We start from the raw sequence: 72,089 nt of genomic DNA, 5'->3' as shown, positions 1-72,089 counted from the left end.
TGTGCTGATGTTGCTTCCAGAAGCAACTTGGGAGTTCGGTAGTGAGTGTTGAACTGAGGACAGATGAGTTTTACACACTACACACTTCAGTTCTCAGTGTTTCTCTTCTGTGGTCTTGTGTTGCCTAATGTTTCCTGGCTGAGCTGTTGTTGCGCTGAGATGCTTCCACTTCAGAATAACAGACTTACAGTTGACCAGGGCAGATCTAGCAGGGCAGAAATTTGACCAAGTGACTTGTTGGAAAGGTGGCATCCTATGACAGCTCTTCAGTACGACCCATTCTACTGCTAACGATTGAGATTGCATGGTTGTATGCTTGATTTTATGCACCTGTTAGCAATGGGTGTGGCTGAAATAGCTGAACCCATTATGTAAGAGGGGTGTCCACATACTTTTGGTCATATATTTCTCTTATACCCTGTCAAGTGGACAAGGCCCCACAATGACTGCCTGAACAAAGTGGATCCTCTGAGGGGTTGATTTTACTGGCGTTTTCATTGATGATGGCATCCAAGTTTTAATCATACTTATTACTTGTATAATGTGGTGTTGTGACTTCAAGAGTAAGCAGAGAATGTTTTACAATACTTTCATGAAAATTAAACAATAAGAGTAAGAAGAGATGAAACGAGGAAAAAAGGAGGTGTCCGGGTAGTGTAGCAGTCTATTCCATTGCCTACCAACACGGGGATTGCCGGTTTGAATCCCCATATTACTTCCGGCTTGGTCGGGCATACAGACACAATTGGCTGTGTCTGCGGGTCAGAAGCCAGATGTGGGTATGTGTCCTGGTTGCTGCACTAGCGCCTCCTCTGGTCAGTCGGGGCGCCTGTTCAGGGGGGAGGGGGATCTGGGAGAATAGCGTGATCCTCCCACACGCTACATCCCCCTGGCAAAACTCCTCACTGGCAGGTGAAAAGAAGCGGCTGGTGACTCCACATGTATCGGAGGAGGCGGGTCTGCAGCCCTCCCCGGATCGGCAGAGGAAGTGGAGCAGCGACTGGGACGGCTCAGAAGAGTGGGGTAATTGGCCGTATACCATTGGGGGAGAAAAAGAGAGGGAAAACGAAAAAGGGACAGGAAAAAGGGAGGTAGTGGTTGTTTTAGGTATAAACACTTTGATCTAAAATGTCTTACAATAATGTAAGTGCAATATATATACAGTTTTATTAGTAGTAACTTCAATGAGAAGTGACACCAAGCGATTGTTGCGCCACACTACACATTGACCGTATAGGAACATAGCTGAGGATTATATTGCACATGATATAACACTTAATACATTGATTTTGTAGGCCTGTGGTGTATTTTAGTATCTTTTGTTGTGAATCATTGCGTTTCTTCTTCATGCAAGATTTCCTGGCTGATCTCAAAAGGCTCCTTTGGCTCATGTTTCACTAGAGCACTTCTCTGGAGCTAGAGTTTCTCATAGCGTTCAGATGGAAAAAGTATTGTCAGTTGAGTTGCATGTTACTAATCAGGACTGGGCACAGCTCCCTGCCCCCCAAGCCGTATTCTGCTGATTCAAAAGGCGAGTGAAACCCCGTGGTAATTGGAACGTATGGCGGGGCCATCAGAGAAAGTCAAGAAATATTATACCCGATATTGCTTTGGTTGGTTTATAATTCAATTTGCTGTTATGTGTATCAACAGAGCTCAAGGTCGTTATGGGATTCATTTTATGCTGATCCACACCATCAATAATCAACAACAAATAAAGTTGCAGGTAAGGACAATATGCATAATGGTTGAAACCAAATAAGTCACTGAAACAAGTGTACGTATTAAGCTAAATGCCCCTGTAGCTGTTTGTTTGTGCCTTCTACAATATGCTACCCATCTCTCTCTCTCTCTCTCTCTCTCTCTCTCTCTCTCTCTCTCTCTCTCAGGTCATCTTCCTCCTTGCTCTGTGCCTGCACACACATAAAATGGAGGACAGCGGTGAGGTTCCAATTCAGAACTCATTTGTGGTGCTGCCGGCCCCCTACTCGCTCGGCAGTTGCTGAGGGGACCCAGGGGAGCCCTATCACAGCTCTATATGCAAATGTCCTTGCACCTGGGCAACAGCACGGGCATGCTGGGACTGGAAGCTTATTTATGCAAATCTCAAAGAGACAGTCACAGCACAACACAGAGCCGGCCACAGACACTGGTGGCTATATCTCCCCACCAGCACAACACCTAGTTCAGGGAAACATGCTCAGGGAAACACGGAAGATGTGGACGAAGACATAGGGATGTTGAGGGAAAGTGGGCAAGACAGAGTGGAAGAACGAGAGAATCAAGGGAAGTTGGAGAAATTTAGAAGGTACCAAAGTATATGAAATGGGCGGGTATTGCATGAGGATGTATAGTGATGGTGGTGAACCGATAGACCTGGCATCTGTGTTTGAAGGATGTGCAGGTGAAGAGAGTTACATGGATGTCTGAGAAGGAAGGGTCTGTGTGTGGCAATGTAATGCACATACCTGAGCAGTGCTCTTGCACATACCTGCAAAGTTTAGTAAGTGGAACAATTACTGGAGACAAGCTCAAATTTTAAAATCACTATTGTCAATATTCAATATTCGGCCTTGTAACTCCAACACACACCCAAAAACACACCTATATACACACCACAAAGGAGTTTGCCTACTACTGCAACACCGCCAACAAGAAGCAATAACACTGAATGTGTTAAAGCGCTCGGTCGCAAAGGAGAACAAAACCAATCTTTGTGTCTCAGCTGGCCCTGCCTCCCAACTGGGCTGCACCACTGTGTGAAACATCACACAGGAAAACACTCCCTTGCCACACACAACAGGCCACATTAATGTGCAAATATATGCCAAAAAAATTTTTTTTTCAAAAAAGCTGAAATTACAGAGCCAAATTGAGGTAGATGCACTTGTTTTGTTTGGATTTTGCATAAATACCGCACGTTTTCTAGAACTTTCTTCAATTACCTAAGAAACAATGATTTTTGTGTCTTGCTAGAGTAAAATTTAAATGTGGAATATCTTCATGGGGCCACAGCCATCGATAGCCATTTCATGAGGTGCAGAGAAACAACTGAGCGCTTAGTTTTGCCCAAAACGTAATCCGCCATGTGTCATTTATATCCAAGATCCACCAGTTCTCCAAATGATCTTTGTAAAATGCCTAAGTGCACATATTCCCTTGTGAGGTATGACCTAGTTGGTTCAAACCATGTAACCCGGGGATATGGATGACTTTCAACATCGTCATTTGAGCTACAATGGATGTCTGTCAAACTTGTCTCAAGAGTTGTGGTAGTTTGGGTACTGAAGGCAGATACTGTTAGCATTCGTTGAGAAACTCCACAAACACTACAAACCGTAACTCCTCTAAAAGACAGCTATACGTATATATGTGTAGGTGATGAGATGATTTTTTTTTTTGCTGCTCAATGGCTTATTAAACTGGAATAACTAAAGGCACACCTACCTCATGGTTGTGAGCGGGCCTACTAAGGAATCAAACACGTCTCGTGAGCAAAACATGGGCAGACCACGTAAAAGGAAGGTGTTTTCCCAGTAATTAGACCGGCGGCTGCCATACTGTGCCTTTAACAGCAGTGGTCCTGGAGGAGCGGGGTCTTGCAGTGCTATAATTCACGCTGGAGAAAGATGCATCAGGCCCCAGGGCTGACTGGCAGCTTTGATGCTCTGATCACCGTGGCTCTGCCTCTCACCTTCTGGTTCAAAACCAAGACAGGAGGAAAGTGGGAAGGAGAGGGGCTGCAGAGAGAGAGAGAGCGAGAGAGAGACGGCCCGATTGAGAGCGGTAACCGGTGTGGATGTGACGTAAGGAGTTTAAAGAAAAGATGTGCACGCGTCGATCATAAAACGGAGATAAGAGGAGTCTTTGGTAATGTGGGCCAAGAGAGGAGAAATGTCAGACGAGAAATGGATTAGACAGAGGGGGGGGGGAGAAGAAGAGACGAATAAGGATGACTGTTGTTATTATGTTTGATGTAGTGCTTGACAGGAGGGAGAGAGAGAGAGAGAGAGAGTTTAGAAGTCCTTGTGTAGTATAAGGAGGTGGTGGAGGAGAGGGCTCATTTAAATGCATACTCATTCAGTGCCCATACGGAGTGGATGTCTGCTGAGAATTCATTTTGGCCTCACTGATAAAGCCCTGGTCTCTTTCTGAAGAGAAAGGAGCGACAGATCACTCTCTTGAGGTGAGATTGCCGCATGGATGGACTCTTGTTATGTAGAAACACACAACACTGGCAGATATTGCTATTGCACTCTCTGACCTGCAAGACGTCTCTCTCTCTGCCTTCCATCCTCCATTGTAGCATTTCAAAGCTGGACATGAGCCTTAAATGTAGACTACATCTGCAATAATATACTTCAGAACAATTACGGGATAGATTTCCGCAGAATTCGAGCTCTTAAGGGATCTAATGGCGTAACACAATAACATAGTATACGACATCAAATCTGTAAACTACACCATAAACCAGTCGCATAAGAATTTGATTATACTACCAGGAGGCTTTTAACTGGATGCCGAGGTAGATGGACAAGCAGGCAGACGGCACACAGACCGACCTCAGGAAGCTGTAGAAACCGATGCATACAGAGGCAGAGGATGACGCTCTTTTATCGTAGAGGTAGGCTTGAGGAACGTTCATGCAGAACACCTTAATTTCACGACATTCGGTCATTAAGCTTTGAGGAGCAATTAATATGGATGTGCAAATGTAAAACAGAAAGAACCTCATGGTCAATGCAGAACGTGTGTGTGTGTGTGTGTGTGTGTGTGTGTGTGTGTTTGTACACGTCTGTATCAGTATGCGTGCACACGAATTGTTTTTTTTTTTTAATCTATAATTTCTTTGTTTTCCTTGTATATACTTCAACCGTGCATGTTGTGCACTGAAAGAAATGTTAAAAATGTCACTGGTTGGGGCATCCAGGTGGCGTGGCAGTCTATTCTGTTGCCTACCAACACGGGGATCGGCGGTTTGAATCCCCATGTTACCTCCGGCTTGGTCGGGCATCCCTACAGACACAATTGGCCGTGTCTGCGGGTGGGAAGCCAAATGTGGGTATGTGTCCCAGTCGCTGCCCTAGCACCTCCTCTGGTCAGTCGGGGCACCTGTTCAGGGGGGGAGGGGGAACTGGGGGGAATAGCGTGATCCTCCCATGCACTACATCCCCCTGGTAAAGCTCCTCACTGTCAGGTGAAAAGAAGCGGCTGGTGACTCCACGTGTATCAAAGGAGGCATGTGGTAGTCTGCAGCCCCCCCCCCCCCCCAGATCAGCAGAGGGGGTGGAGCAGCGACCGGGATGGCTTGGAAGAGTGGGGTAACTGACTGGATACAATTGGGGGGAAAGGGGGTGTCCAAAAAAAAGTTACTGGGTTTTGTATGTCTGTACCTCTGTATATGCTGCACTTTCAGTGTGTGTGCCAGCCTACTATAATGTCAGATGTACCTTGCAAAACAACTTGCTTTTGATAGTTGCTCAAGTTTATAAGCAGTTTGTCACACAATTATATTCCAGAGATGAGTCAAGTGTATCATGCCTTCAATATGGCGGTTATGTAATGCCATTGCAAGAGGTTGTTTTTTTTTAGCAGAATCAGACAGTGCTATTTTTCTTTGTGCTTGGCTCAGACTTTCAACCTCAGTCATGTCCTTAGACAAAACTGTCCCCCTTTGCCCTCCCGCTATAGAATAATTTGCGCCAGAAATGGCATAGAAAGAAGAAACCTTAACAGTTCTCACTCTCACTCCTCTCTCTCTCTCTCTCTCTCTCTCTCTCTCTCTCTCTCTCTCTCTCTCTCTCTCTCTCTCTCTCTCTCTCTCTCTCTCTCTCTGAGTAAAATCATAAGTAATCCAAACATGAGCTCCCATCTGCTTCTACTCCAATCTCTCTAGAAGTTGGACAGTCCTTTAAATGTCTGATGTGATCGACAGGGGAAACTTTTTTTGGAATGGTATGTGGGGGGGTGGGGGGGTATGACGGCAGTAGTAGTGGCTGAGTAGATAGCAATTAGCACACCGCTAATGAACTCCCTCTCATTATCAGTGAATCAACAGGCCTGTGCTAATTACGGTTAGCAGGACAGACTCCTCTCTCCCACTGCGTCAGGCTTCAAGGTCCCTCTGGAGCTGAAACGCACCGGATGGTCTGCCAGCAGCCACAGGTGCGACGCACTCACTGCCAGTGTTAAAACACAGCATAACACAGGCACGTGTACTCTCACACACAACATAAACACACATGCAGGAGGATGCACATTAAGACAGACGGTGGGCATACACACACAAGCACAAACCCACGTGCACCCCCCTCACACACAGGTAGCGAGTGGGAATACACACAGAAACACGCACACACACATGCAAACCCATGCACGAATGCACACACACACACACACACATGCACCCCTCTCACACACAGGTAGTGAGTGGGAATGTACACACAGAAACACACATCCACAACCCATGCATACACGCACGCACGCACGCACACACACACACACACACACACACACACACACACAGACCCACTAAGATGCATGCTGTAGGGCACCAAACACAATAATATATGCTGAAATTGCATATTTAAGCAAATACACTCCAACAGACACACTACCTTAAAAACACCCACCCACACACCAACACACTGATGCACATACTAATTTCTTGTTACCTTATGGTCAACTTGTCTCTTATTCCCTCTTCAACCAGCCTATAATGAGTTAAAAATTGGTCACCGTTTACCACCAAACTGTAGAAATGTTAGAGAGGTGGTGATGCTATCAGTTTATTGAAAGTGTTGTTTATTGATTCAGTTGAAGGAGCAATGCTTGACCTCGTCAAGTTGTGCAATTTTTAGCATCACTTCTTTCTGACGTTCAGCTGAAGGAATAATATTTTGGTGCCGTTCTGATTGAAGCACAATCAGGACTTCAACCTTTTCTGGCTGGGGTGTTACCACTGAACCACTTCCTGATATACCGATACTCCACAAGCAAGTGTTTTACAATAGGCATACCGAAATGCATTAAATAAACACCGCTTGTCAGCCAGCGGTGGCTCTCACCCATCAAACACTGTAAACACTTGCTGGAAAGTATTGGTTTCTAACTCCATTGATAAAGAGGACTGGAACTAAAGGCTTTTTTTTAGTGAGTCACTGAGGCAGTCAAACACCAAAAAAGATTCTCAGTGTCAGCCTATAGCATGAACCGTGAGATGGGTATGGGTCTGTTCGAAAAATTGAAAGCATAGCAACCCCCCCCTCACCACTACCACCACCACCCAATACCCCACTCCCATCTATAACTTAAGCAGAGATCAGTGGCTAACACTCTTAATCCCAAGGGGGTGCTTTCTGAGCTGTAATTTAAAAATAGCGTTTTAATAACACACCACTGCTACAGTACATTAATCTCAGAATTAATTATCTACCCCACCCCCAGCCTATTTGCTTGAAAGAGGCTCTTTGCCGCATTTCTTCTGTTTCAGTTATATTTATTCCATGAGTGAGCGGATGAAGAGATGCATGCGGTGTGTCTCGTGTCGAGTGCAGTAATTATGCAGTTGCTAGTGTATTACTAGTACACATGTATATAAAACCCAGCAAATGAATTAGAACTGTAGGTTGTCATCTGCACAAATGGTCAGTGAGGTGAGATAATCTTAAACGGTTCGCGGCTCAGTTCGTATTATGCAACCTAAACAAGTTACGATTCAATTAAGCCATACATTAAATGTGAATGTGAAAGTGATCTAAATGCATTGCACAGTAAACCGCTGTGGTTTTGAAGAATAGCTGCATGTTCGTTAACATTTTATGCAAGATTTTTTTTTTTAATCAAACATCACTCTAAGCAATATAAATTCAATTCCAAAGAGAAATTAAATGTATAACGGACTGCAAGCCAGGCCTAAAGGCACCACAAATATTCAAAAACAATATTAAACTGTGATAAATAAAATATGAACCTTCCTTGGCAATATAACATTCAAGCATCAGGGGACATGGGCACTTTAAATGAAAGTTAATGAAACACAAGAATCGTGTTTAAAGACATTGCAATCACGGAGCAGTTGTCAAAGGGTGATGATAGCGGTTGTGAGCCCGCTGGCAAAAGTTGGAGGCTGACAAGAGATTGAGTTGAACATTGACACTGATTAGCAGTATATGGGGTTCGCATTTTAACGGAAGAAAAGGAAAAATCATTCTCTCTCCTGTTTCTTCCTACTGTTTTCCTGATTGACTGACCGACCTCTATTGTCATCGCTGCAGATTTGACAGTGATCTCCGTACATACGTCACTTTGGATGTTCCTGGCTGAATAGCAGCGATGCACGTGAACTCTGTATGCGCCAGGTGCCAAGCATGCCCCCGGGTCTGTGTATCACAGATAACCTTTACAAGGAGGTGCAGTTCACGCCTCCCGGCCCCCGCTCCTCTCGCTATCAGATGAAAGGATCTGGATGTGGTTATATTCACGAGTGGGGGAGACAGGTAGGGCTTGGCATGCATGATTGATGTTGAGTTTTAACATTAGGTTTCATAAGGTGCAGAAGAAGAGATAGCATACATTGTATGGGTTGTATGTGTCTCCTCTCAGCTGCAAGGAAGCTGGTGAAGGGACTTGAACTGTTTGACAGCTCTTGGTTTTATAGGCTATTTATTGGCCTCTTATGAATATTTGACCATTGCAAGGGTATTAAAAAAATGCCTTTCCTGGCATAAAATCTGCCATATATCTCTGTCTGTGTGTCTGTCCGTTGGCGTGTCAGTCCATCTATCTGTCAATGAGTATTTATGTCTATCTGTCTATCTGACTGTCAGTCCGCCCACCTGTCTTTGTTTCTGACTGTCTGAATGTCATCTGTCTGTATTTGTCTGTCTGACTATCAAGGTGTATCTCTGATGGTTTTTCTGTTAATCTGTCTGACTTCCTCTCAGTCTGTCTCTCTGTCTCCGCTGTTCTAGACGAAATCTCCCACACGCTCGGAATGAGACAATGCCTTTCAGACTCTAGTGTTTCAATTAACGTTTGATTAAGTTATGAAATATACAAGTCTAAGAATCAAACCATGACAAACTGACACACATTTTCCTTGTTTGTGACATGACTCTCCTCAGATTTCTGTGTCTCCTACATGACATCCTATTAATTTTGTTTATACCGAGGCAGGTGGTTGTCAGTAAAAGTCATTTCGTCAATCAATTTTTTTTTTGGACTGACTATTTTTCAAATGAAAAAATAAGTTGCTAATTTTGTCAGTGCTCTTTCTAGACACTGCAGGTTTAATTGCTAATTGTTAACTGGGAATGAATACATTTGCATATTAATTAGTTAGCCCATTTGCATTTTTAATTTGCTGCCTTCAAAGGGGGTGAGATAAAAGGTCGCACAATTCTGAATAATTTAAATAATTTATGCTCCATTGGTGAAAAGAAGCTGAACAGAAGTGTTCTGCGGATATTAACCCCTGAGAGCTTTTACCGAATAAAGCACTCCAAAAATTGTTTTAACAAATCTAATTAAACGGAAAAAGGTCTGAACACACAGCCACCCAGAGCACTAGGAGCTAGAGAGTGTCCTCGGAAACAAAACAAAAAAAAAAACGCTCCGGAGAGAGTGATGGAGGGAGCGTGGATATGGAGAACGAGACTTCCAGCTCTATCCGGATGTGAAGGCCTCTTTTAGCCTTTTCATCATTCAGATTGATCAAATACCCCTACAGGAACGCTGATGGAGCCAGTAGTAGCTAGTCATGGTAATTCTCTCTGAAGTTAAGCTGCTCTTTGCTACGTGTCGTACTCCATAAGCAGTTGAACAGACACATGTTCTGTGGTGGATCCTTGAAAGTTACCCGTGGCTAGCTGAATTCGAACTAGACATCAACATTTTTGGTTATAATGGAACGTATTATTGCCCACCGCAGGCTGATCCGACAGATTCTCAGAGATGGTCAACATATTCAGAAGAAGGGACGTCCAGGTAGCATAGCAGTCTAGTCCGTTGCTCACCAGGGATCTCCAGTTCGAATCCCCGTGTTGCCTCCAGCTTTGGCAGCCGTCCCTACAAACACAATTGGCCGTGTCTGCAGGTGGGAAGCCGGATGTGGGTATGTGTCTTGGTCGCTTCACTAGCGCCTCCTCTAAGTCAGTCGGGGCGCCTGTTTGGGGGGAGGGGGAACTGGGGGGAATAGCATGATCCTCCCAAGCGCTACGTCCCCCTGGTGAAACTCCTTACTGTCAGGTGAAAAGAAGCGGCTGGTGACTCCACATGTTTTGGAGAAAACGTGGTAGTCTGCAGCCCTCCCCGGATTGGCAGAGGGGGTGGAGCAGCGACCGGGATGGCTCGGAAGAGTGGGGTTATTTGATGGGTACAATTGGGGAGAAGAAGGGTGAAAAAATGTAAAAAAATAAACATATTCAGAAGAAAACACAACGATCGAGAAACGGATGCTTACTCCCTTACTCCATTGGTGTCCGATCGTGTGCCATGAAAAGCAGTGTGTATTCATGTTTTCCCTCCAACCCAACACCGGCTGATATAAAGTGATTAAAGCTGTGTCTGAGTTGTTCATACTCCATACTAATAGCATGCAAAATTCAGTATGCGCGACATCATTATGCAAATTTAGCAATGTGAACGTTATGTATATGCATACTAAATAGACAAAAACATTTAGTATGGCGCTTATGGTCACCAAACGATCAAAACCATCCCATAATTTGTTGCACCTTTGTCGTTTTCAGGGAAATGATGGGCCAGAGGAAAACTGCAAAACAGAGTTGCAGCCAGCGTCTGCAAATTGAAATGTATTTTTTTAATAATTTGACGATAAAGTATATTTTTAGCAGAGCGTATGAGCGAAACAAATGAGGCAAAAGCAACACAGTGCTTCTAATATGAAGGCAACAAAGTTCTTTTGGTGTTATGAAGGGTTACGTCCACTAGGATCTGAGTCCACCAAGTGTAACGTGCATTCGCAGTGAATACTGCGTACTGAACAGTATGTCCCAATAGTATGCAGTACAAACTGCATTCTTAAAGTGTGTACAGTGTACTAACAACTCAGCCAGACAGGAGAAGACTATTTAGCGAATTCAGCTCGTGTAGTGTTGGTTGGATTGAAAACCCGCATACCGATTTGCTCCCCAACTTTATTCTGCTCTGCCAATGACTGAAGTGTCCATTTAACAAAAAGAGGAAAATCCTCTTTTCAATTTTTGGGTACAAGGAGCTGATATGTTCTCCCCCACATCTCTAACCAGGTCCTGACTGCATTGTGAGACTGTCTCCTCTCCTTTGTCCCAGTGATCTTAATTACAGGCCCTGGGCCTTGAGCATGGCGGCCCATTTAAATCAGAACACATCCAGCTTCCATTATGGGCTTGGCATTTGGTCTTTGTGCCCATGCTCTTAAATTACATGCTGCCAATCGTAGTGGGCATGGGCATGATGAGGAGCGGAGGATGGGTGAGAGATGAGGTGAAAGGGGGTGAAACAAGAGGAGAGAGGGGGCTAAAGACAATCAAAGGAAGGGAGGGCATGGTCTGCTCTGCGATTGTCGATGGATACCCCCCCCCACACACACAGACACACTTCACCAACACCACCTCCTCTCCTCCTTATCACCAGATAACTTATGTAAAGTAGCAGATGAGACCCATTCCCATTCACGTCGGCCTGATTGTCAGAATGAGCTTGCATTCCTTTGAAAAGTGATTGACCGTCTGAAAGGGTACAAATTAGGGGCCTGTTCGTCTTTTCTTCTCCGGTCGCAAGGCTTATTTGCGGCAGATTCACCCAGGCCCAAAATTAAGTGAACTCAGGCAGGGATGAATGGTGGAGCTCTGATTGAATAATTGATTTCCTTTGTGCGGCCTGTGTTTAAGAGGGATAACTAGACATCCTTTGGAGTGTAATGATTGTAATTATTGCGATGACTGGTCATGTCAAATATGACACAGGAAAGGACTGTTATTAACCTTTATTATCCACATGAAGAAAAAAAGAACTAACTCAATATCCTGTAGTCTCTCCCCTCTGCGTATGGGTTTCACCTCTAGTGGAGGCACGGCTGGTGTAGGTTGAATGCATGGATGAACTCATTCCCTGTCTTCTACTCCTGGCCCATGAAAGGTAGATGGGTAATTGACTGTGCAATCGGAGTCACTGATGTGTCAATGACTCACACTGCTAGCGAGCCTTGGGGTAACTCTCAAAGTACAATACATTACAGCTCGAGAATTTAAGCGCGGGGTATAGGATAGTTATGGCCTCATTCATGATATCTGTCAGATTCCCGTATGCCTTGACCTCTCGAGCAGTATGGGCTGTACTGCGCTTTAATGCACTTGACTCATTTGAGGGCCTCGGTGAAACGGAGACTCATGAGATAGTGATCAGATGCAGTCTGCTGAAGTTGTGGGACGTGTGGTCCATGTGAATCACTTATAGCTCCAGTGTGAGCACCAAGACACTCTCCAAACTTCTTGTCCAAACAGCAAGGCCCAAAGCAGCCGCTCAGGTTACAGGTGCAGGCATTACTTGGTATAGCACTCCTCAGTGCCAGACAAGGCCAACACGTGTCCGCAAAACCATTTTGTGTCCTTACCCAACCTCCATAGGTGTCTCTCATACCTTTCATCCATCCATTATCCAAACCACTTATCCTGCTCTCAGGGTCATGGGGATGCTGGAGCCTATCCCAGCAGTCATTGGGTGGCAGGCGGGGAGACACCCTGGACAGGCCGCCAGGCCATCACAGGGCTGACACACACACACACACCCACACACATTCACACCTAGGGACAATTTAGTACGACCGAGTCACCTGACCTATACATGTCTTTGGACTGTGGGAGGAAACTGGAGCACCCGGAGGAAACCCACGCAGACACGGGGAGAACATGCAAACGCCACAGAGGATGACCCAGGATGACCCCCAAGGTTGGACTACCCCGGGGCTCGAACCCAGGACCTTCTTGCCGTGAGGTGACCGTGCTAACCACTGTGCCACCTTTCATCCAGGGAAGTTTAATTTAGCACACACTTTCTTTTTTGAGCAACATATTGCTTCCCACTCATACAAATACACTGGTGCACACCAAAGGGTTGTTCACTGGATCACAAACCTTTAGCGTGAGCCGGTGGGCTACTCCACTGGTGCATTTGAAAGTTATGTTCATTGCTGTAGGGACCTTGTCAAAATTTACTGAGGGTGAGGAGACTTTTTTCCAAACACCTCACAAGTCAGTGATTTGAACTGTGATTTGTTGAGATGAACTGTGATCTGCTCCCTGGTAGGGCTCCACAATACTGAAAAAAATCACCATTAAGCCGTTTTTGTTTGTTGTGGGTTTTTTTTTATTTTTGCGATATGTATTGCAATATTACAGGATAGAAAGACATTACATAATTTCACCAAATATATGCAGCTTTTAACTTTCAAAGCTCCATTTGCAAGACTTTTATCACTCTAGAAATGATTAGCATGATTTTAGAGAAGGGAATATGGCAGTTGTCTAAGAAATCATTAAATTAGACTAAATTATGCCATTTTTCAGATGTGCTAGAACATTTTTCTTCTTCAAGAGTTGTCATAAAAAAGAAGACCCTGCTAGGTTTCTATCAAGCAATGAGTCGTAATCTAACATGACCGATGGGCACATTTCACCTTATATTGCATCATTTGCAACGTGACTATTGCACACGTGTGTATTGCAGTCGATTCTGAAGGGATATATTGTCCAGCGCTACTTCCCAGCCCCTGTCCCATCCGGAGGCCCAGCCATACCTGCTGGTCTGCTCTCAAGCTATAACCGTCACCATTTCTGTTTCCTTCCCCAGCCTCCCCCCTCAGCCTCCTTCCATCTTTCCTGTGATCTGCCCACCCTCTTTTCTACCACCATCCAAAGCCTCAATCCCCAAAACCTGTCCAACCCCATTCCCGTCCCTTTATGCTCCATCCCAGCTCTATTCTCCTGATCCATCCACAGTACTATGGGCATAGCATTATTCACACACCCATCCAGCTCCAGGCAAAACTTCTTCTCCATCGTCTGCTCCATCCACGACACCATTACTCTTCTTTCCTCACCTCCTGACAAAAACCGCAGGCCTCGTTGCCCTTCGGATGAACCTCCAGAGTCTGGGCTGCCAGCCTTGCCAGCTGTGGAGACGTCTGAAAATCTCATTTGCATATGAAGGCCTTAATTAGGCACCACAAGCATTTGTGCAGGGTGAGTGTGACCAGCGAGCGTGCATGAGCATTGAGAAATCAGTTGGGACTGGGGTTGAGGTGGCAGAGGCTGGTGGCCGAGGAAAGAAATGGTGAGGAAGGAAACAGGGCTGAAAGATAGTATCAGGGAAATGGGGGGGGGGGGCTGCACTTTTATTCATAAATTACATGGGTGCCAAAGCAGGGCAAGTGCTACTTTAAATTGTTTAGACCAAAGGATTGAAAGCAGTTTCTGGTCATTGGAGACCATTGCAAGCTAAAAATTTTTTTTTTTTTTTTAAATTAGTACATTTGCCTCGCAGGACGAGGGTCCTGGGTTTGATCCTAGCTCTTCTATGTGGACATTGTATGTTTGCCACATGTTCACCCACGGTCCAGATATTTTGTGCATGTGAGTCCTGCAGTGGAGGGGTGACCTGTCCATTGTGTCCCTCTGCCTTGCACCCAATGCATGCTGGGATAGACTCCAACCTCCCACAACCCTTAATTGGATTAAGCAGGTATAGACAATGGCTGTAGACCCTACCTAGCCCTTGTTTGGATGGCTGAAGGCATGGGTAGGAAGTGGATTTGCCTAATATGGGCCTAATAAATCTGGTGACCCCTTAAATGTTTTGTTTTTTGCATACAATCATGAGCAATAAATTTTTAACTGACTTTTTGTTTAAATATTTTTAGATGTGTGGCAACACATTTGAAGATACTAAGAACATATTAAACCACTAAATACTAGGCTAAATAAAAAATGTAAGAAAAAAAAGACAAAAGATTATTTTCTCAAGACTTTTAAAATGAAGACATGATTACAGTGCAGCGGTTCAGCTGTGACTTGGTTGCCATCTTGTGATTTGTGTTCCTTAATGCCTCTCTAATTTCTCATCAGTGGGTGGCTGGCCTCTGCACCAGGCAGACAAGAGTGGGGAACTGGCCCTGGCCTGGTGCCATCCTGGGCGATGGCTTCTGGAACAGGTGCTCATCCGTGCCGTGCATTGTCTGTTTGTAGTCGGTCTCAAATTGGGTGCATTTCTCTGGTTGAAAGTGGCCTCTTTTTTATCCTCTCCTCTTTCATACGGCTTCATACAGCTGTCAGAGAAGAACCAAGGAAATAGTATAGGAAAATTTTAGCAATCCTCAAGATTTTTTGCATGATTAAGAAGTGATAAAACACGATGCAACAACATGGACCTGTTCCTGGCCTCTGCACGGGGCAGGGAGTGAGAGTGCTGGCCCCAACGTGGTGCCATCCTAGACGTATGTTTTTGAAACAGGTGCTCATCCGTGCCGTGCATTGTCTGTTTGTAGTCGGTCTCAAATTGGGTGCATTTCTCTGGTTGAAAGTGGCCTCTTTTTTTATCCTCTCTTCTTTCATACAGCTCCATACAGCTGTCAGAGAAGAAAGAACCAGGAAATAGTATCGGAAAATTTTAGCAATCCTCAAGATTTTATGCATGATTAAGAAGTGATGAAACAAAACACGATGGAACAATATAGACCTGGCCCTGGCCTCTGCACTAGGCAGACAGTGAGAGTGCTGGCCCCAACGTGGTGCCATCCTGGACATTGGTTTCTGGAACAGATACTCATCCGTGCCGTGCATTGTCTGTTGGTAGTCGGTCTCAGATACACCCCTATGGTTGCTGTTAAATTGGGTGCATTTATCTGGTTGAAAGTGGCTTCTTTTTTTATCCTCTCTTTCATACGGTGTCACACGGCTGTCAGAGAAGAACCAGGAAATAGTATAGGACAATTTTAGCACTCCTCAAGATTTTTTGCATGATTAAGAAGTGATAGAACAAAACATGATGTAACAATATAGACCTGGCCCTGGCCTCTGCACCAGGCAGACAGTGAGAATGCTGGACCCAATGTGGTGCTATCCTGGACACTGGTTTTTGGAACATGTGCTCATCCATGCTGTGCTTTTGCCGTCTGTAGCCGGCTTCAGTTATATCCTTTTGGTCGCTTTTATACTGGGAGCATGTCGCTGGTTGACAGTTACCTCCGTCTTTATCTTCTTTTCTTTCATGCAACTTTATACGACTGTCAAGAGAAGAAAGACTTGGTAAATAATATAGGAAAAATTAACCAATAATCACAACTCCTGCTAAAAAAAAAGAAAAAGAAAAAAGCATGAAGCAAAAATATACACCCATCATTACAGTTGCAGCCATTTGTCAAACACTTTATTGGACAAGAATTATTGAAATGTTATTCATTTTTTAAGTTTCTTTGCTTTTATTCATGACATATTACAAGTTGATCTTGGTATCACGGTGTCTTGTTAACTTCGTCATCGATAATACGTTATATTCCTTACCCAACGTCTAAAACAAATACTAACTTCTGCACATCCCTGCTTAAAATGCACAACAATGACACCTGGACACTTGCTCATATTTCCATATACACTTGGGAAATTAAACATTTTTCAGACAACTTCAAAAATATATATAACTTGCAGCACCAAAATTAGACAATTAACTGCCTCAGGAGAAGCCGAAGAAAAAACCTCGACAGGATCAACAACCTTTGCCTACTGCACTATGTCCCCAGTTCCTGCAACAAAGCATTGACACAGACACATCAAAATGAGCCTCTCTGTCCGCCACTGCGCTTCCCCTGCACCACACTGGTCAGATTACTTAGAGCAACGTAACGGCACATGTCTCCTGGCGCCCTTTGATCTAAGCCGGAAAGGAGACAACACTTTCAGACCAGACAGTTTAGAAGGCTTTCCAAAGTGACTGAAAAGAGAGAGGGAGACATAAGCAGTCCTTGTCAACGTTACCTTTCACCTTGGGCTCACTGGCAACAGAAGGAGAAATATCAATACGTGTACTTGTCAGAAACAAGATTTTCATGGCTACTTTGTATGGCTGTCTGGCCATTAGATGCTATTTTAAGCTGTTGTACACACAGAACCTGGGCTTACTGTGGTAACTGTTAAATAACACAAAGTAACACAATGCACTATTGCCTACTTATGTATGAATCAACTGGTTGTGAGACATAGGTCAGTGGGATTTCCTTCTTGCTCTGGATTACCAGCCAGCTGTAAACTACAAGTCCCAGACCACAGCAGTGGGAGGAGCTGAGAGACCAATCCTACCATTAGCCTTGGCATACTGCCGACCACAACTGAGGTTCGTGGTACTTAGGAGGCCCAGTTGGGACAAGACGCTCTGTCACTCACGGGAACCCGTGTCATAAACGCATTGTCTTGCAATCAATCGGGGGCTCTAACCACCTCCATAGCAGATGGGGACTCAGCAGGAGGACAGCAGGGCATGCCCTGGGCCCCCTCACCCCACACAGTGTGCACTCTGCTAGGGTAGGAGGCCACAACTCTAGGGGAGCCCTATGCCCTAGACCAGACCTCCCATGGATGCACCTCTGGATGAAGTCCTAATGTTGTTGATGATTAATGAGTCAAGTATTAAGTAGCGCCATTACTGCCATTTAAGAAAATAGGCTCACACGGGACATCGGGGCCACCCCATATATATATAGCAATAGTGACATAGTCACAAACACTACCAGTTGCCAATCCATTCTTTTGCAGCTGATCTTCCTATACATCTTTTCCTCTCTTCCAGCAATTATTTTGAAGCTCCAGTGTCATGACTGCATTTTGCATTGAATATATACGGGTCTGAAGTCAGAGCTAGGATGGATATGACAATAAACATCCTTTGTACCATAATTTAAGAGCAAAAACAGCAATAAACACAGTCTACAAGAAATGAGGGTGTCTTGCCTCCCCTGAATAGGGATCTGTAATGATATTCATACGGAGACCACCTACTGGGGGCACAGGAAAGACTGTTCCTTAGCAACAACATACACACTCTTACAAGCTATGTCTTGGGAAATTTTGACCGGATTGGGATGCAAACAACAGAAAAACCTTTAACTAGGCCACGTTATCAGTCTGCTCCCTAGGCTGAATATCTGGGTGTCTCGTCTGACTGAAATCCCCCCAGCTGATGATACATATTTCATCTGGCTTTTATTTCAGATGATTTTGAACAACTCCGTGGCTCAACATGAATGGAAAAATGCAACTTTAATACATGGTAAAACATTCTTGTTTGAAGAACGAGGATTCCTAGCACATTCCTTTGCAATTTTATAGACCTTTATTTGTGAAAAAGTACAATACCTCCTTCTTACAAATAAGCCTAAGAAAAAAACTGAACCCAAAAGAAACATTTTAAGTAAAAGAGAACGCTTCATTGAAACGTGATCTATACAGTTAGATTTATGCACCATAACATAAAAGTGGTCTAATTCATTTCATCATAATTCACGTTAGCACAAACAATTCAGACAAAGCCAAAAATGTTGGTACATCAATAAAATATTGAAAGGGAAATTTTCATACATTTTTAAGCTTTCAGAATGGTGAAAAAATAGCTTGTGTTGATAAACCAAATAAACCAAGTTTCAGTGTTCATATGATGTTTTTTTCTTAGTTCTAATTCTGTTATGAGACAAAGCAACCCAAAGATAAGAAAAATAAAATATTTTGTTCACCAAACCTATAGGATGTCACATTTCTTTTTGAAATTCAAATCACAATAACGCCACATTTGCAAATCCATCAAGGCTGAAGCTCAGATCTTTTACTCCACACAAAGAATTTTTTTATAATATTTTTCTGCTATTTTACAAGACAAGACACTGAAAGTTACTGTACATTGGATGTACACTTGAAAGTTATGCATCGGTCATCTCTACTTTCTAATTCCCTTGCTTCTGCTAGCACTCAGCAACAATTTGACATAATCAGAGCATTTGTGAGACCATGATTAGGTTCTTCCTGTTGATGAGAACCCTGTAATAGGCCAGGTGCATCAAAAATGTCTGCTGTCTGACTGATGTCATTTATCTGTGACACCCGTTTCACTGTTGCTCACGATGGGATTGGCTCAACAGCTTTGAAAAAAAAACCCATAAAGCAACAATAAAAGTGTTACAAAGCCAATGAGGAGTAGAAAACTAGTCTAAGTCTTGCATAAAAATGTAACTTCCTTCAAAACACAAGTGTCAGACAAGATACTTAAGAACCACATTTGTAGTAGCCTAACTTGCTTGCTAGCAACTACGCTACCCTCTTACAACACATTGTAGTACAGTCTGGTTTGGGACGCTCCCCTCTTACAGCACATTGTAGTACAGTCTGGTTTGGGTCAAGAGGATTATGACATTGAAGCAGACAGTAGACAATTTAATGCACATGGTCCATCATACTGTCTGGCACTAGAGTCTGTGCTATTTAGTCCCCACAGATATAAGCAGCATTTTGGTCAGTTGTGTACTCAAACCTGAGATTGTTCCACTGATAGTGTTAGACTTGTGTGTCTTCCTGTGATTTTTGGTGCACCCTTCGCCCCAAAAAAGGGGAAAAAAAGTTTTCATTATTAGATAGCTTGTGATACTATCTTTTTTTTTTCCTGACATGAATTACTGGTTAACAAAAATGGTTAATTACCCACAACCCACGCTATTCGTTTTGGAACTGAAGGTGATCAGCGAAGTAAACGTCTTCTTGTTACAGCGCTTTCATTGATTCCACAACAGGAGCAAAAACGTCTTGGTGAAAACTTTTTTTCCCCTCTAAAATTCTAACAGTTTTACAATGCATGCCATCGCAGATCACCAATGGAGAAAGCGCAACATTATCAGGTGAAGCCTTGTCCTCTGTATCTACCCTCCGAATCAACACAGAGAGGATAAGGAAAACAACAATAAAAAGACAAAAAACAAATTCACACCAGGGTATGCTCACACCATGTGATATCCACATATGTCCATCAGAATGCTTTTTCTTTACAACAAGCCGCCTATGTAGGAAGGGTAAAATGTAAAATTTTCAAAATAAAGATTTCCTTTAGCTCTGACCTAGTGCCAGTTTCGCGTTTTCACCGTATGTGCTAGATGAGGTCAGACTGGGAGACATGTGAAGTGGTCTGTGAACCTGTGTTTGGGTAATGTGTACCCACAAAGCTCCACTGTAGTTTTGCGGAGGCTGCTTGAGGAAGAGACCAGCGGAAGGTCTTTAACGCCCTCTTGTGGTGTTTCCTTAAGTCCACACACTGATAAAAACATCCGTACAGATAGAGAAAAAAGGTACAATGTCCATCCAGCCCCTCTACCCATCCTGTCAGTCTGCATTACAACAGGCTGTCCATAAATCTGGACGCATGGATGCCTGCTAAAGAATGGGGGCGACTACGAGGGAGAGGGGGGTTTGGATGGGGTTACAGGCATCCTTAACCCAACATTAGTCTACTTCTACCTGCTGAGACGGAGCTTGATGGAGTTCTTCACCACGGAAATCGGGGTAGTGGGGAGGAGGGGGACATCAGACAGGTCGGCAGTCGACAACCTCTGAGAAGGCAAAGAGAAACAAACAGTGAGACTAGGGTTACAAAAAATGAGGAGCTTGCAACTTTTTGTCTGTAGGTGGACACATCAATGTGCTTCGGGCTTGTTTCCCATGGATCCACACCTTAAAAAAGTACAAATGTTTTCACGGTGAGTTGATCCCATGGCACTATCAACTTATTCAAATGTGAGTTGAAAAGTTCAGCAACACTTGCTTAAAACATCCTTGGTATTTGTTTTGAGTGAGAAAGGGATTGAATCACTAGTTTGTATGATACTTACGTCAATAGTTTGTACTATTTGAATGAGTATGATTAGTGCTTTTGAGCTTTCTACAATACCTTTACTTGTGCTCCATTCCTCACTTCTCCTTCAGATAAGGTGTCATCATTAACCTGTCAAAAAATAAACAGTAAAATGCATGACCAACTGCACATTTAAGGAACTTGTGCAAAACTTTTGAATATTTCAAAATGACACCAGTGAAGGGGGAATTGCTTTTCTACCTCTGTCTTCACTGAAATGCTATCACTGTCCTCCTTTGGCTCTGTGACTGGATCCTACAAGCAGGTGGGCAAAAAACACAACAGTTGGCGTCAGCCACAGACATACATTTTCCCTAAGTTCGGATAATGTTAAGGGAGCAGACGTGTGCAAAACAAACATGTTTGACTGTACCAAAGGTTTGGCTTTCCAGACATATAATACTTATAGATGGTACCATCACTTTGGAAGTTGAGTCAAATCAAAGACACGACAACTTTGCTCAGCACTGAAAGAGATGTTTGACAGGAATCAAATGGCACGTGCCAACCTCTTTAACTTTCAGCTTCTTAGCTGTGGTCTCTTCCAAGTGAGGTGAGGCTGATCTCTTCACAGCGGTGGGAGGTGGAGTATTACTGGATGGGAGGCCTGTAGTGGACCCTTCATTGACAGTGGCCTTCATTTCTGGTGCTGACTCCTGCAGTGAGGAAAAAAAAGATATTACAGATAAAGTTTCTTGCTGGTGTTCAGTTTTGAAATGGTTGTAACTGACGTGTTGGGACAGCTCTTAAATTCTGTCAAGATAATGCTGAGCATGCAGTGCTGGATGAACCACACATCAAGTCGTGTCATTGATTAAGTGTCTAGGGAGTAGTTATAGCCTTGTTTACTGGACCTCATCAGCTTTCAACTTCTTGGCTGATGTCTCTGACAGCGGGGAACCAGGTCTCTTGGAGGCTGTTGGACCTCCAGTAGGAAGGGGGTTCCCGGCAGGTGACACTGGGGCAGTGATAGAGTGCTGGCGGGTGAGCATAGGTTTGGCTCCCTCTGCTTCTCTTGTGGCTGCTGCCTTTGCTGGGATATCTGGGCAGGGGACTGGGGCAGGTATAGAACTGACCCTAGTGATGGTTAAAGAAAACACAATTGAAGTCTGAATTTGGGCTTTTACTTTTTACACCCTTATCTAAGTTGCCAAAAACAAAGATATTAAAACTATTTACAATGAGGATCAATCTGTTAACTACTGACAAAAACTACCTTGAATTTAAAAAACTCTTATTACAATGATTTGTTTGCTGTTTGCTTCAAGAGCATGGTAAAAGGCAGTAATCATCTCAAAGCAGCTTTTGATGCTTTCTGACAATGTCTTACATATTTCATTGTGTCAAAGCAGCCATTGCTGAAGTTTGCATCTAGCCTACAACTGAATTGCATCACTAGCTATCCAACATCTGAGCTGAAGGATTTTCTAACAAAATGCTGCTTTGATGTAGAACAGCAATGAACCACCATCGCATTTGTGGCTACATCTGTGTGGAAAAAAGTGAAGTATGGAACTTACCCAATGGGGCTGGGTAGGGGGCCCAGTGTAGTACCCTTACTTGGGGTAGATGAGGACACAGCCGACGGGGAAGGAACTGACATGCTGTTGTCACTGTCTATTGATAGATCAAGGCTGGTATCATTCATCTGGCGAAGCCCATCTGTGGAATGCTACAGGAACAAGACAGGTAAGTCAATCAACTGTAAAGACCAATCATTCAAACATAAAAGTTGATACATTTATCCCAGATAAGGCACACAAAACATGAGGTAAAGAGCTAGGTGACAACCTACACAAACTTCTGGTAAACATTAGTGAAGATATTATTTTAGCATGGTGAGAAAGAGGAAATGAAAAGACCTTTCTGCGTTTCACATTAGGCAGCAGCTGATGGAGCTGTTTTCTCTTCACATGCATGGCCGATATCTTCATCTCCTGCTCAAACATCTTGCTACTAATTGCCTGTCTGTAGACTGCATACAAAATAAGTAGGGAGAGAGACAGAGGTGAGAGACACAGAGGTGGCAGACAGTTGTGATTCAGTCTACTCACACAATATTCTCAATACAAAAAAGACAAAGCATGTCAACAGTCCAAGAGTGCACAAATTCTAGAATAAACCCTGCTCACCAGTGTCCGTGAAGGACTGGATGTCAAAGGTCAGATCCACATTTAGGTTCTCAGACCCCTCCATCTTCTTGAAGACAATCCCAATCACCCACATCGTGCTCAACTCCTCTCTGAACATTTGTAAAGGAAAACTAAATGAGTTGCAATACCAAGATGACAGGATTGGGCAACACTTAATGATGATTTAAATCCATCCATTATCCAAGCCGCTTATCCCAAATGGGGTCGCAGGATGCTGGAGCTTATCCGAACAGTCAGTGGGCGGCAGGCAGGGGGACACCCTAGACAGGCCGCCAGTCCATCACAGGCCTGACACATTCACACCTAGGGACAATTTAGTATGGCCGATCCACCTGACCTACATGTCTTTGGACTGTGGGAGGAAACCGGAGGACCAGGAGGAAACCCACACAGACACGGGGAGAACATGCAAACTTCACACAGAGGACGACCTGGGATGACACCCCAAGGCTGGACTACCCCAGGGTCCGAACCCAGGACCTTCTTACTGTGAGGCGACCATGCTAACCACTGCACCATCGAGCTGCCCAATTATTTAAATAAAAATAATTTTTAAAAAAAACCTTTGACGACTCAATTTCAGTACGTCCCTGAAAGTGCTAATGGGACAGCAGAATAAAGTAAGCTAAGTGGAAATAGCAAGAAAATGTAAATCTATTCCACACCTCTGTTATGTGTCTAAAAGTGATAAAAGTTCACCCTCGAGAGAAAAATACAATTCTATTAAACTAGGTGCACTCACTTGTCATTGCCTTCCTTGGGTCCGGGGAAGGACTGTGGATTAACATGGGCCAGAGTAATGAACTCATTTTTTTCTAGGTTGCCGACCAGAATTCTGATCTTCGACTCTACCAAGCCCACCCTAAAGGAACAGACAAAAACAATCACTTTCACCCGGGGGAACACGCACGTTATCAACAGAAGATAAAATACTAAAACCGTTTTCTTATTCTAGGAGTACAACCACAAATAAGACGCAGTCTCACCCAAAGATACGAGGCTATCTACAAAGACCGTCTTCATTTGTTCAAGTTCCACTCACACTAAGTTATTGCTGCTTATTTTCATTGTCTACCTTCTAGGTACTTACCATTCAAGATGCTGCTTCTCTGTCGGCGCACTTGCTAGCAACACAATATAATGCCTTGAAACATAAGAGACAGAACAATGCCATTACACCCTAAAGGCAGAGAGGGCAGACAACAAACACTCTGGGAAGGCAGGGCCCGACCCACCCATTGAAAAATCTACTAGCCTACACTATGAAGCATAGGTCATTGCACCGAAACTTTGCACAGTACAGAACTGTTTTGCACAAGAAATACGCCTTACTTTCAGTATATTACCTACGGATGAAGTTATGCACGTATTTCACATCTTTAATCAAAGCAGATCAAGCTAAAGGACAATCATTTGTCAATGCAGTCGGGAATAAGGGGAGTTAAAACGGCTGACGCTTATTAGCTGATTGTCTTAACACGTCTGTGTTATGTCCGTTAGAAAGCTTCAGCATTACAAATCTATCAACATTAACAGTCAAGCGGTGGTGACAAATGCGTTTTTTCCCTAAGCAGAATTAATGAATCTAAGCCCTCATCATAGACTACAAAAGCCAATCCAAATAAATAACATCCCAAGCTTTACTTATAGCTTTGCACTGATTTTTTTTCCATTAGTCAAACCCAAGAACTATCACCTTAACTCTGTACTAACCATTCAGTCTTTTGAAAATTATGCTGTCCATTAGAGATGTAAAATCTTCTAGCCACATTTGAAAAAATAAAATAAAAAATACCGAGCCCAGCACAGACAACATATTTATTCAAATAACACAGTACAATAAATCCAATGCAGAAGGCTGAAACCCCATAAATGGAATAAAAAGACTGTTCAAAGCAAGATATTGATGCCAGATAAATTATGAGCTTAGAGGTTAATCATAATTCAGTTCCAAAGGCAAAAACAAACAAAAATGGTGCAACTTCCAAATAATGCAGGAACAGACTATCCACTCCTGGTGCCATTTCTCCTCCTCTGCCAGGACGTCGGAGAGGAAGGAGAGGGAACTATAGTCCATGACCATTTGGGTGGGTTCTGCCAGGAGGAGCGTAAGGCAGCAAGGCAACATCTCTCTGACATTATTTCATGCCACTGAATGTGGGTAGAATCAATGCTCACTTTAAATAGCCAAAGACAAGGAGGACTTCAGAGACAAAGGCTGAGCTCTCTTTGATTCATTGAAGACAAAGAAACAGAAAAAAAAAGTTTCAGTCTGTTCTGGTTAACAATACTTGAGTTTAAAAACAAGTCAATGGATTCAGCTGTCATTCAATTAGCGATTTAAGTAAAATGATCCCAAGTTGGACAAAAAAAATGTATATATACTCAAAAAAGTGAATAATCAATTTATACATGTGGAACCTAGAAGGTATTATAGTCTGAAATTAAATGTAGATAAATAAAAACTTCACTGAATGTTTAACATGCAAAATCCACAATGGCCAAATGGCCAAACTGAAATGATCATCTTTATTCTAGACTCACCTCAACTAATCTAGAATAACCTCAAACCTCAAATTAACTCAATACTAATGTATAGGCTATATTCAAAAATGCATTTACACAGTTCTGAAAATAAAAAAAGGTCTATAAAATCAGACTAACAAGAAATACATAGTGCAAATTGTGAACTAAATCATTTTATTTTGAATTGGACACAATATCAATAAATTACAGGGGAAAACCAGGGAACTTCAATAAGAGTTCTTACAACCAAGTACCTACCTTTATTCAAGAAAATACAATTAATCAAATAAAACTTGTGCTTACATTCAAGGCACAGTTAAAGTATTTGAATAATAATGGGCTTAAGGCACTGCTTAGTGTTAACATTTAACAGCACTGATGATCCTTTAAGAACCAAAAGGTAATGCTATGGCAAAAGAGCTTTGGAATTTCATTGAAAACTAAGGCGATTTATCAAAACTTCAATCTGAATATGGGGAAACCATATAAACAGGGAGAAAACTTTACATATTCTACAAAGTATTGTGTATGTGTGTGTATTGTGAGAATGGAAATCTTTATTGAAATATTTGAATCTCACCATATGTGTCCAACAGGATAAGCAGCTTAATACATACTTGTATTTCTGAAAGAAGTTTGGTGCTTCAAATAGTTTGGACCAGTCTGCTTTATTCTGCAATATTTCATCGGTGATGGCAAGACCTGTGAGGGATGAAGGGGAAAAACTTGTTCAACTTCTAGACAAGCCAATGCCAACTTCATTTACAGAACAGACATAATATACTCCATTACAAGATGATCGGCTTTTGACCAAATTGCTTTCAATTTCCTTTAAATTGAAAGCTTTTCAATTTACGTTTAAAACTTAATGACATACTGGAGTGTGTTAAATCAATTAACTTGATGACTAACATTGGAACAACTGGGATGCTAATTTAATGTTGCTTCAAATCCACCTTATCACCATAAACATGAATTAGCCCAAACCATGAAGTGAGACATGAGTTTTGGGGCCTTTGCGCTTATCAGCTGAATAATAACAGACCCTGTTTGAACTCGTCCACCATGACAGCTCGGGTGGAGGCGGACACGTTGTATGTGGAGTTCTGCTGGGGGTACGCTGGGGTAATAATTGGCATGAGGTGATAACGGTCACTCAGAGTAACCTAGAAATACATGGAAAAAATATTAATGTCAGCTTTTAAGGTTAACTGGCTGTGTACACAAGCATGCATGCAAGAAAGCACATTTGATAGTTATCAGTCATCATGGATGAACTCAAACTGACACAACACTGCTCAGCCTTGAATTTCAGTCTGCTGCTTTAGCTCTTACATCAACCAAGTCACAAAGGACAATTAAGAATCAGTGATGCAGACCCATGTTTTGGGGCTTTTTTCTAAATTCAATTTAATTTCCTGAGCTTGAAACTAGCCAGGAAATGAAAGGAAAAAAAAAATCAAAAACTGATGTGGGTTTGTCCCATCTTATTTGAGAAATCAACTATAGCTTGTCAAGAAGCAAGTTGATTAAGATTCTGTTGATAAGTTGATCGTAATGACATCTTGTGATGTAATGTCATTTTGGAGCTGTTGAATTTTTTCTGGAAACAGTTTGTTAATTTGCAAAAGGAAAGTGATGTAGGAGAGCCACATTTATAGTTCGTCAGTCTTGGCATATAATAATCATTACATTTATATAGCACTTTTCTAGACACCCAAAGCACTTCACATTGAAGGGGGTAACTCACTTCAACCACCACCAATATATACACTACCGTTCAAAAGTTTGGGATCACATTGAAATGTCCATATTTTTGAAGGAAAAGCACTGTACTTTTCAATGAAGATAACTTTAAACTAGTCTTAACTTTAAAGAAATACACTCTATACATTGCTAATGTGGTAAATGACTATTCTAGCTGCAAATGTCTGGTTTTTGGTGCAATATCTACATAGGTGTATAGAGGCCCATTTCAAGCAACTATCACTCCAGTGTTCTAATGGTACAATGTGTTTGCTCATTGGCTCAGAAGGCTAATTGATGATTAGAAAACCCTTGTGCAATCATGTTCACACATCTGAAAACAGTTTAGCTCGTTACAGAAGCTACAAAACTGACCTTCCTTTGAGCAGATTGAGTTTCTGGAGCATCACATTTGTGGGGTCAATTAAACGCTCAAAATGGCCAGAAAAAGAGAACTTTCATCTGAAACTCGACAGTCTATTCTTGTTCTTAGAAATGAAGGCTATTCCATGCGAGAAATTGCTAAGAAATTGAAGATTTCCTACACCGGTGTGTACTACTCCCTTCAGAGGACAGCACAAACAGGCTCTAACCAGAGTAGAAAAAGAAGTGGGAGGCCGCGTTGCACAACTGAGCAAGAAGATAAGTACATTAGAGTCTCTAGTTTGAGAAACAGACGCCTCACAGGTCCCCAACTAGCATCTTCATTAAATAGTACCCGCAAAACACCAGTGTCAACATCTACAGTGAAGAGGCGGCTGCGGGATTCTGGGCTTCAGGGCACAGCGGCAAAGAAAAAGCCATATCTGAGACTGACCAATAAAAGAAAAAGATTAAGATGGGCAAAAGAACACAGACATTGGACAGAGGAAGACTGGAAAAAAGTGTTGTGGACGGATGAATCCAAGTTTGAGGTGTTTGGATCACAAAGAAGAACGTTTGTGAGACGCAGAACAAATGAAAAGATGCTGGAAGAATGCCTGACGCCATCTGTTAAGCATGGTGGAGGTAATGTGATGGTCTGGGGTTGCTTTGGTGCTGGTAAGGTGGGAGATTTGTACAGGGTAAAAGGGATTCTGAATAAGGAAGGCTATCACTCCATTTTGCAACGCCATGCCATACCCAGTGGACAGCGCTTGATTGGAGCCAATTTCATCCTACAACAGGACAATGACCCTAAACACACCTCCAAATTGTGCAAGAACTATTTAGAGCAGAAGCAGGCAGCTGGTATTCTATCGGTAATGGAGTGGCCAGCGCAGTCACCAGATCTGAACCCCATTGAGCTGTTGTGGGAGCAGCTTGACCGTATGGTACGCAAGAAGTGCCCATCCAACCAATCCAACTTGTGGGAGCTGCTTCTGGAAGCGTGGGGTGCAATTTCTCCAGATTACCTCAACAAATTAACAGCTAGAATGCCAAAGGTCTGCAATGCTGTAATTGCTGCAAATGGAGGATTCTTTGACGAAAGCAAAGTTTGATGTAAAAAAAATCTTATTTCAAATACAAATCATTATTTCTAACCTTGTCAATGTCTTGACTCTATTTTCTATTCATTTCACAACATATGGTGGTGAATAAGTGTGACTTTTCATGGAAAACACAATTGTTTGGGTGATCCCAAACTTTTGAACGGTAGTGTATAGCTTATATCATTGTAGCATATAGCTTAAAGGGAAATTTCAACGATCCTTTTGCGTTATGTGCAATCAGTACTAATGAGTAATGTAGTCAATTGAAGCAATTAAGTCCTCACTGTGTACTATACTAACAGAGAAATCAGTTTTCTCTTGCTTACGGAGTCTTTCCCACAGCACCTACATGTACACTACATGGCCAAAAAGTATGTGGACATGCCTTCTAATTAGTGGGTTCAGCTATGCCCATTTTTAACAGGTGCATATATTAAGCCCACAGCCATGCACTGCCCATAGACAAACATTGGCAGTAGAATGGGTCATACTGAAGCGGTCAGTGACTTTCAACGTCTCTGTCATAGGATGCCACCTTTCCAACAAGTCACTTGGTTATATTTCTGCCCTGGTCAACTGTAAGTGCTGTTATTGTGAAATAGAAACGTCTAGGAGCAATAACAGCTCAGCTGTGACGCATTGGGTCACACAAGCTCACAGTACAGGCCTGCAGATTGCTGAAGCGCCTAAAAATTGTCTGTCCTCAGTTGCAAAACTTACTGAGTTCCAAACTGGCTTGGGAAGCAAAGTCAGCACAAGAACTGTTCGTTGGGAGCTTCATGAAATATGTTTCCATGGCCGAGCAGCCGCACACAACCCTAAGATCACCATGCACAATGCCAAGCAACGGCTGGAGTGTGGTGTGAAGCACACCACCATTGGACTCTGGAGCAGTGGAAACTCCTTCTCTGGAACGATGACTCATGTGTCACTATTTGGCAGTCTGACGGACCAATCTTGGTTTAGTGAATGCCGGGAGAACGCTACCTGCCCAAATAAGTTTGGAAGAGGAATAATAGTCTGGGGCTGTTTTTCATGGATTGGATTGGGCCCCTTGGTTCAAGTGAAGGGAAATCTCAATGCTACATACAATGTTGTAGTATTCCTGCTTCCAACTTTGTGGCAGCAGTTTGGGGAAGGCTCTTACCTGTTTCAATGCCTCTCTGCACAACGTGAGGCTCATAAAGACATGGTTTGCCAAGTTTGGTGTGGAAGAACTTGATTGGCCTGCATAGAGCCCTGACCTCAACCCCATCCAACATATTTGGGATGAGCTGGAACGCCGACTGCTAGCCAGGCCTTCTCCCCAACATCAGTACCCAACCTCACTAATGCTCTTGTGGCTGAATGAGAATGGGTTCCCGCATCCATGTTCCAAAATCTAGTGGAACGCCTTCCCAAAAGAGTGGAGGCCATTATATTGGGGGGGGGGGGGGGACGCCATATTAATGCCCATGGAATGAGATATTCAACAGGCACACATGGGTGTGATGGTCAGGTCTCCACATACTTTTGGCCATGTAGTGTACCAGAATGCATTGTGTAAGCATCTGTATAGTCCATAAAAAAATGTCGGAACCAGTATTGTGGGACATCATTTCCACCAACCAAAATGTTACTTAGCTGAGATAATGAGTACATGTTTTGAACAGCACCTTTATAGAGTAGGGCAGAGTATTAGAAACCCTGCAAGGCTGTAGTTGCTAGGCCGCCAACCAACAAATCGTGACGTCAGTTGGCAGCAGGAAAAAAAAATTGTTTCACTGCTGACACATAGATGCAGAAACGATCGGGAACATGTGTTGGTGTTTTTCATCCACTATCCCCATCACAGAATGACAGATATGGGGTTGGATAAAAAGAAGAAAGAAAAAAAAAAATCGGTGAATTTTCCCTTAAAGATATATAATAAAGAAACCACGTTGAGGAGCGCTTTAAAGTACTGTTTAGTTCTATTTCTCATTACCCTTGGGTCCCAAACTGGAAGATTTAGGTTGCAGTCCTCTGGCTGCTTCAGGAGAACTGGGTTTGGCCATTCCCTGCAACACAAGACAAGTCAAAAATTATAATACTCCATGTGACAATGTAAAGCACCAAAAAACAAACAGCTAATTACAAACAGGCTTCCTCTTCAAAACACTTATCAAAAAACACAAACATCTTTGACTGTGGTTTTGGCAGCACAGTCTTGGTTGACAATCTGCTCTCAGAACCCTAATTTATTATTTTTCCATGCAATCTCTAATAAGACTGAGGACTCACCACTTGGAAAAGACCAAGAAGAATTTGTGCACCAGAGTAGAGGCTACAGCATTTGGGTACAGCTGGCAAGTCCTGGCTACCAGCATAGCCCACGACACACCACCCAGGAAGCCCAGGATGTTAGAGTAAATGTTGTGCCCTGGGTAGAAGGATAGTGGGTGAATTAAAAAAAATTACACACACACTTTTGCCCTACAGAAAAATGTAAAGGGAGTCTGACAAAAATACTGACATTTTATATGCTCCACCGTTAAATGAACGTTTTGAAAAGTTTAAGTGTTGAATACACATGTAATTTTTAGGGTTAGGGTTGTGTTCAGAAATTACTGTAATCCTTTTAAATGGTATGAAAACAGAGAAACAATCGATGAAAGGAATTTCTTTTAGGGCGGTAATGCACACAAGACAAATGTAAGCAAAAACAATAAGTGTGCGGTTTTATGTTTCCCTGTAAAAAAAAAAAAAAACAACAACAACAACATTGATTGCACTGTTGTTGCTTGGAGAGCTAATGCATGAAACCCAAACAAAGTCACCATGGCAACATGAGCCGCTGTCTTTCCTGGAAAAAAAAATGCAATGACATGCAGGTTTCTTTTTGCTCAAACTAATCCTGTTTTGAGTGAAGGCCAACACAGGTTGGTTTGAACCTTGTTTACATGCTGACATGGATTGTTTAAGGGGAAAAGGAGACAATAATCCCTCCGAATATCCACAACATTTCTTTGAGCAGCTACAATTAAGATGTGAGAAAGGCGATGCAAACTTAAGGGTACAGTTTGATGAAAAGCAACGTTCCACAAAAAGGGTGTTCTATATTAGACTTACCTGTTCGTAAAAAAGGGCAGAAAGAGGAATGAACGGATTGAACTCACGTTTAGCCCACAGCTTGACGGTTCTCAAAGTGAGCCTGAAGTTTTCTATACTGGGCACAAGGTGAAGAATCTCATCTGTAACTCTACAACCTACAAGAAAAAAAAAAAATCATTATTACTGGAATTATTGTCATAACAAAAACTATAAAAAAAATTTAAAAAAAATGTTGTCATTCATAAAGAAAATAGCTAACAACTATTGCTTTTAGATTTCTGAGTAGCAGTTTCTTTGCTGCAGTAGTTACCATTGAGACTCCGTATGCATCGGATATCCAAGTTCTTCAACAGCCCATCATCTCGAAGGTCCAGATTTTCTGGAATGGTTTGCAGTGCTAACCGGGCAAACAGTACATCAATCTAGTAAAAAATAAAGAAAATAAAGAAAAAGGAGGGAACAAAATAGTTTGCAGGATAATCATCACGTACACAATAAAACTCAAAAAATTGTCATGTCATTGTCATGTCATTTCCATTTTAAAAGTACCTCAATTCCATCAAAGGATAGTTTGATGACGGGGACAAAGGCCTCTTCGACAGCCTAGGGAAAAATGTAAACAGCGCTGTCGATGAATTACACTTGACAGGATGGATACCTGACTTTTATGCAATGAAAAATTTAAGTTGCTAACCCGCAAGTCTTTAACCTCCTCTTGCTCTTTGAGCTTTTCATAGAAGGAGGTGAAAAAGTCTGTTCTCTCTACATGTCGAGGTGCAACACATAGAGCATCAATATCAGCACCTGCCAAGGGAACAAAGATTTACAAAAAAGTATGAAAACTAATACAAATACAACACAAGAACACTCTTAATAAATCCACTGTATTTTTTTTCTATACTAGCAACTCACCACTACAACAGAAAACACAACTTTAGAGGCATCCAGTTTTTAATAACATTGATTTATAATTACTTGCAGCTATTACGATTCTAAGTATCGGTGTTCCTTTGTTAATAGAGGGAGGGCACCAAAAGATTTGAGAAGCACAGTAAAACCTCCCGAGGGTCAAATTGTGATGGGTTATGCTCAAGAATTGTTCATCACCACAGCCAAAACTAACATCCTCCTTTTTGAAATGAGGTAAGAAACCGTTAATTACCTTTTGTGTGTACTCCTAAGCGATAGGAGCCAAATGTGAAGATTTTACCTCCAACAGTATCAATCAATGATGTAGGCAAGTTCTAAAATAGGAAACCCAATGTAATACCTGTTTAATAACAGTTCTATTTAAAAAAATCTAATTACATTTGCAACAATAAAGAAAACAAGGAAGCTCCAACCTTTTGCTCACTGATCTCTTTTATCCACTCCTTGACCAACGTGTTTAATTTTCCCAACACCAGTATTCTGTAGAAAAACAGCACATTTGAAAACTGTCACTTCCATCCTTCCTGCTCTTCCATTCATGTCCCTCATGATCAATGATGACGGCAAGACTTCACTCCTTTTAGCTCTGACAAATGTCGCAAAATGACTGTTCTACCTACAGCTATCTCCAACATCACAAAAAGAACATTTGTACGATCATACCCTGGACACTGGGCTACCATGGTACCACAAGTCACTGTAATGGAACATTAAAAATTGAGCAAGAAAAATCTCCGAAAGTTGAATCAGTTCTTCTGGACACAACGTTTAGTGGGAGCAACATTTCATCACTCATCTAAGTGACTCATCAGTCTCAGCTGACTGCCGGTATAACCAACCTTATAAACTGCACAGTTGCATAACGACCATAACACATGCAATCCTGTTAATGAAACAGTGGAGGTAGTCCGTATGAAATTACAGGATGACCCCACCCTTAGCAATATGACCACCCTGAAGACTGACTAAGTGTGTCTGCTCCTGAAGCTGTCTCTTCAGTCGACATACCTCACATACAAGGAGCAGTACTATAGGCAGAAACGTGTGCGCTATCGGTTCCCCAGTTTCACCTGTAGTGGCCAACTTGTACATGAAGGAAGTGGAAAATAGGGCTCTGATGCCCTGTCCAGGGACACCACCTAGCCACTTGTTCAGATTTGTGGATGACACCTGGGTTAAAATTAAATCTCAGGACATGCCATATTTCACCGACCAAATTAACTCTGTGGACAACCACATCAAGTTCACCAGGGATGATGTGAAAAAGGACAGGTTAACCTTCCTTGACTGTGGAATTGCAATTAGTGATGGGGGACATTTTGATTGTTGATGTTCACCGTAAACCACCACATACTGATCCAGTACTTAAGGTTTGACTCTCATCATCCACTGGAGCACAAACTAGAAGCCATCAGGACAATGTACCACGAAGCTGACAACATCCCCACCAACACAGCTGCAAGGAAAGGAGAGAAATCCCACATTAAACAGGCCCTGGGTAAATTTGGTTATCCTAACTGGGATTTTGTCAAAGCCAGGAAGACACCCAAATAGTGCACCAGCTGATCAAAGACAGGAGAAGGACAACAGCTGTCAAAGCGTAAACTAGCGGTGATTCCATGTGGCGAGAGTGTCGGAACAGCTGAGACGCATATTTTCCAAACACCACGTCTCGGTTGCTTTCAAACCCCAAAACACGCTGCGCCAGAAATTGGTTCACCGGCACAAACAGAGCTATATAGTGTATGCTGTTAAGTGACAGGAGGATTGCGCAGAAAGCAAACAGACGCTGGCAAAGAGGATGGCACAACACAGAAGCGCTACCTCATCAGGCCAGAACACCGGAGTCTACACCCATCTACAGGCCAGTGGCCACTCTATAAAGGATGAGGATGTACACATGCTTCACAGGGAGGAACGCTTGTTTGAATGGGGAGTCAACAAGGCCATCAGTGTGAAGAGTGAATGACCATCCCTGAACCGGGGGGGGGGGGGGGCTAAGAGTACATCTGTCACCATCTTACAATGCTGTGATTGCAAATATTCCCCAATCCTGTGTTAATAGTACACAGGACCATTGTAAATCTAATTAATGTTCACATTCATTTGCATATGAAATCGATCGTTGTTTCCGTCGTTATGTGACTGTGTCATTTATGAGGTTGGGAATACCTGCAGTCAGCCGAGACTGACAAAGTCACTTAGATGAGTGATGAAACGTTTCTCCCACTAAACGTTGTGTCCAGATGAATTGATTCAACTTTCTGAGATTTCCTTACCTGGATTATTGAACATGCATCATGAACAAGAAAAACAATGGCTGAACATAAATAATCTTGTAATCTTATGTCAGCCAAATAATTTGTCTTCATCTGGAAAAGCCTTACTGAAAATGCATGTCCTAGAATTGAAAATAATTTGGTAGAGTCGAGTTGGTCTGACACAAGAGACTTTACATTTAAGTCAGTTCTGTAATTGCTCCACTCATGATTGAGAATATGAAGTGGGAGATGAAGAAGATGGGCAGCAATGCAAAGCAAATCTAACACTGAGCAGTGCACTATACCTGCGTTGCAACTCCAGCTCCTCTTCGAACACTCCATATGGTTTCAGAGTCTCTGTTAGCTTTTGGGTCAGCAACAGGTCAGCCTCTTTGGGCAGAACCAAGCTGATGGGAGAGGTGATCCCATAGTGCTTTGCGGTCTGCTGGGTAGCAGGAACCTGGTTGGTAATTGGGCTGAAAAGAGAAAAGTGTTGGTTTTGCTTTCCCTCTAATAATCACATTACAGACTTAACTAACAAAATTAGGTTTAGGGAATAAGACTTGTTAAAGTGCAGCGAAACAACGTCAAGACGTGGTATCAAAAGTCACTGATTTGCTTTAAGAGAGCAGAAAATAAGTAGCAAGCTTTTAATGAGCAGGTTAACCAGACACTGGCAACGCTGCCAGACATATTGGTGTTGTCTGGCAGCGTTGCCATAGAACGGCCTCGGTATGCCATGGGATACTGACGTAGAATATATTGTAGCGAATTCGCTACAATATATTAAGTCCACCACTTAAACATATTTACCATTTGGGATGAGCACACTAGTCACTGCTGGCTACGTGACACTTGGAAGTGCGAGCAATTCAAGATTAGCGGTAACCACGTTAGCCGTCGTGCTAGGTTAATTCGATATTAGACTAACAAATGCAAGGTTTAGTTTTACATTGGCAGTTTTGTTCATGTAACCTGAGCTATTAATATTTCCTCGTCTGCGAAGAGGGCAAAGTCATTTTGAAGCTAATAAAAACGCATTATATTATCGAAACAAGATGACACGGCTGAGGCAATAGTGAGCCGAGGCCCGATGCCGTCTCTGACTTCGTTTCCCGAACTCTTCAACGAGGAAAACAAGTACTTACAACGGCATTGCGGCGGAGTCAACCGTCCCAGTTGATCCTTTTCATTATTCTTTTCTTGGTTTTCACCGAGACAAAGCAGAATCCTTACGATAAACACTCAACGAGGGCTTTCGCACCTTTTGTTTCCACAAAATATGGCGTGTGTGGCTCGTACGGTCGGGTCTCCGTTTTCACGTGATGTATTACGTTCAATTGAGCCCAATATTCCAACGCCGTTGGTGACGTCACAGAGCCGCCGATGGGTTTGTTTGGGTTTAAAGAGCTGCTCTCGGTGATGGCGAAGGACGCGAAAACAAAATGGACTTCGTTTGGAAAATGAACAAGTGAGCTGGACTGGTTGTTGTGAATTGTCGTAGGGTATTGACAGAACGAATGTCTGGTGGCAAAACTGGCGACTATCATCCGTGCGTTCGTTCAATTTTACGTCTCTTCGAGCATCAGCTGCTAGCTTGATCGCTAGCTTAGCTGCTAATTTAACTTTAATAAATGACAGCGCTGAGCCATCGATAGCTAACACTTGTTATGATAGCGGGGTTTTTTTGTTTGCTTTTTTTGGGGGGGGGGTTGTTTTGTTTTGTTTTTTGTTTGTTTTTGTTTTTTTGCTGAATTTACTGTTAATAGCTACGATGTTGTTGTTAACCCCGGAACGCTGTAATGGTATATTACCAAACGTAAGCCTATACCAAATTTGCTGAATTATAGAATGGCTTGGCTACTTCAAGGGCAGTACTTACAACAAATAAATGAATCAGTACTTTGTTTTCACTAAAATTAATTATTGGCACCCAGTATTTTTTTATATACAGATTCTTCCCCATCCTTGAGTTGCTATGAAGAGGATGAAGAGTGGAAAGGCAGTTGGTCCTGATGACATACCTGTGGAGGCATGGAGATGTTTAGGAGAGATGGCAGTGGAGTTTTTTTTACTAGATTGTTTAACACAATCTTGGAAAGTGAGTGGATGCGTGAAGAGTGGAGAAGAAGCATACTGGTACCTTTTTTTCAAGAACAAGGGCGATGTGCAGAACTGTAGCAACTACAGAGGTATAAAGTTGATCAGCCACAGCATGAAGATATGGGAAAGAGTAATAGAAGCTAGGTTAAGAGGGGAGGTGACGATTAGCGAGCAGCAGTATTGTTTCATGTCACGAAAGAGCGCCACAGATGCGATGTTTGCTTTGAGAATGTTGATTGAGAGGTATAGAAAAGGCCAGAAGGAGTTTAATTTTGTCTTTGTAGATTTAGAGAAATATGACAGGGTGCCGAGAGAGGAGGTGTGGTGAGGTGTGCGGTTGGAATGACAGATGGGTTCAAGGTGGAGGTGAGATTACATGAAGGATCGGCTCTGAGCCCTTTCTTGTTTGCAATGGTGATGGTCGGGTTGACGGACGAGATCAGGCAGGAGTCTCCGTGGACTATGATGTTTGCAGATGACATTGTGATCTGTAGTGAGAGTAGGGTGCAGGTTGAGGAGAGCCTGGAGAGGTGGAATTATGCACTGGAGAGAAGAGGAATGAAAGTCAGTCAGAGCAAGACAGAATACCTATGCGTGAATGAGAGAGAGGATAGTGGAATGGTGAGGATGCAAGGAGTGGAGGTGATGAAGGCGTGTGAGTTTAAATACTTGGGATCAGCCTACCAAAGTAACGGGGAGTGAAGAAGATAGTGCAGGCAGGGTGGAGTGGGTGGAGAAGAGTGTCAGGAGTGATTTGGGACAGAAGGTTACCAGCAAGAGTTAAAGGGAAAGTTTACAAGATGGTTGTGAGACCAACTATATTATATGGTTTGGAGACAGTAGCACTGACAAAAAGATAAGAGGCGGAGCTTGATTTGGCAGAGTTGAAGATGCTAGTGACGAAGAAGGACAGGATTAGGAATGATTCTGTTAGAGGGACCGCTCAAGTTGGAAGGTTTGGACACAAAGCAAGAGAGGCAAGATTGGGATGGCATGGGCATGTGTGGAGGAGAGCTGCTGGGTATATTGGGAGAAGGAAGCTGAATATGGAGCTGCCAGGGAAGAGGAAAAGAGGAACGCCAAAGAGGAGGTTTATGGATGTGGTGAGGGAGGACATGCAGGTGGCTGGTGTGACAGAAGAAGATGCAGAAGACAGGGAGAGATGGAAATGGAAGATCCACTGTGGCAACCCCAAACGGGAGCAGCCGAAAGTAGTAGTAGTAGTAGTAGTAGTAGTAGTTCCCCATCCTTGATTTATATTTCGTCACCTTCTTAAAATAATGGCCTAAGTCATATTTTCAAGTTTTTCAAAAAACAATAAACTGACAAATTTTGTTTCAGGTTCAGTTTATTCTATGTCTAGTTGGTACCGCTCCACCTCTCGCACTAGCTCAGGCTCCTTCCCTGCCAGAATAAACTGACAAATTTTGTTTCAGTTGCAGTTTATTCTGTTTTTGAAAAACTTGAAAATATGACTTAGGCCATTATTTTAAGAAGGTGACGATTTATTACTTGTTTTTATAGACCATAATAGTGAAACTTCTGAACCAATCTCGATAGTGAAATTCATATATGATGTCAAGCTGTGTGGTCCAACAAAAGTAGTGTAACAGTGCATTGACCCGGATCAGGCAATCACAGTAATTAATATCAAAATTAGGTACCACTAACTACAATGGTTTGATATTTTCTAATTGTTATACATTTGTTTGATTGCTCAGGGAATTTCCCCTGTTGGAAATCAATTTTGTTGACACAGACGTTAATAGTCCTCCATGTAAATAAAGCCCACCCTTAAATGTTTGTACCAAGTCTTGAGATCTTTGTTTGTATGTGCATGGGTGTTTCCACTTGTGCATGCAGGTGTTTGCTTTGTCTCTGTGTTTCATACATTTGATGTAGCAAGTTAGTATGTAGATTTGTGTGTATCGTTTTATATGTGTCCTGACTGTATAACATGTGGCCCGACTTTTATGTTTATGTATGTTCCCACAGGCCACCTGTGTAAATACACTTCTGGCTGGCTTTTAGAGGGATCCCTAGACTAGAGATCCCAATCATGGAGGCTCGGTTTGGCAACATAGTGTTCAGCTCCAGTTTTGACTCAGGGAACCTGGCCCGTGTGGAGAAGGTCGAAAGGGGACACTCCTCCCTTTCCACAGATGCATCCTCCAATGGAGTTGCCCCCCTTGGACATAACCTCACGCCTGACTATGAGTTCAATGTGTGGACACAGCCAGATTGTGCTGGGACAGAAAATGAGAATGGAAACAGGTACTACAATGACACAGTGTGTGAAATTTTCAGACCTATTTGAAAAACCAAGTCCCCACATGGTGTTTACGCTTTCCTCTAAATTGTTGTACCCAGTCTTTTTTCACGAGGTTGCAATTTTTCGTCCCAGCAAGTAAGCATTTTGTTCCATTGGTACGAAGATGGAAATATCATGAATGAACGTGTCTCACAGAATGTGTGTCTGTATGCATTTGCTGCAAACAGCCATTACATGGAGCCCTGTTACTTATGTTCTCACATTCCATGTGTTTGTGTGTCAGATCATGGTTCTACTTTAGTGTGCGTGGAGCCATGCCTGGGAAAATACTGAAGATCAATGTGATGAACATGAATAAACAAAGTAAGCTCTACAGCCAGGGCATGGCTCCCCTTGTACGTACACTACCTGGAAAACCCCGCTGGGAGAGGATTCGGGACAGACCAACCTTTGAGGTACACACCCACACACAGGACGATTTGAGGGGAGGATGAAAGGGAATGACTAGATTACAGATCATACAATTGCAGAGAGCAAATACACTTTGTCATGTGTTCACTAAGTTTACCATTTTACTCCTATGTATATGTCAGTGCAAAGTCACACAACAGAGGGACTATTTCCTGGATCATATTTTGAGAAGTGTAAAGTGGATTTTAATTCTGAGACTAAGGTTTGCTTCTGTGCCCATTAAAGGATTAGTTCCATTAGGCATTTCAGTTAAATAACAGCACTTATTATTATATTTATTATCATAATGATTTTTGGGATTTTGTTTAGCTGTAACAAGTCATTACCTTTTGTTGGGTATTGGGAAGGGGCTGGTGATCAATAGGGCCAGACAATGAATTTGCGTTATTTTTACATTTTTCTATATGTGATGATGCTTTAAGCTGTGATATGACCACTGCAGCTAAATGACTGTAAAGGAAACACTTGGTGAAGGTAACTTATAGTGTCAGGTTCCTTTACCAATTTTTAAAGGATGAGATCGTTGTTGTTGATATGACATTTTTCACTTTGCTTTTCCTCTTTTCATGCCATTATCCAGTTGGTGGATAACCAATTCATCCTGTCATTCACCCACCGGCTGCTAGAGACACGAGGGGCAACCGCCTACTTCTCCTTCTGCTACCCCTTTTCCTACAGTGAGTGCCAGGAGATGCTGCAGCAGCTGGACCAAACCTACCCTAGTGCTGCCCAACTTAGCCCCAGCAGGTAGGACAGGACATATGCACATTCCACTCGAGGAGATACACACCACACAGACACACACACGCCTTCATAGACATACACCAGGAGCAGGTTGTTTGGTACTGTTTGTTTTATTAGCAAAAAAGCATTACCAGACTGTCTGTCTGTCTGTCTCTATCGCTGTCTCTCACATTATTTTCCCCCTTGCCCACCATACATTTTCTCTCTCTCTCTCCCCCTAATTCTCCATTTTCCCGCTACAACCCACACCCACTCTCTCCTAGTGCACGAGACAGTGTGTATTACCATAGGGAGCTGCTGTGCTACTCTCTGGATGGTAACAGGGTAGACCTGCTGACTGTGACCAACTGCAGCGGGATGGAGGAAGAGAGAGAGCCCCGCCTGTCAAAACTGTTCCCTGACACCAATACTCCGCGACCGCACCGCTTCCCTGGCAAACGGGTACCACTCAAGTGCATGCAAACCAAACACACAATCCTTTCACTGTCTTTCTCAATGTCACTAGCTTACTCTTTATTTCAGGAATATTCTGTAGTAATGGTTGATGTCTTTGTGATTTTTAACAACAGTGCTTGGTAGGTAGTCAAGATCAAGCACTATCATACACTGATAGTGTTTGAAATGTTGTTGATAGGATTTTAGGTCAGTGGTCAAAAATGCATGGAATTGTGTAGAAATGCTCTCTGTGAAACTGAATCGATGCCTCTTTGTGCTTATCTGTGGTTCTGGCTGTGTGTCTATAGGTGTTTTTCCTCAGCAGTAGAGTGCACCCTGGAGAGACTCCCTCATCATTTGTCTTCAATGGTTTCCTCAGCTTTATCTTGAGAAAAGATGATCCACGTGCCCACACACTCCGCAACATGTTTGTCTTTAAACTCATTCCTATGCTCAACCCAGATGGGGTGGTTCGCGGACACTACAGGTATGCATATACACTCAAACACCGTGCTACAAACAGTAAATATACTAATTTTAAAGTAAAAAGTAAAATTAATACAATTTTTTTTTTCAAATACACTGTAACAGTACAACACAATAGCAGTAGAGGATGGTAAATAAATATTTTGTTTCCAAGACTTAAAATAGAATAAAATTCAATAAAACACCGCCTTCTATATATAGAGTGAAATACAAAAGACAAAAAGTATCTTGTGGCTGTTGAAGAGTATGAAATTCAATCAGATTATCAAGATAAAATTTTAAAAAATTAAAACATCAATCTTATATTGATTATATTTATCAATCAGTATAAGATTGATTTTTTTATCAATCTTCTCTAACACTCAAAGTCGCTTTACAATAAACGAGGTGAAACAAGACAACAGATAAACATAACACAAAAATACAGGCGTGGATGGGAAGTGGAGGCGACGAGAGGGATAAGCGGCAGCCACACACAACACCAGCAATACCCACTTAAACAGATACAAAAGCGCAAGAAAAACAAAAAACTACAGCACTGTAGACATTGATTTTCTGTAGGAGTTTACTCCCGTAGCCTATTCCTCTCCCGAGGTATCCACTAGGCAGTGGCGTTATTTAACCCATAGCTGGGGGCTGGTTTGTGGGCATCAGGGAATATCCACACACCGATGGGCCTGCGTACTGCACGTCTAAGGGCCAGACCTCCTCCGAGTCTCTTGTAGTTCAGCCAGGGTCCAAGGTGTACCCAGTTACCGTGTGTCGCCACGAGGAGGCACTACATAGGGCTTGCTGTTGGAGAGGCTATGTACTGGCAGGGAGAGACTTACACGCTCAGCTCTCCTGTTCACATTTCTGCTAGCCAGCGGTGAAAGTTGAGAGTGACACGTGAGGGGCACAGAACACTACACCAACACACTAGACGCTTCACAACAACCCGACTTCTTACACAAGAATGTCACACAAATCTAAAATTAGGATTTTACATTAATACAGGATTATTAGGATTTTACATTTTTAATTAAGTGTATTTTAATTAATGTAAAATTAGGATTGCACATGTGACAAAATATGAATATTGTGCAACAAATGCAGGTGAGACAGCTATAAATAAACATCCTCTTGTAGGATCATTCAGTGTTACTACACTTCAGACTACTGGGATTGCATGAATTGAATCACATTTCTATTTCAATGCTTGTTTCTTTGGTGTGTTCTTCCCTGTTTTGTCACTAAAAAGTATTTTTACCCTCTGTATCTCTGTAGTACCATTAAATTGTGCTTTAACTTCACTTTGCCAAACAGTATATAATCAGAAATTGCTGTAAACCAGTTGTTCCAAGTCTGTGAAGTATGTCTGGTGCTTTGTGAGAATTATGTTTGCTAATTATGACCAAGGACCTTGCTAAGTATTTGTTTTATTTTTATATGCATGCTTTGATTACAAAAAACATCCTTAAGACTGTACAGCAATGTTGACAACTTCTATAAAAAAGAAAACATTTTCTTAAGATGCTTCAATCCTAACAGCATTTCTATCAGACTGAAGGTAACCTCAGGTGTGCCCTTCCTGCTCTCAGATTGGCAAGCCAAACTACTTAACAGTTGTTAATAAGGGTGTGATAGAAATCCCAGCCCAAGGATGCAACGTTGTGTACTGAAGCTGGACCAAGTTCAACCTCACACATGCACACAGCGTGTAGCTAGTGTTTGTAATGAGCTCTGAGTGTGCCCTGAAATTATGAATAACAATGGGGTAGTAGTGCTGGAGGGTAGCAGTAACGCTTCCACTTCTACTTGTTAGTTTGATCTGCTTATTTTTGCTGAGGTAGTGTCTCTTTCTTTTATCCAGGACTGATTCCAGAGGTGTCAACCTGAACAGACAGTACTTGAATCCCAGCCCTGAGCTGCACCCTTCCATTTATGCAGCTAAAACTCTGTTGCTCTACCACCATACACACAACCGCCTGCAAAATGCATACCCCAACACACACCCTAACAGCCCCATACACACACACACCATTCCCCTCAGCAATAAGCCCACCAATCAGCACCTAGCGTCTCCCCTCACCGCCTTGGAAGTCAGCCTAAATCAACGGAACGCTGAGAAGGATGCATATCCCGCCCAGCCAGAGGTTCCTATGCTGACAGAGGAGAATGTCTGGGTCACTGCAGAGATGGACAAGGGTGATGAGAACAATTCACCAAGCTCCTCAGACACTGTGACCCCAGTCACTGTAGAGGTTTCACTCACACAGGGAGAGCTAGACGAGCTAATACCGCCCCATGAGGGGGGTGTGGCCTATTATGTGGACTTGCATGGCCATGCCTCCAAACGTGGCTGCTTTATGTATGGTAACAGCCTACTTGACGAGAGCCAGCAGGTAAGAGCAATTATTCATTACATATTAACATATCTTTATATATGTTATAGTATATGCTATACTTTTAGAGACACTAGTTGGCTTTGCCTTGAGTTTGATATTGCAGGGAACCCCACAGTTCATAATGAAATTTCACATCAGTTAAAATTAACAAATGCTAGCGGGTCCGCGGTGGCGTAGCGGTCTAAGCATCGGCTTGGTGTCGATACAGTTGCCCACTGGGGACTGGGGTTCGCGCCCCGGTCTCGTCAGATCCGACTATGGCCGGACTCGAGGAAGCAGCGATCATTGGCAACGCTGTCTTCGGGAGGGGGGCGGAGTCGGCTTGTGTTCGTCATGTGAATGCGTCTCTGTGTGTGTCGGAAAAACAGTGGTTCGGCTTGGATTCGCCTTGTCACGAAAGTGGGGAGGCGCTTTCCTTCGAGACTGCCGGCCGGAGAGATGCAGTTGGCGAACGCATGCAATACGAGGGTGGGTGTTTGAATTAAAATAGGGATCAATTGGCCGCTAAATTGGGAGAAAAAAGGGAAAAATCAGAAATAAATTTATAAAAAAAAAAAAATTAACAAATGCTGACAACCCTTGTTGTTATTTAGTCATAATTTCATTGGTATCCTTGATAACTTGGTTTTCCCTTTCTGGTATACATGTTAGAAATATTTGCGCCACACACTTTAGCTTTTGTGCGTTCTGCTTCCTCTATGTCGAGGTGGAGAACATGCTGTACCCAAGGCTGATTGCAGTCAACTCCGCACACTTTGACTTCCTGGGTTGTAACTTCTCAGAGAAGAACATGTACGCAAGAGACAAGAGGGATGGCCAGTCTAAAGAAGGCAGTGGCCGGGTGGCCATTCACAAGGCCATAGGGCTGCTGCACAGGTCAGAGGCTGGACATACTCCATGGGAGAGGCCAGTCAAAGATTAGTTTGGTCATTTCAGATGGTTGCTGAAACTGAGCCAAGTGCCCTTAATTTCATTTGTAAAGACATAAAGTAAACTTTTCAGAACCTGTTAGAGTTTTTCCCCTACCAGTATTTATTCATTTTTAATGTTTCATAGTGCTTCAACATACCTGGGGTCACAACAACATGGTAGTTAAAAAAAAAAAGTTAAATGTAGAGTTGGAAAAACAAGGGAAGGGGACATTTAGGTATTGTGTTTCAGCAGGAAAGGAATAATATTCACTGTTCTCAACATTTCCTTCATTCATTCAGCTGCAGTACAAGAAATACTGTCATGACTGATGACTAACCAACATTCTTATATGATGATTTTAAATGTAATTATTGAATTACTGCCTCAATTCATTCACTACATTTGAAATGGATTGACCTTATTACTGGTACTGCTGTTTTTTGTCTTTCTCTCAGTCTCTCTCTTTTCAGTCTCTGTCATGAGATATCTTGTTTTGAAATCATGCTTGTTTGTGTCCTCTACCCTACACAGTTATACTTTGGAGTGCAACTACAACACAGGGCGAGCCATGAATACCATTCCTCCTGCCTGTCATGACAATGGACGGGCAACACCTCCTCCACCACCGTCATTCCCCCCAAAATACACTCCAGAAATATTTGAACAGGTAGGAACCCAAAGATATTATAATGCCTTTCTAGCTTGTGTTTATTCACGGTGAGTCAAGCCTGTGATTTATTTATTTAGCACTCAGTCTGCAAACCAAATAAAGGTTCTCATTGGGTTGGAGTCACACTTTGCAAAACTTTAAGTGAATTGTGTGTGTTTGTCAGATTGGGCGTGCTGTAGCTGTCTCAGCCCTGGATATGGCGGAGTGTAACCCTTGGCCAAGGCTAGTCCTGTCAGAGCACAGCTGCCTGACGAACCTACGAGCCTGGATCCTGAAGCATGTCCGCAACACCAAGGGCATCAACACACACGTCCATGCACATATCCCTCCACGATTACACCACAGCAGTAGCAAGGCGTCATCACCAAAAAGTTTGAACAAGTAAGTTTACACACACTCACACACCACAACACATACACATATCTCTGGTCTCGTCAGATCCGACTATGGCCGGATTCGATGAAGCAGCAATAATTGGCAACGCTGTCTTCGGGAGGGGGGCGGAGTCGGCTTGTGTTCGTCACATGAATGCATCTCTGGGTGTGTCGGAAAAAGCAGTGATTCAGCCTGGATTCGCCTTGTCACGAAAGTGGCGAGGCATCTCCTTTGAGACTGCCAGCCGGAGAGATGCGGTTGGCGAACGCATAAAGTATGAAGGTGGGTGTTTGAATTAGAATAGGGAGTGATTGGCCACTAAATTGGGAGAAAAAGGGAAAAATCAGAAATACATTTTAGGTAAAAAACTACAATTCTGAAAATTTCCTTTGACTTTGATCATGGAACATTGAAGATAATAGCTAATACAAAAACATGCAAATCATGGCCCCTTTTATAGTTCCTCATTTCAGCACTTGCTTTACATGGAGGAAAAGGATACGACATGTAGCATTTTACATCTTTACCATAGCAGCCAAAGGCAGAAGAATAAGGCAGGTTGCAATGAAGAAAAAGAAGAAGAAAAGTTGTGGCTAACAAGCAGTTATGGCAGACCCAGCGTGTAAAGGACCTGCAGAGGTGGAGGTCCTAATCCAACAGCACTCACAACTGTTTCATTTTGAGTGGATCTTTCAGCTTGAGTGGTCAAACACCAACACAATTACCAGTATTGCCATAGGTCTTTGTAAATTAAAAGACAACTCCATTTTTTTTACAACCTGGGTCTTATTTTCATAGCTCTTACTTTTGTGCATATCATTATGATATCATTTTACTCACCTGCTTCCTTTTGGTGATTTTTGATATGGCGTGATACAACTTTGTAATGTTGTCTCATGGGGAGACAGAACACAAGCGTCAGACATGTTTCAAGAAGTCCTATTCTCTCTAATCATCTTCACCACTTATTTGGAAGTTAAAACAAAAGGATTAAGTCAAAGTTTACTGCCCGAAATGTCCAAAGGTGGATTGCATTGCACAGCTACTTCCTGGTTCAACTTGCAGGAATGAGCATCTTACTTACTGTAGGTTGTAGTATTCATTGACTAACTATCCTGCCAGCAAAATTGAGAAGTCATACATGGTGGAAAATTTGTAAACAGTCAGAGGTACAGGGTATTTGTTGTTGTTGCTGCTGCTGTTGTTGAAAGGACAAGTTTTAAGGGAATAGTTCTTTTTTTTTAAGTCTGTTCACATTTTATACTCTTTTCTCTTGTACATAGATAGGTTTAATTTTCACAGTCATCCTCCCTTTTCTTCTTACTGGACACACTGCTCCATTTTGCCATCCACAGTACAACACAGTTCATGGGGGACAAAGTCACAATCCTCAGAGCAAAATAACACTCCACATGATGTTACAGCAGTCTATCATAGTGAATTCAAGTGGTCATTTTAAAGATTTTCTTTTGATTTTATTGCTAAATTCCCTCTTAGTATTTGCGTTGCCGTGCCACAGTGCAGTGACTCCTCCTGATAATCCCTTGTAGGATATGTTATAGGAAATAATACGGAAATGACTTTAACGACCATAACAAATGACTGTTAAGTTTTAAAATCGCCACTCAAATGTGCTTTGATAGACTACTTAGTCGCACTATGTTAGCTTTTGCTGAACTATGGGGGGTTTTTTTTGCACTGAATGAGGGTTGTGGATTTGTCCCCCATTAATTGCAATAATTGTAAATTACAAGTGGAATCCACGTGCTCATTAGGAAGAAAAGGATGGATGACTGTGGAAATGAAACCTACCTGCCTATATGTACCACATGTGCAGTGAGTATAGGATAGGGATAGGTTTCAAAAGTTCTGAACTATTCCTTTAAGGTTTCTATTCAGTTGCCCCATAAGACATAGTTGTAAAGTAATGTCTGGCAGTGTCTAAAATCTCTAAAATTAAGCTGGTGAGTAAAATGTTGTCAGAGCCGAAATACACGATGGCAAAAATTACAAATATTATGGGTTGTAAAAACCAGAATTATCCTTTAACAAAAAATTGCAGCCCATCGGATAATACCCTACTTGGCCAAAGTATGTGCACACCCGAACGTCACACCCATATGTGCTTGTTGAGCTTCTTATTCCAAAACCATGGATATTAATATGGAGTCGGTCCCTCCTTCGCTGCTATACAGCCTCCAGTCTTCTGGGAAGGCTTTCCACTAGATTTTGGAACATGGCTGCAAGGATTCATTCCCATTCACCCGCAAGAGCATTAGTGAGGTTGGGTACTGATGTTAGGGGGAAGGCCTGGCTTGCAGTTGGTTTTCCAATTCATTCCAAAGGTGTTGGATTCGTTGAGGTCAGGACTCTGTGCAGGCCAGTCAAGGTCTTCCACACCAAACTCGGCAAACCATGTCTTTATGGACCTCGCTTTGTGCACGGGGTCAGTGTCATGCTGAAACAGGAAAGGGCCTTCCCCAAACTGCTGCCACAAAATTGGAAGCACACAATTCTCTAGAAGGTCATTGTATGCTGTGGCATTAAGATTTTCTTTCACTGAAACCAAGGGTTCTAGCCCAAATCATGAAAAAAAAAAGTCCCAGACTGTTATCCCTCCTCCACTAGATTTTACAGTTGGCACAATGCATTCAGGCAAGTAGCGTTCCCCCAGCATCCGCGAAACCCAGATTTGTCCATCAGACTGCAAGATAGTGAAGCATGATTCGTCATTCCAGAGAACATGTTTCCACTACTCCAGAGTGAAATGGTGGTGTGCTTTACACCAGTTGACACTTGGCATTTTGTATGATGATCTTGGGCTTGTGTACTACTGCTCAGCCATGGAAACCCATTTCATGAAGTCTTTATGCATTCTCAATAATCCGGGTAAGAAAATCAAAGAAAGTTGAATCAGTTCATTTGAATACAACGTTTATTAACAGATGTGTTTCATCACTCATCTAAGTTACCTCTTCAGTCTAAACTGACTGCAAGTATCCCCACCCTTATAAACAATACAGTTGCATAACAACCAAAACCAATGGTCATATGCAAATATGGGCATGACCATTAACTAGAGTTTCAATGGCCATGTATACTATTGACAGAGGATTTGGGAATGTTTGCAACCACAGCATTGTAAGATGGCAACAGATGTACTCTTAGCCCCCCCCCCCTCCCCTTGGTTCAGGGATGGTGATTGTTGATGTTTACCGTAAACCCACGAACTGTTCAGTACTTAATGTTTGACTCTCATCATCGACTGGAGCACAAACTAGGAGTCATCAGGACACTGTACCACCGAGCTGACAACATCCCCACCGACACAGTGGCAGGGGAAGGAGCGAAATCCCATATTAAACAGGCCCTGGGTAAATGTGGTTATCCTAACTGGCATTTTGTCTAAGCCAGGAAGATGCCCAACAATGCACCAGCCAGTCAAAGCAAGGAGGAAGACAACAGTTGCCTAAGCATAAACCAGTGGTGATTCCGTATGTGGCGAGAGTGTCGGAAAAGTTGAGACGCATATTTTCCAAACACCACAGCTCAGTTGCCTTCAAAAACCAAAACCAGTAGTTGGTCCATCCCAAGGATCAGGTCCCCCAGCAGAAACAGAGCAATATAGTGTATGCTGTTAAGTGCCGGGAGGATTGCCATGACTTGTACATTAGGGAAACTAAACAGATGCTGGCCAAGAGGATGGTACAACACAGGAGAGCTAACGCGTCAGGCCAGGACTCCGCAGTCTACACCCATTTACAGGCCAGTGGCCACTCTTTCAAGGATGAGGATGTGCACATCCTTGATAAGGAGGAATGCTGGTTTGAGTGGGGAGTCAAAGAGGCCATCCATGTGAAGAGGGAACGACCATCCCTGAACCGAGAGGGGAGGGGCTAAGAGTACATCTGTCGCCATCTTACAATGCTGTGATTGCAAACATTCCCAAATCCTCTGTCAATAGTACACATGGCCATTGAAACTCTAGTTAATGGCCACGCCTACATTTGCATATGAAACTGATCGTTGGTTTCAGTCGTTATGCCACTGTATTGTTTATAAGGGTGGGGATACCTGCTGTCAGTTTAGACTGAAGAGGTCTCTTAGATGAGTGATGAAATGTATCTGTCAATAAACGCTGTATCCAGATGAACTGATTCATCTTTCTTTGACCATTTCATGAAGCTCCTGACAAACGGTTCTTGTGCTGACGTTGCTTCCAGGGGCAGTTTGGAGCTCAGTAGTCAGTGTTGCAACCAAGAACAGATGACTTTTTTTTTATGCAATACGCTTTAGCACTTGGCAGTCCCATTCTGTGATTCTTGCTCCCAGACGTTTCTACTTCACAATAACAGAGTTACAGTTGATTGGGGCAGCTCCAGCAGGGCAGAAATTTGATGAACTGACTTGTTGGAAAGGTGCATCCTATGACAGTGCCACATTGAAAGTCACTGAGCTCTTCAGTACAACCAAATCTACTACCAGTGTTTGTCTACAGAGACTGCATGGTTTGATTTTATGCATCTACCAGAAATGGATGTGGCTGAAATAGCCAAATCCCCTCATTAGAGGCGGTGTCCACATAAATTTAGTGTAGCTTTAAATGTATTTTCTTTTCAAAGAATAATCAGATTTGTTTATCTAACCATAAAACATGTATTCGGCTATTTTAAAAATCCATGCTGTTCCACCGTGTCTTGTAGAGTCAAAGAAAAAGCACAGTTATTGAGCCCAAGGATCTGCCCTCAAACAGCCACGGCTTTTATTTTCTTGCTATTAATAAAGAAAATCTTTTAAATGTGATGTACATCAACGCGTCTGTATTGTTGCCATTTCTTTCTTTTTTTTATGTCAGCTCTCTGTCCAGCTCAGTGTCGGAGAACACACTGAATTGTGTTCGCTCACACAGCCACAATAACAGCAGCCAGACACCCTCCCCAAAGATCCACGCGTCCCCGAGCTTCACCTTCGGCTGCCCTCCGACCTACACACATGCACACCACAACAGCACGCACACCAGCAGCCGCGGAGGCATCAAGAACCTCGGCCCAGTCAGAGGTAAGCCTCGGCCCAGTCGGAGGTAAGACGACCTCGTCCTCCACTCACCAATTATGGCTGTGTTGTGCTTTTTAACCTTTACACCTTCTCGTTCATCAGTGGTTTTTCCACTCCCCACGTCTTCTCTTTGTATTGTACGTATGCAAACTTCCAACTCTGCCGCCTCCTTGTCTCCTCTGCTAATGGTATTTTTGGGAAGGCTAATGGCTAATTCTGCTGGCGATCTTTGGCAAAGCTCTGCCCTGTAACATGTCCATACCTATGTGAACACTGACAGCTGTATTGCTCTGCTGTTGATTTAAAAGCAGTACCAGTCTTTGGATTGGTTTGATTCAAATGGCTCTCATAATCTGGATGTCTAAATACTCAAATCAAAGCTACATGACCTTAGGTTGGTCCCGGCATCTTTCCCATGTCTTTGTGTTGTATGTGTGAGTCACTATGGAAGTAAGCCCCATCCAGACTGAAGATAAAAATCCAAAAGGCATGAGTTAGGACTTATGGGTTACACTCATTTTCTCTTTTGCGCCCTAAATGACAAAATACAAGTGTTTTTAAATTTACATTTATGTTTGGCAGGTGCTTTTATCCAGACCATTTTATCCAAAGTGACTTTGAAGGGCGACACCATCTGTGTTCTTTGCCAGGTTGTTCAAATGGAAAAGCCCAGCCATTAGCAAAAAGCAGTGACGTGGGTTAGCGCTAATACCCGACCCAACCTTCCCCCCCCCCACACACACACACATGCGCAGTTCGCTGACAGTGTAAGAATGGAGAGTGACGAAAGTGTTAAAAGAAAGTAAAGAAATCTACGTCAGATCACGTGGGAAAACGTTTTTAGAAGGGCTTCGGAAAATAGCCTTTTGATGTTAAAACATGCATACTTCGACCAAAATTTGAATTTTCGGTTTTGAGTACACAGGAAACACTACTGGGAAGCCACAGAATGATATAAAAACCTCAAAAACACACACAAAAAAATCGACCCCCCCCAGCCCCCACCCCCAAAAGAGATTCAGCAATTACTTGATGGAATTTTAGTTTTACTAACTGGCATCATAGTGCAATATGTAGTTATCATATCATAACCAAGAGTGAATGTCAAGTTTAGTGGATTAGTGTATCAAGCGCATCAAGAGGCAGAGAGTAGGGAAATCATGGTACAAAATAGATCGGGATTACCGCCAAACAGTCAAACAAATTATGCCATGAGCATAAAAATGAAAGTGCATGTACAAAAGGTTTCAATAATAAATGCAGCCATACCAACATGTACCCTGATTGTGCTGAATGACAGAAGCTACGCAGATATGGGCTTGGCTGGTACTTGGATGGGAGACCTCCAGGAAAACGGAATTGCTGCTGGAAGTGGTGTTGGTGGGCCAGTAGAGGGCAGTCTTTCCTCTGGTCCTAATAAACAACAAAAATCCCAATTCCCCTGTGCAGTGATGGAGGCACTGTGCTGTAGGAGATGCCGTGTTTCAGATGAGACGCTACACCGAAATCCTGACTCACTTTGGTTATTAAAGATCCCATGGCACTTATCACAAAGAATAGGGGGTCCCCCGGTGTCCTGACACAACTCCCAACCTGGCTCTCTCCATCTGGCCACCAAATCATCCCCCGATGTAATTGGCACAATGATTCCTCCCTCTCCACCTCAAGCTGATGTGTGGTGAGCGTTCTGGTGCAAAATGGCTGCTGTGCATCTCCCAGGTGGGTGCTACACATTGGTGGTGGTTGAAGTGAGTTACCCCCTTCAGTGTGAAGCGCTTTAGGTGTCAAGATAAAGCGCTATATAAACGTAATCCATTATCCAAGCCGCTTATCCCAATCGGGGTCGCGGGGATGTTGGAACCGATCCCAGTAGTCATCGGGCGGCAAGCGGGACAATCCGTTATTATTATTATTATTATTATCATCATCATCGTCATTATCGTTATTATTAATAATAATAATGGTAATCCATTATTATTATTATTATTATGGTGTTTAAGTAAGTAAGGGCGTGATAGTAACAGCCATCGCTAGAGTGAGAAGTGGGAAGTTGGCTCCAGTCTAAGGTTCAAACAGTAAATTTATCCTTATGCAGAGAGAAATTCACTGGTGTCTAATTATACTGGCCTCCAGTTTGGTAAAAGGCATCTTCTACAAGTAGCTCCTGTTTGTGCTTGCATGTGTGTGTACAGTTATGACCTTGGCTACACGTGTTTTGAGTCTGTTTGTGTGCATGTGTGTGCCCTGCATGTATCTGAGCTTGTGTGTGTGTGTGTGTGTGTGTGTGTGTGTGCGTGCGTGCGTGTGTGTGTGCGTGTGCGCGCGCGTGGGTGTGTGTGTGTGTGTCTCTCTCTGTAGACACTAAGGCTCAGGAGAAGAGACGCCCTCCCCACTACCGCTCCGTCCTCCGGTCTCCTGGCAACAGCCACACACACACCCGCCCCCCACTGTCACCCCCCTCTTCCTCCTCCTCTTCCTCCTCCTCGTCTTCATCCTCCTCAGTGTGTGCAGCAGGCTCTTGCCCTCTCCCAGCCTCCGTCAGTATGGCAGGTCTGTACTCCCTCCAGACCCCCAGTCTCTCTGCTCTGCTTCCATCCTTGCAGGCGCTACCCCACCCTGGGCTCCTCTCCAAACTGAGCCCCCTTCTCCTTCAGGGCCTTCCGCCCCCACAAGCTACCAGTTCTCCAACTGGGTCTACCCAGGACTGAATGTAGTAACCTATTATATACATGCCTGGTATGTGTGTCCGTGTGTCCGTGTGTGTGTGTGTGTGAGAGATCTGTATATAGTGCAGCAAGCTGTCTGGAGTGACAGAGGCATGGGGTTTTGCAAGCTAAGATTATTCAAGAGGTGCGTAAAAAATGGAAGTTTAGAGTTTAGAAGTCAACTGCAAATTATTTTCTCCAGTTGAAAACTTAAATGGCACCATTTCATGGAGGTCTTGGACAGTGTTGTTATAGAGCAATTCATTAATTGGTATTTAATTGGACAATAAAAATTAGGGCTTGATAAAAGACTACAAATGAATGAATCAATCAACCAATACATAGATTAAATTTAAAAAGGGATTATAAATAACTAAATACAATAATAAATAGACCAGTTAGAAATAAAATAATAAATCCCAAAAACAAATAGTGGAATTTATTTGTCAGTTTGTTACAGTTTTTAAAAAAAAAGTAAATAAAATTGCTAGATTTATAAATCCATTTGGCAGTGATTTTTTTTTACAAAGGGAATTAAAAGAGGGATTTAATTTTCAATAAAAAAAGAATTCCTATTTTATTGATTATTTTATTTAGTTATTTATAAATACCTTTTTAAATTTAATCTATTTATTGATGTATTCATTGTTTAAGTCTTTTATCAAGTCCTAATTTTTATTGTTCAGTTAAATAATGAACTAATGAATTGCTCTATAACCTGGAGAAAGACTGTGTGGGTCCTTCATACTGCGTTGGCTCTACTGATATGCTGACCCCTTCCCACATGGCACTCTGTACGTGGGTTAAAATAAATGTTCACCACTATCTGACACAGGTCAGATATGCATTTGTGATTGAAAGAACATTGGCGCTAACTCAGCTCACTTTTCCTTAACTACTTTACCTTCCTTTTTTTTGTCATGTTTGGAACTATCTGTTCTATCTAATCTGTAGCTTGGGATGAATTCAAATTGCGGGGGGGTTCACAAACAAACACAAGTGAATAAGAACTGAATTCGACCGAAACGGCCAAATGTTTTTCTGCAGTCTCAGACTTTTCACCGAGTGTTGGACAACACACCGGCCGTTGATGTCACCCAATATTCAGTCTTTCACGTTCACCTTTGTGGAGGTGAAGCAGCTGATTGGACAGTGTGTGTTAGCCTCAGTGTAAAGATACACATGCTACACACGCTAGGCTTTCACAAACTCCATTATAGCAATAGCAATACCGAAATTTATACAAAAAATGGACTACACATAAAACAAGGTTTAATGTTGTTTGTAGCCAGGCGGTGAGATGAGAACTGCTAAGTAACTTCATTTATATAGTGGATGGATAAAACAGGAATGTGAGGTTTTTTACGGGGATGGGTTTATGTTGTTTTCTTTCATTTCCAATGGGAGGGAATTATTCCCTTGCTCATTTTTTTATGCTTTCCATGTTCCTTATCCCTTGTAACTTGAAATAAGTGAATTAACTGTTGCCATGATGCACTTTCTCTTTCAACACTCTGAACAAGTGTACGGTTGAATGCATTCTGAATGTACAATTTATTTAATTATTTCATTGAGAAAACTGTCAAAGAAGGTTCATCTGGATACATTTATTGACAGATACGTTTCATCACTCATCTAAGTGACATCTTCAGTCTAAACTGACTGCAGGTATCCCCACTCTTATAAACAATTCAGTTGCATAACAACCGAAACCGGTTTCATGTGCAAATATGGCGTGACCATTAACTAGAGCTTCAATAGCCATGTGTACTATTCACTGAGGATTTGGGAATGTTTGCAATCACAGCATTGTAATATGCTGACAGATGTACTCTTAGCCCCCCAGTTCAAGGATGGTCATTCCCTCATCACATAGATGGCCTGCTCTGTTTGTGCCAGGGGACCTGATCCTTGGGGTGGACCAACTTCTGGCACAGCGTGTTTTGGGTTTTGAAAGCAACTGAGACAAGATGTTTGGAAAATACACGTCTCAGCTTTTCCGACACTCCCGCCACATACAGAATCACCACTGGTTTATGCTTAGGCAGCTGTTTTCCTTCTCCTCTCTTCAGTCGGCTGGTGCACTGTTTGGACATCATCCTGGCCTTGACAAATGCCCAGTTAGGATAACCACACTTAACCAGGGCCTGTTTAATGTGGGATTTCTCCCCTTCCCCACCCGCTGTGTCGGTGGGGATGTTGTCAGCTTGGTGATACAGCATCTCGATGACTCCTAGTTTGTGCTCCAGTGGATGATGAGAGTCAAACCTTAAGTACTGATCAGTATGTGTTGGTTTACGGTAAACATCGACAATCAAATGTCCCCCATCACCAATTGCAATTTCAGTCTAAGAAGACTAACCTGTCCTTTTTCACATCCTCCCTGATGAACTTGATGTGGTTGTCCACAGAGTTAACGTGGTCAGTGAAATGTGGTACATCCTGAGATTTAATTTTAACCCAGGTGTCATCCACAAATCTGAACCAACGGCTAGGTGGTGTCTCTGGATAGGACATCAGAGCCCTCTTTTCCACTTCCTTCATATACAAGTTGGCCACTACAGGTGAGACCAGAGAATCCATCACTCTAGTTAATAGTCACACCCATATTTGCATATGCAACTGGTCGTTGGCTTCGGTTGTTATACAACTATATCAATTATAAGGGTGGGGATACCTGCAGTCAGCTGAGACAGAAGAGGTCACTTAGATGAGTGATGAAACGTATCTGTCAATTAACACTGTGTCCAGATGAACTGATTCAACCTTCTTTGTTTTTCTTACCTGGATTATTGAGCATACATCAAGACATTGCGAAAACTGGTTTTTCACAATATGACTGAATGCCTACTTTACTTGTATTTGTATAGATTCTTTTAAAGCCCCTTCTGATATTACTTTTTTCTTCTTTTTTATTTTATTTCTTTTTAACTTTTTACGTTTTTATATGCGCAGCAATGCAGGCACAAGACCAACCACATTTTCCCAAAACAACTTTCATAGTGTTACAAAGATTGACTGATATTTTTTTTTTTTGGACTGGTTTTACTTTCTAAAGAATAAACAGCCTGTTTATGATGGACCACCTTTTTTCTTTTTTTTTTGCCCTGTAAGCTCATGACGACTTTCTGTCATTGACTCTTTTCAAAGCTGTCGATTCCTTATTATTCCTTTGGTGGTCGAGTCCTGGCTCATGATATTCGATGTACGTTTTTGAAGAAGCGAATCTCTCAGGGCATCGTGACCAACACAAAATACTGCCAGAGAGATGGTGTGCCTAAGCCAACGATGAATTTATTCCCTGATCTTGGGTTCTTGTTCACTGCTCTTACCACATAAACAGAGGATGATTGTAACAAATGATAGCGAGGGCGCGTGTGAGGTTAAATTATGGGAAAGTTGTGCACTAGCAAGCAATTTACTCAAAGTATCGTTGCATAGTTTGGCTCAATGCTCCAACAGTTAAACGTTGAGAAGTGTGTCATTTATATATGAGTTTCATCATGAATCTATTTACTTTTCATCCTTTTTTTTTTACATTTAATTCAATAATTCAAATAAAGTCATAAAAGGGGAAAAAAGCAATGCTAGGTAGGTTAAGTGTAAATAAAGTTCTAGATGTTTTAAGCATTATTTAACCCAAAAGCTAAACAGGACATTTACTTTCTAAATTATTTATTATGGGTGTTGTTTATTATTCATTCACGCCGATGTGTTTATTGTTTCCTAGCGTGTATTAGGTGTATAATGGTAGTGTAGGTGTTGGAATTTAGAGGTACATGTGGACCACAGGTATGTAGAAGACTAGATATTTAAAAGCTACTTTTTTTTAATATTGTGGCTAGCAGGGACGGCTTCGGTGTCTCGGTGGGACAATATGTGGGCCACATGGAATGTGATCTTGTGTGAGACTACACGTTTAATGTGCTGCCGTTTCAGTACTTTCTATATTGTCACAGAAATTGGACAGGCCTTAGCAGAGATGTTCTAGGGCACATTATTTGAGATGCAATTAAGTCTCAAAGCTGCTGTGTTTGTGGGGCGTCCGGGTAGCATAGCGGTCTGTTCCGTTGTCTACCAACACGGGGATCGCCAGTTCGAATCTCCGTGTTGCCTCCGACTTGGTCGGGTGTCGGGCGTCCCGACAGACACAATTGGCCGTGTCTGTGGGTGGGAAGCCGGATGTGGGTATGTGTCCCGGTCACTGCACAAGCGCCTCCTTTGGTCGGTTGGGGTGCCTGTTTGGGGGGGAGGGGCAACTGGGGGGAATAGCGTGATCCTCCCATGCGTTACATCCCCCTGGCGAAACTCCTCACTGTCAGGTGAAAAGAAGCGGCTTGCAAGGCATGTGGTAGTCTGCAGCCCTCCCCGGATTGACAGAGGGGGTGGAGCAGTGACCAGGACAGCTAAGAGTGGGGTAATTGACCGGATACAATTGGGGAGAAAAATAAAAAAAAAAGCTGCTGTGTTTGTGATGTGGAGGAGGCCGTCTGTAGATATACCCTTCCCATCATCGCAGAAGTAAATGTAGCATTTGTGGGAGGAGTTTTTGGAGTTACCACATTTGTTAATGGCCTTTAATTGCTATAGCTGTTGTCTGTTTCCGTGCTGTCTTGTCAGTGTAGAGATGGTGTGCCTTGCTCTGGTCTGTGTTGCAAGCAGTTAGGTTCTCGAGTCTGCAGCTCTTCTCTTCGCTAAGTGACTTGATAGCAGTATGATCTGGTGGTGGCTTCTATCCCTCCCCTCCTCATCTCCTCTTGGAGAATCCTGTCCTCACATGAGACAGTAAAGGAAAAGAAGTCTGTGACAAAAAGTACATTCTGGTGTCCGCGGTGGTGTAGCGGTCTAAGCATCGGCTTTGTGTCGATGCAGTTGCCCACTGGGGACTGGGGTTCGCGCCCCGGTCTCATCAGATCCGACTATGGCCAGACTCGATGAAGCAGCAATCATTGGCAAACGCTGTCTTCGGGAGGGGGGCGGAGTCAGCTTGTGTTCGTCACGTGAATGCGTCTCTGGTGTGTCGGAAAAAAACAGTGGTTCGGCCTGGAGTCGCCTTGTCACGAAAGTGGGGAGGCGGTCTCCTTTGATACTGCCGGCCGGAGAGAAGCAGTTGGCGAACGCATGCAGTACGAGGGTGGGTGTTTGAATTAAAATAGGGATCGATTGGCCACTAAATTGGGAGAAAAAGGGGAAAAATCAGAAATAAATGAAAAAAAGTACATTCTTACTGTTTAGAAGGCATGTTGAATATATGTGCCAAGAATGCTACAAATTCAAGTGCTAAATAAATAATTCAGTTTCAAAACACAACATATATGACTACAGGTTTAAATTGTGGAGTAATATTAGCGTCTTGATATTTCCTATATAGGCTATGCCCTCCGCCTACATTGTTGTTAGCATATAGTATCAGCTTTCAGTTGAGATAAACGGTGTCTCACCGCTGTTGAGTCTGTAGTCTATCTGCACTTACACTGTGAACTTAAATGTCCTGTGTCCAGACTGTTTCAGTCCTAAAGCCTGTTGCCTTTGCCAGAATGACAAGAAAACGAGGCAGAAACACATGCATACTCACATTCTCACTAGGTTAATCTGCATCATATCCCTTATAATAAGACGTGTGCCATTTCCTTCAACATGGTGCTATCTTTCTATACGAGACTATAGCTGAGTGTTTTTCTGTAACATCTTTACCAGTATCATCCTCTTGAGTGTGTTGTTGTCTTTACCCTCTCTATGTTTAACTTCTGGAATAAAAACTATCCCTTTATGGAGAAACCACTGTTTGTGTTACCTCTATTGACTCTGTGTGTGTGTGTGTGTGTGTGTGTGTGTGTGTGTGTGTGTGTGTGTGTGTGTGTGTGTTACAAATATTTTAATTGAGACATAGTCTCTTAGATCACACTTGCAAGTGGGTAACCAATCTTTGTCTTAGTTATATTTGGATAAGAAACTAAGTCTAGTCACTGAGGTATGTCAAAATAAGGGAGAGATCTGTTGCAGACAGTGCTGTAGCCATGCTGCTGTTACTGCGAGCCTACTAAGGGGAGTGTGATATCACAACACACACACCTCATAACTTTTTTACTGTCTCACTGTAAGGCACATACACATAATGAATAGGGATGTGTGTAAGTAACCTGCTAACATCTATTTCAACATCTTCTCTGCACCATTGCTCTTCATCACCCCTTATTTCGCCTGTATAAGTCAATCCTTGTGTATGTATCTGAAGATTGTTGTGTTGTAGTGTTGTTATTCTATGTTAAGTACACTGAGAGAGCCACGAAACCAGAGTCAAATTCTATGTATGTGCAAACCTATATGACCAATAAACATGATTCTGATTCTGACTTGGCATGCTATATGTGATGTAGACCAGTATTTCAGTAGTATAATGACTGATAGGCAAGCACTCTATTTTAAATATTTGACGGATTGGTGTTTTACATTTGTCATCCAACTTTCATCTGTTCCCTCTGTTTCTAATTGTAACCCCCCCCTCCCCTCCACCCACCAATGAATGGCAGGCCTCAGCTGCCCAGATTTCCAGGGCAGTGAACCCAGTTCAGTGAGTGGGCCTAAGACGGAATTCCCAAGACAGCCATGGCGACGTGGAAGTCGGGCCCTAACCATCACACATCGCACTGTAGAGGCTCACACACAGGTTAGCCTACTCGGCTAAGCTATCTCATACTTGACAATGACATTTGTCAAATCTATGAATCTCTTGTTCCGTCATTCTTTCGGTCTCTCTGACACCTCTCTGTTTGTCTCAGACTTCTAGACAAACGGGCCCTAATCACATCCTTTCCTCCACTGGGTTCAGCAAGTGAGTGTAAAGTTGTAAATTAAAGTGTAAATTGTAGAGCTCTTTTGAATCTCATGATAAACAGAACAATTTGATGTAAACATAATGGTGGGGTTGACCAGAATTTAGTATGCAGCAGGGATATGGATTGAAGTATTAGTTAAAATCAGTGTGGATGAAGAAGGAAAGGCGGTAAGGAAATGATGACGAAAGGTAGTGATGAATGAAAAATTATTCCTGATCGAGATAATTCATCTATGAACAGTGCATCAGAATTAGACTATATATCATGGCCTTCTCTATATCATGGTTCACAGATCTGTAGTGAATAGCTGACTTAACATAATTACCTGTTTGACCCCTGCCCAGGTCTGAGCTGCAACCTCGAATCAGCCGCATTCCCATCCGGAGGACAGGGTCGACGGAAACCCCTCCCATACGTAATGTAAATGCGTGCCCCTCCAGCAATAACCCCACATCCTTTGGAATCAAGGAGTCGGCCACCTTGAGGGTTTGGAGGCTCTTCAAGCCCGGTCTCCGCAAACACCTGTCCCTCACAGGCATGTACACACACACTCACACCTCTGAAATATCTGTAAAGTAGATGGTGATGCCTCTGAATGATCTCATTAGTTGACTGATTAATTCACAGCTAGATTAATTTCAGTTTAAGAGGCATTAAAAGACATAGTCAAGGGTTTTATTTACACACCCATATTGTCTTCCATGTTCAAAAACTACATCAAAAGTGAACAACTTGAGCTCACTTCTCAGTTGCTTTCATTTGTGCATATGTAACAAAAGCTGACAGCTAAGGAAATTCTGTATCCCATAATTTGATATACATAATTAAGTGACGAGACCAATTTTATTTCTACCAATGGATGACACTCAGTTACTATTTACAGGTATTTGTAAGTGCATTTCTTAGATATATTGGCTCTCGTCTCTTTTCACACAGTGGAGAAAGCAGTATATCTGAGTCACTGGTGTGAAAGTGTCAGTGTATCACAAAGAGCAGAAGCATGTGTCATTTCCTTTTGCTGTTAAGGAATTCCCAATAATCTGGCGGCGTTTCAAGAGCTCAATTTAATTGATAAATTGCAGCCTTCCAAAGCTCCGACTGCTATCGTGTTTAACCCTGCAGGTGTACCAGAAAAAGATACTCCTACACAGCAGGCACCTAAAGCTCTGATGACAAGCACGGACCAAAGTTTCCTCTATAAAGGACATGCTATAACAGAGACGGCACCAGAGACGGAACAAGAAGTGCAACAGGTGAAAAGACGCACACATGCAAACTCAGAACAAAATAAACTTAAGACTTTCTCACAGACAGCACTCAATGGCAGTACATAGAACGACTAAGTGTATCTGTTTTTTCTTTAAGGTGGACGAGAGCCCGGTGATGTCGATGTCTGAGCCTGTGAATGTGTGTGGCACAGCACCCCTGTGTAGTGAGGCCTAGAGAAACCACATATCTACACTCTCAGAAAGGGAGGGACCAGTTTGTGTATCTGTCTTTGTCTGCTCAGTGTGAGGTTGAATGAACGTACTGTAAACAAAACTATTTAAAGTCCAACTTGCAGGTTAACAGCTACTCTTCATAAATATATGGCAAATAGTGTTGGCATATCATTCCATTTTTTTTTTAAGAGCGTGCACCCTATAAAGCCTCTGAAGTGGTTTATTAAACTGCTCCAACAGGCTCGATTTTCAATATATATATATATATTTTAGCCTCACTTAGGTCCTATCCACATAGTTTATGGAGGCAAAAAAAAGCCTGTAAGCTGGACTTTAAAGTAGGATTAAAGTAGAAAAAATGTCAAGTTGATGCTTGACAAAAAAACAAGGAGTGGGCAGTGGCTTGAAAAGAGGCCTAACTGGAGGAGAAATGGATAAGCATTGCAAGCTAATTTTTTATATCTTTATTTATTTTTGTTTGATGGAAAACATTCACGTTTATTATGCTTGACAGAAAAGAGCCATCCATAAGAATAACTAAAACTAGCACACACTCTTTGCTCTAACAGGTAGATCATATCCTTTGCAAATGCAACTAAGCTTATGCTTACAAAGGCAAAACTTCACGTCTTTATCAGATAATAATAAGTAGCCTCTATGGGGAAGAACATGTTTGATGTTCCTTCCAACAGGTTTCAGAAAACCAGAACATTGGCGTCCATATTGATAGGTGCATTTGAAAATGTACCCAATGTCTTGATGCATGCTCAATAATCCAGGTAAGAAAATCAAAGAAGGTTGAATAAGTTCATCTGGATACAACGTTTATTGACAGATACGTTTCATCACTCAACTAAGTGACATCTTCATTCTCAGACTTAAGATCTACTACTACTACTACTTTCGGCTGCTCTCATTAGGGGTCGCCACAGCGGATCATCCGTTTCTATTTCTTCTTGTCCTCTGCATCTTCCTCTGTCACACAAGCCACCTGCATGTCCTCCCTCCCTCACCACATCCATAAACCTCCTCTTTGGCCTTCCTCTTTTCCTCTCTCCATATTCAGCATCCTTCTCCCAATATACTCAGCATCTCTCCTCCCCACATGTCCAAGCCATCTCAATCTCGCCTCTCTTGCTTTGTCTCCAAACCGTCCAACATGAGCTGTCCCTCTAATATAATAGTTCCTAATCCTGTCCTCCTTGGTCGCTCCCAATCAAAATCTTAGCATCTTCAACTCTGCCACCTCCAGCTCAGCCTCCTGTCTTTTTGTCAGTGCCATTGTCTCCAAACCGTATAATATAGCTGGTCTCACAACCATCCTGTAAACGTTCCCTTTAACTCTTGCTAGTAACCTTCTGTCACAAATCACTCCTGACATTCTTCTCCACCCTGCCTGCACTCTCTTCTTCATCTCTCTTCTGCACTCCCCGTTACTTTGGACAGTTGACCCCAAGTATTTAAACTCATACGCCTTCATCACTTCTACTCCTCTCATCCTCACCATTCCACTGTCCTCCCTCTCACTCACACATATGTATTCCATCTTGCTCCTACTGACTTTCATTCCTCTTCTCTCTAGTGCATACCTCCACCTCCCCAGGCTCTCCTCAACCCGCACCCTACTCTCACTACAGATCACAATGTCATCCGCAAAAACCATAGTCCACGGAGACTCCTGCCTGATCTCGTCCGTCAACCTATCCATCACCATTGCAAACAAGAAAGGGCTCAGAGCCAATCCTTGATGTAATCCCACCTCCACCTTGAACCCATCTGTCATTCCAACTGCACACGTCACCATTGTCACACTTCCCTCATACATATCCTGCACCACTCCTACATACTTCTCTGCAACTCCCGACTTCCTCATACAATACCACACCTCCTCTCTCAGCACCCAGACTGAAGATGTCACTTAGAAATAAACAATAAACATTATGTTCAGATGAATTTATTCAACTTTCTATTATTTCCTCACCTGGATTATTGAGCATGCATAAAGACATGACATAATCATATGTCATGAATATAGTTTATGACAAAACAGCCAAACTCACTTTTCACACTGGACATGTAGGTCTAGCCTAATGATGATCTGGAAATGTGTCTGAAATTGGAAATTAACAGCGCTGTATTTATAGTCAGTCATCCGTGTTCGCAGCTGATCTGATGTAATTCACACATCAGGTTTAACAGTCAGGATTTCATGCTACCGACACTATTACGGGTTCATTCACTGCTAGTCACGCCATTACAAGCAGCATGCCTGCATCCTATTGGAGCAGACCCAGAGTGAATAATCAGCTGAGCCATAATAACAATCTCGTCTTGACATCATTTGAAATACAGGACAGCAGCCTTAAGCAGCAAATAGAATAGCATGTCCTACCTTAGGCGGTTAGAAGACATCTCATCAATGCACTCATCAGTGGCATCGGTGTTTTTGAATAAATATGTTAACTTAAAATATTTTGCAGCATCACCCTTGAATATTTTTTTTTCTCTCTGACCTTTTCCGCTTCACCTTTTCGCTTTTCTGGACCTTTATCAGTTTCTGGCTAGCTTTAGTTTCAATTCAAACTTCTAACTTTTAGTTTCCACTTGTTCTCTCGATCTGATTATTTCTCACTTGACCTCTGACATTACATTGATGGACGCATCTACTTGAAGGAGTGGGGGGAGGACAAGTGTAGCACTTCCTGCACCTGCTTTACAGAATAGGTATCCTATTGACAATTGGGACCATGTAACCCCCAATCAGATGGGCTGTTCCAACATCAAGTGGACTGCTACTGGCAGGTCGAACCCGCCCCCGCCCACACACACACACACACACACACACACACACACACACACACAATTTTCCCCCACATTACTGGCCTTGCAGCCCACTAGTGGACCAGCCCATCTGGCATTTACCAGTTGCCAGTCTGAGCCTGGATATAGTCATACCTGGGAACCACCCAGTACAACCAGTCTTCTACTGTTGGCTTGAGAAGCTCCATTGGAACAGTTAAGGGTTAAGTGCCTTGTTCAAAGACCCCATAACAATAAGATAGGCACACCCCATCCAGATGTTTGTAGCTGATCTAGAGATTCAGACCAGGGCCCTGACCTTAAGGCTGGCATGGCCAAAGTGGCAGCCTTCGTTTGTGTGCATGTTATCATTTCCGTTGTCCTCTCCTTTTTTTTTTTCCTCCCTCAACGAGTGGTCTTAAATGCATTCTGACTTGTACTGTTTTGCACTGTTGCATTAACTATCTGTTATTTCATACAGACAGCGCCTGACTTTTTCCTCATATACCCATAAGCACAGCAGCACCTTTCAAACCTCATTTTATCCTCAAATTTATATTACTGTGGCTTTTTTGCAATTATGTGTGGCAAATTGTGTGGTTCCTGCGCTTTGCATTATTCCAGTGTGCTGAGACTTTGCATTCATTTTATGTATATCATGTTGTATACTTTTACCTGAAACATTCCCTTTTGAGCTTTGAACTCAACACCCTGATATAGCCACATTCCCTTTGGAAAAAAGCTATAAAAATGTATTTTATTCAAGGCCATGTATGTTGAAAATGTCTTGACATAACAATCTTAATTCAACAAATATATCTTTAACACAATGAGTGGCTGGCATTACCAGATTTTTCCCCCCCTTTTTCTCCCCAATTGTATCCGGCAATTACCTCACTCTTCCGAGCCTTCCCGGTCACTGCTCCATCCCCTCTGCTGATCCAGGGAGGGCGACAGACTACTACATGGCTCCTCCGATAAATGTGGAGTCGCCAGCCGCTTCTTTTCACCTGACAGTGAGGAGTTTCGCCAGGGGGACGTAGTGTGTGGGAGGATCACGCTAGTCCCTCCAGTCTCCCCACCCAAACAGGTGCCCCGACTGGCCAGAGCAGGTGCTAGTGGAGCGACCAGGACACATGCCCACATCCAGCTTCCTACCCGCAGACATGACCAATTGTGTCTGTAGGGACGCCTGACCAAGCCCCAAGGTAACACGGGGATTCAAACTGGGATACCCGTGTTGGTAGGCAACAGAATAGACTGCTACACTACCCGGATGTCCCTGGCATTACCAAATTAATGAAATACTGTGACCAATACTGTGTTATAATTTGAAATAAATTTTCTTGTATCACTGGAATTTTCTTAAAAATATTTTGCTTATTGCATCCCCTTTAGGACACACCTTGTGTGCATGCATAATGTCAATCGGAATTTCATAGACGCAAGTGACATTCAGGCATATTTTATTAGAAAAACAAACTTCTTCACAAGCACAAGAACAAAGAAACTCATTTTTTGGGGAGAGGATTGGGGCTCGAAGGAAGGGAATGTCTCCAGGATGGTGGCACGGATTTTCATCTCATACCTGTTGGGGGAAAACAGAAAATGGTGTCAAAGGGGATATAGGCTTCCCCTAGGAGTAAGCAGCCATTATTAACCTTAGTACAATTGTTTCATTTTTAGCTGAAAGGGCTTAAGTTTTCCGTTACAAACGTTCAAATTAACAAGTCAACAAATTAAATGAACATGTCTCACCAGTTAAGGATATTTGTGGATATCTACAGTCCAAAAACACAAACTACAGTTTGTTGATGGTTGTGTATTAATGTAGATGGAAGAATGACAGTTCACAAGCAAACACACCAACATCATTACCCTGGGTCAAGTGTATGGAATTTGAGTCAAAGGCTGGAAAAAATTTATGAATCCTTTGACTGGAGCTAAAAATGTCCCATAAAACACCACCAAGGTGAATAATTTTGAATTACCTTATCCATCCAATGAAAAAAAAACTGACCTTAAGACAATTATGTTAAGTGATGCCCAAATACCAGAGGATGAGGCTCACCTCTGCAGTCTGCTGGAGGTATACTCGGAAACTATTCCTGCTTCTTGGGGTTGTTGACAGCGACGTAATGATACAACACAACCAACAAGAACAAAGACACGCCAAGCATGTTGGCAAATATTGCCAGCTGCACGTCTGTCACCATTCTGCAAGTGATAAAGAATTAAGATGGGAAGTAGAACACCAGTTTATGAGACAGCACGTTATTCTTATTTGCTGGGATAACCCAGCTATAATTTCGAGGAGCGTGAAACCGAAATGGCTGGTTTCCGTACAGATGGCACTGTCTGAAATCCTTATATTCACGATGAAGGGATTTTACACTTTGTGGGATACCTGAAGAATCAACTACTAGAATACACTGTCATAGTTTTTAGACCAGATTATGATTCTAGCCATTGCAGCCATCACCTTTCCAGATCTGCTAAATATTCTACATTCAGCCCGGTGGAGTTTGCAGTATATTACTTGTGAAAGGATTAACATTTCTGAAAATAAACTGTTTGCTAATGAATAATGCAAACGACCCCAAAAGCATTCTGCTATGAGTTAACAGCACATCAAGTGGCTAACGTACTTGTTATCGTTACCGGTTAGCTAGTTAAATGCTAAGGTACTTGGTAGTTAGCTAGACAGTAGATCCCATATGAATCTTAATCTGTGGGTGATTAAAAGGCAGAACACGTCTGTCATATGAATAGCATCAATCACTTAATGAATATTGTTAGTTACATTTGACACCTACATTGTACTTCGGGTTGAGTGCTGTCCACTACACAGGTGATGTGTTATTCTTCTTCTTGATGTGTCTGTTGCGTGGTACAGTTGACGACACCGCCACTTCCGCCTACGGCAAAGGCCACGTCACTTTAAAACGGGCTCAGAGAAACAAACGCAGCAGAGCTGACGACTGTACAGCATCCGTCCGGGACTCAGGTAGCATAAATAAATAAGTTGGTGAAGCAATATCGAAAAATGTAATCTCTACCGCACATAAATATTAGTTACTTTCCAAACCAAATTAAGATGTTCTTCTTCTCGCTGTCCTTAATTGGTCACAAACAACCATAAAAAAGTGCATACCGCCACCTACTGTACCTGAATATGTACTGGCATGACATAACTCGGTTAGATGCCTAAATATAGGAGAAAAACCCTTCCTTAATCCCGTCGTTTATGCCATTTAATATCTGACAGTCCTTTGATATTCCATTCTCTTCCCCAATTAGAGAAAGCCTACTAGGCTTTCCCTCAGTCTTTATCTTTCTACATTAAGAATATTACATTCTATCACAACACATTCAACTATCTCCTTACAATCATAAACCTCACACCTAATCTGATGCATTCTTGCTAATACGAAAAAATGTTGCATTTTGCCCTGTATGTCCAAGTCTTGTAAAATTTAGCAATACTATAAAGATTTCTGTTTCAAGGTAATCGCTTAACTATTTGATCTGATGTTAATCTGTACATTGCAGCAGAAAAATCTGAACAAATCACAATTCTATTAGTTCATCTATTCTATCGATTCATCTCTTGCCTCCCCTAACCACTGTAGGCTCAATATAATAGTTGTGCATTCAGCAGTATAGGCTATGCTGAGAATTGATTGGAAATCCCTTTAAAATGACATTCTGGAATATATATATTACCCATGTCCACTACTTGGATCTTTGGATCGGTTTGTAAAAGTACTTGAATAGTTGTAATAGTTGTTCTTAATGTACTCTTGCGCTAAATCACAAATGTTTTCCATTTTTCTCCCTGACCTTTCTTCATTTTTCCACGAACTGCAAATTAACATTGGACCCTTAATGTATCCATGGGGGCACACCACTCAGAATTTACCCATTAATTTGTGCTTTTCTACTTTCTTAACTATGGGCCATCCAAATCCTTTAGCTATAAAGTTTGTACCTTCACAACAATTGATAAGAAACGTTGATAGCAAGTGTTATCCCCTGCTCCTTCCATTAAGCTAGTAACAATTAATCTCTTTATAATTGTAAAGGCAGTTCTTTAATTTCAGCCAACAGAGCATTAAAGATCATAGGAACTGCTGTCCCATCCATCCAGGCCATCTGACGCACGGTGCATCGGACGGCTGTCAGCATCGTGAAGGGCCCCATCCGCCCTTCCCACAACCACTTCACCCTCCTACCCTCTGGCAGGAGGTACCGGAGCATCCGTGCTGCCCCCACCAGACTATGTAATAGTTTCATTCCTCAGGCTGTGAGGTTCCTTAACAGCCTGAACACTTAGACCCTCCACCAAATGACTTTTTGACTGTCTTTCTCACTGCCTGTGTCAAGTGTGCTTGTGATGTTTAGGTCTGTGAAGTAAGTTTTGCTTTTAATGCACCTTTTGTTTTTAAGATTTATTGTGTGTTATTTGTTTTTATGCAACACTGTGGTCCTTGTGAAACATAATTCCGTTCCCTTGTATGTATGAGACATGCATATGAGGCAATGCCAATAAAAGTAGTCTAAGTCTAAGTCTACGTGGGAGTTGTTTTAATTGTTCCTAATTCTTAATGCTCTGTATTGCATCCTACCGAGGTTTCTTAGGAGAGTATTTGCTGCTACTCCATATACTATACAACCCTAACCAATGGTCAACGTCATCAGCGCTCTACAGATGTTCAATAATAATTTTTTATCTGCTCCCCATTCATTTCTGAAATCTCATTAAAACATAACACTTTTTTCTCACTTTGTCTCAGTATTTTTGCATGTTTTGTATGTTTGTATGTTTTTCCGTGTATATGTTTTGTCAAACCATAATCCTAGATATCTCAATTCTTTCATCCTTTCCATTGTCTTGTTATATAGTGTCAACTTCACTCCATTATTTAATTTCTTTCTAGTGGATACCATATGATATGCTTTTGTCATTGAGATTTTGAAACCCCACTCATGCGACCATTTTTCTACAATTATTATTGATTCTGAGCATATGAATAATATTTTTTTAAATCGTTATATCATCTTCATAGAATGATTGAATATGTTCCTACACTCTCAAAAAAATCATTAATATTAAACAATAATCGAATAATATCGCCATCTTGTGGAATTCTGTCAATACTGTAAACGTCTATTATTGACCCTGCTTTTACCTGAAAATTTCTGTTTGATAGAAAATCCATTGCACAACTACATACTCTTCCTGTAATGCCTAGCTTTTCCATTTTAATCAGTAATCCCTCTCACCACAGGGTAATCATATAGCTTCTCTATATCAAAGTAAACTAGAATCCCATTTCCTTCCTATGGAGTCATCGATTTCATTTCTAAAATTGTCTAGTGCGTCTGGTACAAATCTCCCTTTCCGAAAATCCACGTTGATATCCTTTAAATAATCATTTTTTTCTACATAAGACAACCTCTGAACAAGCATCTTCTTCGTCCATAAACTTAAATGAGATGTGTGAAAGTTATGGGGTCTATAACTTCTTGCACTTGCCGGGTTTTAGCTGGTTTAACAAGAGGAAATTAAGGCTCTTTTAGACTTAGTTGGCGTCCCTCCTTCTTTCCATGTCTCATGAAAAAGCTCTAACACTAGCTGTAATGTTTTAATGCCTTCTCTTTTTTTAAGAACGTGGCGTGATCCGATGCAATTTCCTTAGCAGCAAGTCGTCATCCGCGCCAGAGGGGGCGATAGAGTGTTTCGGTCATAGCGTTTTGCATTCCGCAGGAGTGGTTTCGAAGTGTTTCGACATCGCCTTGCCCGGCGTGAGCGGTAGCGGCTAAAGCTAGGCGGCGGTTCGACGTTGCAGTCAACCGAGGGGGTTTTAAACCTACAAAGGGAAACATACGCGCTTTTCTCATCGCAGAGCCGTACTGCACTGGCATGGCTCTTTACGAATATGTCACTCAGGACCAACTGTCGGGCTTCGACAAATACAAGGTATGATAGTGCTGCTCCAAGTGGCAACTGGATAGATAGCCCACTGGCTAACCTAGCTGTTGTTGGGTGGATAGTGTGTTCTGTAGACCGCAGCTAGCTGTCATGGTCTGCCAGATGGGGCTTCACAGGCGAGTGGGCTGTTGGTTAGTTTGCTACTTTCGCTTCAGCTGTTAGTTGCCGTAACTATATCTGTGGACACACGTTTTGACAGACGATTCTGTCCCATTTGTCCACATACCATGAGCCGATATCGCAACCTTTGGACAGCGTGAAAGCAAGGCAGCTGCTTTTAAGTTATGGAAATCCACGTAGTGATGATAGGTGACCAGTCATACCACATAGCTGTACAATCCGACACCGATTCCTGGCGATAATGGAAGTGACTTGTAAAATCGCATGATGTTTGTCAAGGAAATATATATATATATATATATATATATATAAAACTTTGTTAAAAGAAACACTCAACGGTAGGAATATTGCTCATCAAATAAGGAGCAAAATAATCCAGTTAGTATAGCATGAAACAGGGTTGTACTGTGTCATAGAAAAATTACTTGACTAACTGGATTATATATTTTTTTAACTAACTATATATATATAATGTATGGCTCTGTGCAAAAAAATGAAAACAAATCTTTTGTCGGACAATACGCTATCGATCTGTTTATTTGTATCTGGCTTTGAGAGGCTATTAAAAAAGGCAAGAGTCTCACCAGTCTTGGTGATCAACACATGCTGATATATTAACATACAACACTTTGCTTGACTTTAAGTGTACAGTTGACAACGGGTGTGGTGCATGTAACAATATGGGGATTACCCGTGTAATGTCTAGACACCTATCATAACCAACAATTGTAAAAAATATTGCCTTGTTTTCATGCTGTTTTGCATAAGGCCTGTGTGGTAAATAAAAATAGCCAAGTGGGTGGGTTTTGTGCAGAGATTGGATCTAATATAAAATTATGGTAGCTCCATTACACTGAAGACCCATTCATCTCTATTTGCTGTGCTTGCTTTCGTTTTGGTCTTGGTCAGATCAGGGGCCTCATTCATCAATTGTTCATACGTACAAATGTATTCTTACACAGCCATGGAATTTTTTTTAGCTCCCAATGTTGTCTGACAGTCAGAAGCAAAACCTGATGGTTATTTTTGATTCCTTCCCCCTAACATCTATTGTATACCTTTTGCAATGAGCAATTGTCAGGCTTGCAAAGACATTCGTGTTAGCCAATTAGTGTCTAAATTCAGGAGTTACCCAGGTTGTACACCGGTCTCTGAGACACAAATTGAAATTTGTATGTATGGACA

General features: G+C 42.4%; 4 protein-coding genes across 4 annotated transcripts in view; 2 read left to right on the top strand and 2 right to left on the bottom strand.

Moving 5' to 3' along the window:
• Positions 1–18,367: 18,367 nt before the first annotated feature.
• Positions 18,368–36,407, bottom strand: papola (poly(A) polymerase alpha). The gene is made up of 22 exons (XM_056294072.1): positions 36,246–36,407; positions 35,403–35,573; positions 33,250–33,316; positions 33,069–33,150; positions 32,601–32,710; positions 32,456–32,509; positions 32,217–32,328; positions 31,972–32,061; positions 31,097–31,235; positions 30,801–30,873; positions 26,662–26,782; positions 26,234–26,318; positions 24,181–24,234; positions 23,833–23,952; positions 23,070–23,179; positions 22,800–22,912; positions 22,458–22,609; positions 21,792–22,014; positions 21,447–21,593; positions 21,139–21,192; positions 20,974–21,027; positions 18,368–20,635 (listed from the first exon to the last, which is right to left on the bottom strand). The coding sequence occupies exons 1-22, from the start codon at positions 36,251–36,253 to the stop codon at positions 20,540–20,542; spliced, it is 2,235 nt and encodes a 744-aa protein (XP_056150047.1). The 5' UTR covers positions 36,254–36,407; the 3' UTR covers positions 18,368–20,539.
• A 726-nt stretch (positions 36,408–37,133) lies between these two features.
• agbl5 (AGBL carboxypeptidase 5) lies at positions 37,134–61,518 on the top strand. Its single transcript, XM_056294192.1, has 16 exons — positions 37,134–37,198; positions 39,196–39,474; positions 39,756–39,927; positions 40,524–40,690; positions 40,951–41,128; positions 41,431–41,609; positions 43,461–43,992; positions 44,702–44,871; positions 45,439–45,574; positions 45,741–45,958; positions 50,808–51,010; positions 53,366–53,686; positions 60,243–60,379; positions 60,492–60,544; positions 60,893–61,087; positions 61,485–61,518. The coding sequence occupies exons 2-16, from the start codon at positions 39,260–39,262 to the stop codon at positions 61,516–61,518; spliced, it is 2,910 nt and encodes a 969-aa protein (XP_056150167.1). The 5' UTR covers positions 37,134–37,198; positions 39,196–39,259.
• Positions 61,519–66,238: 4,720 nt separating this feature from the next.
• Positions 66,239–67,005, bottom strand: ost4 (oligosaccharyltransferase complex subunit 4 (non-catalytic)). The gene is made up of 2 exons (XM_056295077.1): positions 66,861–67,005; positions 66,239–66,377 (listed from the first exon to the last, which is right to left on the bottom strand). The coding sequence occupies exon 1, from the start codon at positions 67,003–67,005 to the stop codon at positions 66,892–66,894; it is 114 nt and encodes a 37-aa protein (XP_056151052.1). The 3' UTR covers positions 66,239–66,377; positions 66,861–66,891.
• Positions 67,006–70,621: 3,616 nt separating this feature from the next.
• The window catches only part of selenoi (selenoprotein I), a 19,837-nt gene continuing 18,369 nt past the window's right edge, over positions 70,622–72,089 (top strand). The window contains exon 1 of the mRNA XM_056294437.1: positions 70,622–70,772. Within this exon, the coding sequence (XP_056150412.1) occupies positions 70,716–70,772 (57 nt within the window). The 5' untranslated portion in view covers positions 70,622–70,715. The remainder of the gene's footprint in view (positions 70,773–72,089) is intronic.

This window comes from Lampris incognitus, chromosome 15 (assembly GCF_029633865.1).
Source record: "Lampris incognitus isolate fLamInc1 chromosome 15, fLamInc1.hap2, whole genome shotgun sequence".
Lineage (NCBI taxonomy): Eukaryota > Metazoa > Chordata > Actinopteri > Lampriformes > Lampridae > Lampris > Lampris incognitus.
Note: the sequence above shows the minus strand (reverse complement) of the source record. Positions and strands in the feature narration are given on the sequence as shown.

What these genes read in the sequence shown, in the direction of transcription:
- papola (XM_056294072.1), bottom strand. An exon ending in GAGCTGGAGTTGCAACGCAG is followed by an intron (nt 33,317 to 35,402) that starts GTATAGTGCACT and finishes GTTTTTCTACAG; the next exon opens with AATACTGGTGTTGGGAAAAT. An exon ending in GCATTTCAGTGAAGACAGAG is followed by an intron (nt 21,028 to 21,138) that starts GTAGAAAAGCAA and finishes ATTTTTTGACAG; the next exon opens with GTTAATGATGACACCTTATC.
- agbl5 (XM_056294192.1), top strand. Translation starts at nt 39,260, where the DNA reads ATGGAGGCTCGGTTTGGCAACATAGTGTTCAGCTCCAGTTTTGACTCA. An exon ending in ACCGCTTCCCTGGCAAACGG is followed by an intron (nt 41,129 to 41,430) that starts GTACCACTCAAG and finishes GTGTGTCTATAG; the next exon opens with GTGTTTTTCCTCAGCAGTAG. An exon ending in TCACCAAAAAGTTTGAACAA is followed by an intron (nt 45,959 to 50,807) that starts GTAAGTTTACAC and finishes TTTTTATGTCAG; the next exon opens with CTCTCTGTCCAGCTCAGTGT.
- ost4 (XM_056295077.1), bottom strand. Translation starts at nt 67,005, where the DNA reads ATGGTGACAGACGTGCAGCTGGCAATATTTGCCAACATGCTTGGCGTG.